A 54,694-nucleotide genomic window follows, 5' to 3' on the forward strand; every position below is an offset into this window, starting at 1 on the left:
CACAAGAGGCTAAAATGGGCTTCTGTAGGGGTCTGGGCTCAGACTTTGAGATAAAGCGGAACGTTGTCATGTGGGAGGGGGGAGGTCTGAGTGGAGCTGCTGCTCCTCTTCATCGAACCCAGAGCTCACTATAAGAATTATAAATCCTCTCTGGTCTAAGAACGCTTTGGGACCCCTAGGGGGCTGGAGAGTGTCGCTGGGGAGATGGACGTCTGGGTTTCCCTCCTGGACCTGCTGCCGCCACGACCCTGACCATGGCAGAAAACGGCTTGATGTCAAATTCTGACCTCAAATGTGATTTTAACTCTTTAACAGCTGAGATTTGTTTTTTTTTTTTTTTTTTTTTAAATGTGTCTTTAATTTTGGGAACTCCTCAACCCTCCACTTCAAAAAAATAAGTCAGTCAGTTTGTCATAGCAACTCAATTTTTAATATTGTAAGATATAAAAATTTTCATCTTTATCATACAATAACATCTTACCATAATACCATTAGTCAAAAAGAGGGAGAGCTTTACCACCAAACAAGAAATAAATCAGAACTTTGATCCCTTTTGAGGTAAGACAGCTGGTAAATAGAATACTGAGCCTTACAGGTCTTTCCATCTACAACAATGTTTACATTTTGTATTTCTTTCCATTTTGCCTTTTGTAGGCATTGAGCTGAAAGCAGGACCTACCCTCAGATGTGACTCAGTCTGAGACATGTTCACTCTTCCTCAGAAGATTTTCAGATTCAGTGTCAGTGTAAAAAACAAACAAAACAAAACAAAAATGTTGTCAACAGGAATGCGAAAAACAAGTTTCCACATTGAGGGCAGGTCTGTGTGATGCCAGAGAAGTTGCGTTTGAGTGCTCAATAAGTTTAGGGCAGCGGTTCAGTTCAGAAGAAGAGACCTGCATGGCTACAAGTCCACAGGCAAAGATCTGCTCAGCGTGTCTTTTACAATTTTAAATCCCCAATTACTCAAGACAAAAAAAAAAAAAAAAGAGAGAGAGATAAACAACAAAAGCAGCCAACACAAGAAACAGCTTTCATTATACATCATCCAGTGGGAAAAAAAACAACAAAACAAAACATGAAAACAAACCATAAAGCAAATTTTAAACATGCCACATTGTTCCTTGGGCAGGTTTTCTTTCACAGAAAGCCACCTACTTTACGAGTTTTTACAGTCATAAAAATAGTAGACATCTCAAAGTGTTTGCAAACAGATTTACGAAGCTGAGAAAAGGGAGCGCAGCGAAAACGAGGAAGCCACATGACATCATTACGTCACCAGACCATGCACATGACTCTGCAGCATCCCGCAAGACAGTACAGACACACACTGGAAGTCATGCAACACACACACATTCACTCACTCTGTAAAAGCAAATACTAGTTTAGATCGACGTTAACCAAAACATCAGCGTTTGACATTTCTCAGAATCTCTGGTTGAACCAAAGCTAAAGAGGCATTCATGGCAAAAAAAAAAAGGTTTCATATTTATTTTAACAAAGCTTTTTGAAAAAAACACACGGAACAGCATATGGACAGTACGGTGGTTTTGTGCTGGCGGCACAACCAGTAATATAAAGCTCAACTCTACAGAAAACTCCCCCAAAAAACAAAACGAAACAGGAAGACGGACAACGAAACAGGCAGACAGACGGGCGTGCAGCAGGAACCAGTTACAGCAATGATCAGGAGAGAAAACTTTCATCACCATCAAAAACACGACTGCATCGACTCTGTTGCAGGTCATGCAAACACACACACACACACACACTCTCACACACCATTCACCCACACGGCACTAAGAAATCAGCAAAAAACCTGCAACGCTCTCCTTTTTGTTTTAAAACTTATCACCGCTCCCATCCATCGCCAAGATCTTTCGCTGCTCCTAGAGTTTGGCTTCCAGCAGTGTACGATGAGCCCAAACACAGAGGATGATGGCGGCAGCAGGTGATGAGGACAGGACAGGACCACAGTCGGTGTTCCTTGGCTGATTTTTGGAGGCTGGACCCAACGACCCCGAGCAAGCTGACTGGGAGGTGCGGAGGCTATAGATGTGGTTCTGGATCAAGACTCCAGCGAGCCGATCGGCCGTCGTCGAGTCTCTACAGGGAGGTGGAGGGCAGCTTCTTGACGCGCCGCTGAGCGAGGAAGGAACTCTCAATGGGCTTGAGCTCCGGAGTGGGCTGAGAGTTCTTCAGGGCGGAGTAGGTGGCTGCCATCGCACCCTGCGCGTCGACAAAAGCAAGATTACTTCAACGTAAGCATCCAAAACCTGAAGGCAACCAGCAGCTTTTTATTAACATTTTAAGTTCCTAAAATCTGAAACAAATGTCTTGAAGCAGAGATTTACTATGGGTTTAATATAGTCTAAATTTGTATCAGACAGCCAAGATTTCTTTTTAATGCCCTAATTATGGAACATTTATGGCATTCGAAAGCAAAATGTGCCCAAAGAAAGATGTATGATGTGAAACCATTTCCAGCTAGCTCTATAGCAGGGATTCCAAAGCTGTTTATCACCATTCCTGCACCAACGGAAAAGCCACCACCTCTCCACCCACGCACACTCATGTACACAACATACACACACGCAAATGTGTTGACTATACATTCCAGGTCATTCTTCTTCTGGACTGGAGTTTTCATCAAATATGCATCAGTCTACGTTGCATATAAAGATTTATTTTTTTCCATTCTTTTACTTCCATGAACGTCACACCACTTTGTAAAACATAGTTCTGTGTGTGGCTTCAAATAAATCTTCACCCATATAGATGTGCCTAACATTTTGATGGTCCGCCTTCCTTAGGGGAGCTGGCCCTCCAGGGCTGGGAGTATTAAAACTTCCTTAACTAATTAGGAATTCAAAATTAACCCATTTTAATTGACTACATTGCCCTAAACCTGTCTTTAGCTGATAATGTTCAGATGTTCTGTTACCTTGACCAGTTTGGGGTCCTGGTGTGGGAGCTGGCTGTTGGGTAGTTTGTCTCTGTGGACAATCCAGGGGTGTTTGAGGACCTGCCTAGCATTCAGTCTCTGATGAGGGTCCACGTGAAGCATCTTGGACACGAGGTCCTAGAAGCAGCAAAATATGAAACGAGCTCACGACTTCCGATCATTTCCAGACACCCTCCCCCCTCCAAGGAATCGGAGTTAATAATCTGAGGCGTACCTTGGCAGCATCAGACACAGTGTCCCAGTTGCCTCCAGTTAAACTGAAGTGACCATTTCCTATCCTGTTCAGGATCTCATTCGGGGTATCCTCAGGTCCGTTAGCGAATGGAGTGAAACTAGGAAGGGAGACAAGAGAATGAACACAAAGAGCAGCGAAACAAAACATGTCTGTTAAACAAAGACCTTCAAGTGTTATTCACCCTGCCAGCATGGTGTAGAGTAAAACTCCCAGACTCCAGATGTCACATCCTTCATCATAACCCTGACGCTTCAACACCTGCAAGCAGATAACCAGGAGTTACATTGTTTTCTAGTCAAATTTAAAGCCAATCTTTAACAATACAACATCAGCATCATTTTGGAGCTGCTCACCTCAGGAGCTACAAAGTTAGCGGTATAACACGGAGTCATCAGGAGGCCGTTATTGGCGCGCAACTGCTTGGCAAAACCAAAGTCACAGATCCTGATGGACTCGGGATTCCCCGATTCATCCACGTACAGGATGTTGCTGGGTTTTAGATCTCTGTGCACGACCTGAAGAACAAAAACACGGTAAAAAGGCAAACAATAGCAAAATGATGCAATTAGTCTTATTGCAAAACATTTCAGAGAAAGCAAACAGGAAGTTCGATTCGGAGGAAAAACTCGTTTGAGACCAAAATATCTCAGTTTCTGAGACAAGCGTGAATTTCAGTTTGTTTTACAATGCTGAACATAAAAATTTAGCACTTTGCTAAAAAGGTTTTGTTATAGCTGTGCCAATAATTACAATTATTGCAGACAAAATTACAATACGTTCAAAGAAAACCTAAAGCCCCAGTATGTCTCGAAGAAAAACAAATTGCCTACTGCCTTTCATGGCAGGGTTTAAAACGAAGTTAAAAACTGTGTTGTAGCAGGTGTGGTTGTCCTCACCCCCTGTGAGTGGAGGTACTCCACGGTCTTGGTGATGGTGTGCAGCACAGAGCTGGCCTCCCGCTCCGAAAAGAACTTCTGCTTGAGGATCCGATCCAGCAGCTCCCCTCCTCGCATCAGCTCCGTCACCATGAACACCTGCTTCCCGTTATCGTACACCTGCGACACAAACATGGTGTGAGACGGGCTCAGAGAGTGTCCTCGCTCCGCCTACAGCAAGCCGCTTCCACTCACATCCTTCAGTGTTATGATGTTGGGGTGCTGTCCGTATCGGAGCAGAATCTCGATCTCCTCCGACGGATCTGTGCTGGTTTTGTCAATCACCTGTCGATCCACAAAAAGCAGCCGTTTGTTGCACTGTGCCCGTCTTTTACGAGACAAACTTTCCTTCGGATTTTCATACCTTGACAGCGTATTCAGTGTTGGTGGCTTTGTGGACACATCGCTTACAGACGGAGAAAGAGCCCATGCCGATGTCCTCCTTGAGCACGTAGCCGTCGTTGAACAGGAGGTTCTTTCCGTGCAACTGCTGCAAAGCGAGACGAGGAAATGTGAAAAAGTTGCAGACATGACAGAGCTGGTTAGGGTGGAGGATGGTGATGCTTTTTTTTCAGAGGGGAAAAAGGAGCTGGATTTATTTGTAGAAATACTTTGTCTTGCTGTTGCTCTAAATCTACAGCGCACAGTTAATTCCTGCTTCTGTAAAGCATGAAACAGGATCTGAGGCTTTTATACCTCCTATAAGCCTTTTCAAATTTGTTCTTCTCGTTTTTCGGTCTTACGGTTCCCAAGGGTTTTTATAGAATCTCATCCCTGGGATTTGTTATAAATTTATCAAACCATGCATAAAATCTGAGTACAAATAATTATTTGACTAACATGCAAATAAATGATTTAAAATCCTTTTAAAAACATGTTTTTCTAAAAAAAACTTAAGCAACGTCTTCATTAAGTTGATTGAATTTAGTTAATTATTTGGAAAAACTAATTTGTGTTGAGTTTGATGGAAGCAACACTTCTCAAAAAAGTTGTGACTAGGGCAACAAAAGGCTGTAACAATAAATGATACAAACTAAACAGCTGGAGGAGAATTCAGCAACTATTTAGGTTAATAAGCAAAACATCAGTAGTAAAGACGGGCAGAGGTTTACCAGTCTGTGACAAACTGCATCTAAAAATGTTGGGAGAGTTTCTTTAATGGAAAATTGGGAAAACCCTGATTATCCCATCATCAACATCCAATTTCTTGAGACTCGTTGCTGCCATCAGATTTACAATTACCTTTTTTATCTGCCAAAAATGGTAAATTTCTTTGTTTTTAACATTTGCTGTGTTTACTATGTTCCACTGTGAATAAAATATGGGTTTAGGAGATTTGCTAATCATTGGATTCTGTTTTTATTCATATTTTTCACAACGTTTTCAAAATTGGGTTGTATTTCCCTGCCTTGCTTTTTAACCTTAACTTACAAAAATAAGAAGAATAATCATTCCATTACCAAATATAAAGGTTATGTTGGTCTAAAAACGTTTGTCTCACTTTACTCAGGTACGATCTTGCTCTCCTGCCTACTTTGAATCGATAAAGAAATGTCCCACATATGGACACCAGCTGACCTGGACCACCGGGTGAGGTGGGGCCTTCACGATCTCCCCCAAGCCTTCCTCCTCCAACAGAGACGAAGCAACAAAGCTGAAGCCCCTGAACAGCTGATGAGCTCCAGCACTGGGCGGCACACCAGGGGAGTCTGAAAAAGAAGAATCCTCAGGTATTAAAGACATCTTTCCTTTAAAGAAATAGTCCCAATTAATTAATAAACACCCTAAAACCACAGCCTGTAGCTACACCACTTCTTGGACTGCTCTACTTGCACAAAAATCAGCTTTGACTTCTCACCTTTTGGTGTGCGGGATGTGAACTCCGAGTCAAAGTAAAAAGTATCATCCGGTCGAGCTACAGCCGGCCTGAACGGAGGTTTTACTTCTTTTCGGAAGAGTTTCTGAAAAGAAATAAAAAGATTTTCAGTCGCTACCTACCAATGTTTTGCACAAAAATGATATATACGCACAATTCAAACTCAAATAACCAAGACGCTCACATTCCAATCTATAGTGGAGAAGAAACCGTGCCGCTTTATCTCCTCCGCACCATCAGAACCCGATCCTACAAGCAAAATAATTAGCATCATTACCCTTTTCTGTGAAACAGCGTCATATATTCTGCTGTCTGATACTCACCCAGTCTGTTTGAAGGGTTCCTTTTGAACAAGGCCCTCAGCAGAGACTGGGCCTCTAAACTCAGGAACTGAGGCATTCCTAAACGCGCCCTGCAGGGAGAAACGCACACAGCACAGGTTTTATTTGCCTCATATGCCCTCATATGCCCTCATACCGGCAATATGTGGTCCAACGCTTCAGCGCAGAAACCAGATGCTCACTTTAGAATCATATTCATTGTTTCTTTGCGGTCCTTCCCTTGAAACGGAAGCGCTCCGGTTAACATCTCAAACTAGGAGAAGAAAATAAAGTCAATACAGCTGGATAGACGTGCAGTAATTAAAATGAAAGACTTGTTTCGGTACAGAAAATTAATTATTTATAGAGTCAGATTTGTATGCTGGCTCAAATTTCCTCTCCTCACCATTAGTACCCCGAATGACCACCAGTCGGCGCTGTGGGTGTGTCCCTGCCTGTTCACGACCTCCGGAGCCATGTACTCCACAGTACCGCAGAAGGAATAGGCTTTCTTTTCATGATCGATGGCCTCTTTACACAAGCCAAAATCTGGAAGACACGCCAGAAAGCATATCATTTAAAAAAAACAAAAAAACAATTAAACTTGTGAAGCCTGCAAAAGGCTCATCAGTGTGGCTCGTGCTGCATCTCTGAATGTCCTCAGGTCACCTTTAATTCAGTGGCAGCAGGGCCCATGAAGGTGATAAGAGTGTAATAATTAACGAGGGAAACATGCACAGGCCTATATAAGATAAACCTGTCACGGCGCGATGAGTAATGAAGGTCAACAGGGCGAAGGAGGTTTAAGTGTGTGTGTGTGTGTGTGTGTGTGTTCTATAAAAAGGTTGGGGTGTAAAAGAAGCAGCAGCAGACTCACCTGTTAGTTTGATATGTCCAACCTCATCCAGGAGAATGCTGGAAAGGAAACATGACGTAGTCACATACCATATACAACAAATGTTCTTTTATTTCTGCATTCTTCGTTTGGAATATATAACAATATCGTTTTCACTTCTTTTTATTCTTACTTTTCCGGTTTGAGGTCCCTGTAAATGATGCCAAGGCTGTGAAGGTGGTCCAGTCCTAAAGCCAGCTCAGCCAGATAAATCTTCACATCCTCCTCTGTGAACATCACCTGGAAGGATCAGGATGAGAAAACCATTACAAGAGCCAGGAGCAAAAAACAAAAAATTAAAGGCTCCAATTCACGCCAGAGTGTTAAACCAAAACAATCTTATGTTGCGAAACGACTGAGTTGTAGCCGTTTTGGTAAAACCTTGAGAATAACATTATGCTTAACTTCACGCAAAGATGTGAAATTTTGGGAGCATCTGCACAATCTGCACAAATGAGTACACAGAAACAAGCTTAATGCAAGTAAAATAAATGACTTATGAAGGGGGGAAAACCCCAATCAGAACCATTTTAAAGAACTGTTCTTACCTCTTTAGAGAGTCTTGTGAAAAGATCTCCACCTCTGAGGAAATCCAGGATCAAGTACAGCTTCCCCTCAGTCTGGAATGCTGCAAACAAACACAAAACGGTTCAGCGTAGTAAGATAACCGGATCGGCTGGTACGATAGGATTAACAGCATCTGGAGACAGACGAGGAGAACGTCAGGATGCGGGGCCGCTCACCGTAGTGCAGTTTGACAACAAACGGGTGGTTGACGTCTGCGAGGATGTCTCTCTCCATCTTGGTCCTCACACGGTCTCTAACTGAAGCGCGCAGGATGAGAAGAAGGGTTCACGCATTAAATGGAAATAAAATCAAAATAAGAAAGACAAATAAGAAGACAAAAATAAAGCAGATTTAAAAAAAAAGTTTTTTATATGCATTATAAGGATCTCAGTGGATATCTATGGTGGGAAATACTTGTAAATACAGTTAAATACTTTGAAAAATATAAAAACTACAAAAAACTAAAGTCACCCATCTCCTGAATGAGCTGAATGGTTTGATGTATGAATAACTAAAATAGCACAAAGTATGCAGAAGTAGATTGAAACAAATAATGTACAGAAAAATACATTTAAAAAAGGGAAAACAGTGACTGCTGAATCAGCGTTCACACAACTAGGTGTACAAAAATGATTATTTACTAGATTTGGTTAAGATAAATAAATGAGAGTTCTCGTATACTTTTGACTGGTTCGCTTAGTTTATCATAACATTTTGAGAGACCGTGGAATCGATGTGCATGCCCCTGTTGTTTACCAAGAAGATCACACCACATAACCTGTTCTCATAGATGTGTAAACCCACCGAAAGCTGGGGGGGGGGGTCTTTGCTTTGATACTAATGTATGTAGGTGCGTTTGACAAACAGGAAATTACATGCAACTGAGGCTAAAAACCACTATGAAAAAATAAAACAAATAGAATCACATGATAAAAAGAAAGATTACAAACTTCTCAAAACAACAGAACTCAAACCTATGGTTTGAGAAACTGCAAATTACTTGTTTCAGCTCATCTGAACTACAAATGCAAATATTACATTTTTATAGATTAAAACAAACAGAAAAAAGCAACAAATCCTAAATTCTGAGGACGCAGGAATTACTGACATATAAACCAACTGAGCAATTGTTACAAAACCAAATCAAAAAGTGTGAATGAACCCGGAAGAAATGTTTAGTTTTAACTTTTGTGACTGACAGGATGTGTATGATGAGCTGCAGGAAGCTTCTTAACCTGATGTTGGTTAAACAAACAGGTTCAGATGTTTGAACACTGGGGGGGGATCCCAAAGCTACAGGCTCGGTAAACACGTCGCAGGTTTCTGTACCTTTGAGAGTGGCCTTCTTCAGGACCTTCATGGCGTACAGCTGGTTGGCATCAGGAGGGGTCACCTTCCGCACAAGGAACACCTGGAAAACAACCCAAAAATAATAATAATCATATCTGCACTTCCAAGGAGAACAACTTCATTGGCGTGCGGATCGTGCGTTACCTTGCCAAACGACCCCTGTCCCAAAACTTTGAGCAGCTCAAATTGAGAGGCGTCGGCCTTCTCGGAGCCCTCTTTGACCACATGGGTGATGTTGATCTCCTTGATGTCTCCATCTTCCTAAAGAGTGAGCAGAGTCAGCCGGTTAGATGACAAATACCAGAGATAACTGATGCATGTCAGGTTAGACAGCTAGCTCTGCAAACACACATTTGTGTGTGTGTAAAAAGCACTATATCAAAATAAAACTCCTAAGAAAGAGGAAGTCAGGTAAAAAGAGAAACATATATGCAAGTATCAGTGGGTTCTCATAAGTGAGCTGTAGGGTACTGCGTTTCTGGAAATGATGGCGGCTGCAGAATTAGATGGAACTGCATAACCATAGCAGTAAACTACCAGCGAACTCTTAAAAAAAGGGGAAGATTGGTGGTTTGCTGTTTGTTTTTAGACACAAGCTGTTAAACCCACAGATTCGGTTTTTCGATAAAAACGGCTTCAAAGACAAGTTTGCAGGTTTGGCTGGAGCACCGCTGGTATCACTGAGAACTGAACAAACAACCAAAGAAAGTCCAAAAAATTCACAGAATTTTAAAACACCAGGCCGCTTCTTTTTTAATAAAAACATCAGTATTTAAAGCCCTAGCGTTCCTTAAAGGACTGCATATGGCCCACCGCCAGTTTCAAACTAAAATCATCTTGTGCTGAGAAAGAAACGAGTCGTAGCCGCTTTGGTGTAATCTCGTAAATTACGTTACGTGCAATCTCATGCAAAATTGTGAGACGTGTTGAGGATGACTCTCAGCTACGAACAAAATCAAACTTTAGCTCAGTAACTGGAAAACCGACGGAGTTAAAGCCATTTCTGTTAAGGTTGGTTAGCCATGACTGTCATCTTGGATCCTGTTGACTCCAACAGTTGTAGATAAAGATCCATAAATTACTTTATGAGAATTCCAATAACATCCACCCAAAGATTCAAGAGATTTTTTGCTAACAGGCTCAGCTGTAGTTCTTGCTTGATTAGTTGTTGATTGGAATATATGTTGTAAATGACTCTCATTCAATTTGATAAAATTGTTAAAGCAGTTTTGTTAGGTTGATTAGCTGTAATGGCCATCTAGAGTGGGGTTAAAATCCGTCCACTGGTTTATGAGATATTGTACTAACCTTACAGACAGTCAAACACACACACACATGCAAAAACATCAGCTCTCACCTTTTGTGGTGTGTGATAACTCTGAGGACAGTATTTTATATTCAACAGAGGGAATGGAATCATTTTAAAAAAGAAAAAACAAAAACACTTTGATCTGTCTGTGGGGTTCAAAGACAGTAATAAGGAAAATTTGGAGCAACAAAGCAGAACTGGTCAATCATTTCTGAAAACGGAAATGTCTACTTCCAAAACCAACTCATAAAACAGAAATTAGAACAGGTAAGGATGTTCACACGGATCACGGTGACCGCTTTTATTTTCGTTGCTCTATAGATAAAATGTAGTTCAGTCAGTTCATCTACAAAAACATCCTTTTTTTTATAAGAGTGATAAATTATTGAACAAAAAAAAAAAAAAGGTTTTCAAGCTTGTTTGATTTTAACGTTTAACAAAAGAATTGCCACAGAGCACTGCAGCCTGAAGTGTATCTGACAACAGGAAACCAGAGTGGGTTCAAGCTTTCAGCTGTTCCTGAACAACCATCGGTAACAGCAAACACAAAGCATCGTCTGCACCGTACTGTGTTAACAAATCTGCTTTCTCTGCATGTCAGCTGGAAGAAATGACAATGTGCCGAGCGGCTCAAGATGTCAACAAGCCGAGGCATGTCGAGGCATGTCGAGGCATGTCGTTACCGTCCACTGGTTCCTGGGTTCAGGTGAGGTGTCTGGCGCAGCCGTGGGTCTGTCGCACTGAGCAGGACTCCCAGTCAGGGCTTTGCTCTTTCTGAACCGATACAAGGACAGCATGTAGCTCAGCTTGAACTTTTTCTTCTCTTTTTCCATCTCAGCATTTTCCAGGCCGTTTCAGGATCCTACCCGCGTCCGTGACAAGGCGAGCGCCTCACAAAAAGTCATCTCGAACATCCCCTCTGAGCGCGAGCACACCTCAAACTCCTCTGTGCACTCATGTCAGGATCTGCTCTGCAGGCTGCAGGTGAATCTGAAACATCAGCTCAGCTTCGGGCTTTTATCTAGGTTCCTTCAGCCGGGTTCTTCTGCCATCATTGTAAAAATGCCTCTTCTTCCATTACAGGTCCTGTCCTTTGTTCGTCAGTGTCTGATTAGACCTGTGTCCTTCACCAACTGACTACAGCTGAAGTGAGCTGCAACTAAAGTGAGCAGGAAGGAAGAGCCTGCCCTCATTCTCACAGTCCTGAAACCCAACCAGTGGAGCACAAACACACGTGTGGCTGAGAGAGTGAAACAGATCTCAAGAGAAAGAAAACAGGTAAGACTCAAGACAAAGAGGGAAGGAACATTAGAAAACACTGAATAATGGAAAAGGCCTGGCGTTCCTCAAAGGAATGCATGTCACCCGCCATCGTTTATGTGCAATCTTGCACAATCAAAAGTATGCTTTATGGATGACTCTCAGAGACTACCACACCAAATTCCATCCAAATATCTGTTAAATTGACTGAGTTACAGCCATTTTTTGTCAGACACATACAGGACAGATTAACATTTGGAGTCAACCCAATTCAAGATGGTCGCCACAGTTAATGGACCTTAGCAAACACGAAGCTACAGTTCGACATGGTAGTAGCTGAGGGTCATCCTCAGTATATTCACATGAGATCAAGCAAAACATCATTTATAATGTTGCACCAAAATGACTCCAACTTCTTCCCTTCCTATCATAAGATTGTAGTTTAAACTCTGGCATGAAGGATGGCAGGGAGATATGCGTTCCTTCCTTTTATTTGCTACTTGATTGACAGATTAAAAATCCAGAGGACAAAGAGATAGAATGACATTGGGCGTGCTTTAGTCTGCAGTAGTTTAAAGACAGCTGAAAGCAGTAGGGAAGTTGCACTGGGCGAGGAGCTGCAAACTTGACACAAAGCTGCGAGTGGTGGTGGTGGGGGTCTTACCTGCTCTTTAAAATGGGTAAAATCTCTCTCTATCCAGGTGATGTGAGACTTGTTCTATAGGAGGCGATTTAATGCAACAAAAGTTAAAGGGAATATCAGCACTTGGGTTTTATTTACTCATTTATAGATGCACCGACCAAAAAATGTGCATATTTCTTGCATGAAAACACACACACACACACACACACACGGGAGGGGGGGAGGTTCAAAGTGTCACGATCACATTGGTAACAGGAAACGTCTCTTCCCTCCCAGTTCTCACTTCCTCTTTTCTTCAGCCGATCTCACTTCCTTCCTGCTCGATAACTCCTACACGCTCAAGCTGAGTTTCCCGGTAAGATGGCAACAGTTTCTCGGCATAGATGGTGAGCTGAAAGTCACCGTGTTGAACATATCGAAACGTTTGGCGCACAAAGGCGAGTCCACGTGCAGCTCCACGGCGGTAGATTTAGTCCTACTGCGTTAGCTTGCAAAACGACGTACAGACAGAAAATACGAAGCACGCCTCTGAATGATTAATGGTTCTTAGATTCTGACTGCACTCCTCCGACTTCTTATGATGCTTTAATTTCACAGCTGAAAGGTTGGTAACCCTCACCACTCCACGTCGAACAGAAACCCCCCTCCTCTTCTTTTAAAAATATCACACACCACACACACAGCTGCCTGAAGCTTTGGGTGACATCCATGTCCTAAACAAAGCAGCCGCCACCCACACACTTTATAGTAAATGGAAGTTACTATCAAGCACACGCGCTAAGGAAAAGAAGGAGAAAAGGAAACGGCATCGACTTGCCTCTGGTGCGTGAGTTTTGTTGCGGAATATGAACCTCCACATGTCTCGGTCCAGATATTTCCATGTCACTGATGCTGCCACTGGTGACACTCAACTGTCTTACAAATACACAACTTCTGTGTCAGTTAGCTAACCCTGTCTGTATGCAATACCACAAGAGATAAAAAAATGCTTACACACATTCACACCCGCACACACACACACACACACACACTAAAATGGGAAGTTATAAAAATGGGTAAAGAGCAGCAGACTGATTTGTTAGGGACTGTGTGAGATGAAGAGGTCCGACAGCAGAGAGATAAGCCTTATGCGAAAGATTTTTTTATTTAAGGGAAAAAAAAAAAAACACAAAACAACAGTGAAGATGTGTTTCAAACACACGACGAGAATTACTTTCCCTACTAAAGATTTCTGCACTATACAGAGAGAAAAAGAGGAAACCAGCTGTATTCAGCTTGTTCAATTATCGCCTGCTGCAGAAAGGCGAAGGTCCCAGCCAACTGACCTCACACAGAAAACTGGCAACAACCCAGCCACTTTTACAGACACTGAGCTAACATTTGGCATGGTTGCAGGCGAGAGTCATTCACAACATATACTGCAAAAGCTACTCATTGCACTAGATCTGTGCTTAAAATGTTAGTATTAACTGTTGGGAGTCAACCCTGTTTGTCTGTTAGCAACAGTGTTCATGAACCACTGGACAGATTTTAATGAAATTTTCAGAAAATAATAAATGGATGTACCTCTACAACTGATTAACGTTTGGAATAAGTCAAATTCAAGATGGCCACCACATCTAAATGGCATTAGCCAACGCAGAAATGGCTATTACTCAGTTGATTTTACAGCTATAGAGCTGAAATTTGATGTGGTAGTAGCTGAGAGTTGTCCTCAACATATAATCCAGGCATGACCTCTCTCTCTCTCGCTCACTCACTCTCATACACGTATATAAATAAATAAAATAACAGGGTGTAATGCTCTTTAATAAACACAAGGGGCCAGTGCTGGGCTGCAGCCAAATCTGCGGTCTGCGCTCCAAAAAATCCTTGTCAGAAGACATGCAGTTCAGCCAAGAAAGGACATGTTCACATTGCTAGCCCGTGGCTCATCCAAATCCCAGAATTGGCTTTGACATCAGTTACAGAAAGGAAGATATGGAGTAGAACAGAAAGGCAGTATGTGGGCGGTGACCGGGCCGGAGTGTCCAATCACAGTGGAAAAAGGTCAAGTGGGTCCAAACCCTTTAACAGCCATTTCTTGTTGAATAATAACCTGAACCTGCTCGGTTTGATGGCATAAGGTTAAGTGGAGTGAGTCATGCTGAGAAGCCTGAAGAGGGGAATGAAAGTAATGTTCAAACAATTGTGTTTGAGAATCAGAAGAGTTCCAAGTCTCTCTCGCTCTGCAGCTCGTCGCCTCTTTCCTGGAAGAAGAAGAAAAAAAAAGGAGCAGGAACACCTGCATATTTTCAAAGGCATGACAGCTCGGACTGCTCGGACGGAGAGAGGGACTGCTGGGAACAAGATGGCGTGGATGAAAAGTCTACATGAAGCGGTCTGAGAAGTCTAAACATTCATCCAACCAGCCTCTGCTTCAGCCTCATTACTGTGAAAACAAATTTCCCACACAGACTAACACACACACATAAAATACACAGAAAGATCTTCTATGCACTGTAGTTACAACAGAGACAAGTAAAAATACTATAGACAGTATGATTCATGCTTTGAAAGCCATATTTTTAAAAGTACAAACTTAAGCTTTAAAGAGATGGAAATTCAAGCCCTATTATGCTTGAGATTTCAATTGAGTTGGCAATCTAAGCATTAGATTGATTAGTCTTTTAATGTTTAACACCTCAAACAGTTGTAAAACTACCCCCCGGTGCCTAAATTGTTCACTTTATTATGGTGTCAAACAGAGAGAAGGCCCAAACTAAGACAACGTAAGAAAAAAAACAAGCAGCAAAAGAGTTTAATTAGATTTATTGAATTAACTAATCAGTTTCAGTTCTACAACTCTATGAATCATGAGGAAAAATCAGCTTTTTTTGCACACATGCTTTCAGATATGTTTTAAAGAAAACATATAATCAAGTAAGTTAAATAAAAGGAATGTTTACTGGAAGTATATCTTATTAAACTGCACTAACATTAAACCTGTGCCCTTATTTAAAGTCTGCAGCTGGATGAAACCAGGCAGAAACTATTACAAAACTCCGTAAGATCAGACTGAAGCAGATTTGAATGATGAGATTAATTTCCATCTACACAGTGTTTGTTGTTTATGAGCTTATAAATAACTTTTAATAGACAGTTGTAGAAGTTAGCCCCTCTTTATTGTGTTAAAGTGCAGAAACTGAAATATCGTAGTTAAAAAAAAAACTCCACTTGTGTGTTTTTTCAGCTCCTATCTTGGAGTAGGTACTCAACCGCAGCACAGGAGGAAGTTTAGTTATGAAACTGCATGGTGCTCGGTCCAAATTTACAGATATACACACCAACAACAGCCTTCAACTAACAGAAAAACAGACTTGACTGTTTTTGTCTCGGTTTTTGAGCTATATTTGTCTGCCAGGCAGTTACTGACCTGCTATTATGTCACTTTAGCCTTTTCTTTTTTTTTGGTGCTATAAATCCCAGCTGAAATCAGGAAAGGTATGCAGTCCAGCGAAAAGATACTTAGGAAATACTTGGGTCAAAAAAAAAAAAACCTATAAAAAGTACGACCACTTATTATGCTCATAATTGTCTGTTTTTCTATTTCTATTCTTGCAGAGGGTTCACTTTAAATCATTCATGTTTGTTTGTTGACTAGAAGACTCAAAATGCATTTTACATCCCAAACTTGGTAAAACAAAATGAGTTCATATAGTTTTTACAAAACATAGATACTGCAAATCTTACAAATGCTGAATGAAATGACAAACATGAGAACAGCTGTTTAAAAGCCGAGCTAAAGCACAGTTTCACCACTACGCTGGAATTTCATGAGCTCCATAACAGGTTGGTGTTTTTGTTTGTGAGGCTGAGCAGGAGTGTTCAGACTTGCCTACAGAGAGGCATCCACCTCAGTCGGGGGAAGGACAGGAATGTGTTTCCTTCTGTTTTACTCTGCCTGAAACTCGAAAACGAGGGATCAAAAGAGTGGCACAGCTAAGGACAAGGTACTTTTTGTTCTTTTAACCTTTTTCTCTCACACCATTTTTTTTTTTTTTGGCACCCCGTTTCTACAGCACACCTTTGTTTTGCTCTGCACGAACCGTTCCATCTGCCCCCTTTCATTTTGTCCTCTCCATTGTCCCATTACTTCTCAACCATTCTCCTTTCTGCCCTTTAGCAACACCTGCAGTTAAGGGTCTGAGAAAAAAAATCAAAGAGGTGGAAGGAGAGGAGTGGGTGTTGGCAGATGGACCTTCACCTGGTCTCAATGTAATCCTCAGGCAAGTCATTGAGGAACTTTAAATCCAGCATAGAGAGGAGACAGCAGAGCAGATTTCAAGAACTAATAAAAGATATAAAGAAAAAGGTTCAATTTTAGAATAACTGACTTGCACAAAGGCTCATAAAATGCACAGAAACAGCAGCATAGCTAATCTTTATAATCTTAATCCCCACCTGATTAATCTGATTATTATAGTCTTTGTCAGTGTGGTTGTTGTTATCTAACAGAAAGATGGTGTAGGATTCATTAACAGTACATTTCTTGGATGTTTTGCATCTTCTCATCTCGTGGAGGTCATGGGGTTAATACACATTCTTTAGCTGACTGTGCCATCTGTCTCATCTCCTCACACACATACAAACACACGTGCTTTAAAGGATATCCAGGTAAACGGACTTCCCCCTCCCCCCCGATTTGCAGAAAAGCAAAATATGCAACGCTGACTGACGATGGCATCTCGATGGGCACAGCTAATCACAGGAGCAAGGCGCAGGTGGACGCTGCAGGAAGCGTCCCAGAGGTAGCACAGGATTAGCGCCGAAGCTACAGGAAATCCCGTGTTGGCATGTGTAATATTAATAGCAGCAGCGAGGATGGCAGGAAGATGATAGGCAGTTCAGCGCTGAGCCAGTTGACAACAGGCCTAATGGCCTTGTGATATACCCACAGTGGCAGACACAGTGAAGCAATAAGTAAAAAAAAAAAAATGAAAGAAAAAGAAAAGACAGACAGAATCTGGCAGGAAGAAGGAGAGGAGAGAACAGAGGGGGAGGAAAAATGGGTAAGCAGGAGGAGATTTATGGAGAGGAAAGTAGATGCTTGGACTCAAAACAATGAGGTCATCAGAGTTAAAGCAACACAGGCTGACTGCAGAGGAGCTATAGTTTATAGTTACATCTAAAAGCAAAACAACACCTGCAACCACGATCTGGAATGATTTAATCCCATATCTCTAATATCGGAAACGTCCTTGTGACTCTTTTCAACAGGAAGAGAAGTTTGAAATGATCTCTTTAATATTTTCAGATTTTTCTTACTTTTTCTTCTACATTTATCAGCTCACATTGTTGAAAAGGCTATAAGAACTTTCAAATCTTTGAAATCTTGTTGTTTTTTTTTGTCCAAGAAAGAAGTCCAGCTGAGAAAAATGGCGTCATATTCAATCATATCTAACAGCAGAAGTAAATGGATAGACACCAAATGCATCTCAATCGCTGCGTAAACAGTTTCAGGCACTTTTTGTCTGTGCACAAACGAAACAACAATCCGATTAGGGGAAATCAATATAAAAACCTCTGATGAGAAATGTGCAGAAAATGAGCAAAAGCACTTCCCAGTTCGGATGTGCAGCAGCGTGCAGCATGATTGGAGCTGAAATTGATCAGAGAAAAAGATGCTGGTTTTCTTTAGACATACTGTACACCTGACCCACTCCCTGAATGAGACATTTTCTCACCTGTAGTTCCCAGCAAGAAAGGTGCCAAGATTTTATTCTCACACAGAACATCTATATAGCCTTTAACAAACAATGCTATCCAATATACTTTAAATGTCCAGCTTTCATTCCTAATTAATGAAAACATCTTTGGCAAATGCTTCCACAGGTCCAGGAAGCAAAACCCCCATTATTTAAAAAAGCAAAGCCCTTTATTTGTTTAACACTTACTGTTAAACGGAGACAGAAAATAAAAAGATGACTAAGTAGTTTATTTAGTGTGTGGTTCAATTTATCGGTGTTTTGAATCAATTGGTTTAGAAACACAAAATGAAGAGTGCGACATTAAAGATGAACCTCTGCACTTCCTGCAGTGACTATGGCACCGTTGTCATGGCAACATGGGGCCAAAGGTTAAGTGCCCTTGGGTGTGACACTTGAAACTGCCGAGGAACAGAAACACATCGAAAGTGGAGGAGAAAACCGAAGCAACACGCAAAGAACAACACACACCCAAGACAAACTTCTAACCTTAAATGGGGGAGGAAAAAAAAATTGCAACTGAGATTTTGTGGATTCATGAAATGAAGACAAAAGAGGCAGAGCTGAAAGAATGAACGCCATCAGCATCTGTAATGATGAGAAATAAGGATGAGATGGGACTAGTAAGAACATTTCCCTTTATCAAACTTGAACAGAGAGACTTGTGAAGCTATGGCAACTGTGCTTTCTCTTTCTCCTCCTCCCAGCTTCCTCTTTGTATGACAAGAGGTGAGACAAGAGGCAAGGCCATGCACACACATGCACCGATGATGCTTCCAGGTAACAAGCCTCCATCTTCACAAATAGAGCACTTATGTGTTTTCACACTCAACTTCAGTGCATAATGTGATGCCAGAATCCTCTTCTCCACAGCATCTGTGCTCCATATGAACATGGATCCTGCTGTGTTTGTTCTGGAGGTAATATATTACAATGGCCTTTAAAGGTTGGTGGTGTAACGTGTGGCTCTAATATCAGAGACCTTTCTGAGTACACAGGCTTATCTATAATACAATGCACACACACCAACTAGATGATTAATGGGGCTGACTTTCTGTCACAAGCTTCCTTGTGTACTATAATCATGCCTGTGTAAGAAACAAACTCTGAATCCGTGTGCATTTGCATTTTAAGTCAGACGGATACATGAAGGAGAATCCCTATGCACCGAACCATAAGGACTTCTGAGAGTTCCATGTTTGCGTGCATCTGGTCCGGTGTGTATGCGAGTGATCGTAAATCTCTTTCTTTGCAGGCAGCACAAGTTACAACCAGGGCTTAGAGATGCTGAGGGTACAGTAGCCATGACAACGAGGCCAGTAGCTGTGAATGGCCGGAGGAGGGGATTAAGAGAACGGATGGATGGATGGATGGATCTGAGGAGCATGTGGGTCAAATCTAGTGCGTTTTAATCTCTTCTGTCATTCATACAAATCTCAAGAGAAGGCATATGAGCCAATAGAAGATGTTAAGCTTATTTAAAAGGGAAAAAGCAGATCAGTGATAAAATTAGGATCTGAACTGCATCATTCTGAGATTACAGATCTGATTTCGTGTTGAGCGACTCCACCTATTGTAACTTTTGGCACAACACCCATAGTACTATCACTGATACAGGGTCAAAGGTTAAAGTTTCTGATTTAGGTAATTGATTTAACTGGATAGTAAGAGATGAAGTAAATAATTAATCTGGATGACTAATCAATGGGGTTTAATTGAAATTAATTTATCCTTTATGGTGAACAAAGGAACGAGCGAAAGTATCCCATCAGGTGTCAAGTATTTTCACTTCACCTCTAACCTAATAAACTCCAGGCTTGCAGCTTTTAGATCAGTGAAAGTTCTCAGTTTGTCCAGGTCATGATGATCCTAAGTGCTTGAACAGAAGACAAGTGGACTTTCAAGAACTAAAAAGAGGAATCCAATTGTCTTCTGTTTAAGCATTAGGATTAAAATGAGATCAACTGCAAGGACAGTAGGTTCAACGTCCAACTAGCTTAAACTATACTATGTTGTTGTTCTTTCGGCTGCTCCCTTATTCAGGGGTTGTCACAGAGAGTAAACTTGCATGAAAGATTTGGCAATTGTTTTACGCCGGATGCCCTTCCTGTTGCGTTGACCACCAAGCTACTATGGCCCCCCATCTTAAACTGCACCATAAACATGACTAATTAAATTATTTTTCACCACCTAATCTGCATGATACTTATACTGAATGTTCACGTGTTGAAAACCCCCTGAAGCACACTTAGCCCCTTTTTATTTTTTCCAGGTTTCATTTGCACCACTGATTGGCTTCAGTGTCACTCCATTTATGGTGCCTTTTAGCATTTTCAGGACCTAACATTTAAAACTGTTGCTTGTGACAAACCCTTCACCAGTGTGGACAACTTTTATCAGTTCTTTAAACCTATTTTTATCCAACCAAGTGCCGTACAGTCCTTCTATTTTGACCAATTACCAACCAGCTGCTTCACAGTTGGTTCCTTTTGTACCTAGAAAGCTCTAACTTTGAAGGAAGCCCTCTTTAAAGCCTTTTCTATAAAAAATAATACAATCTGTCACAGTTCTTTCAGTGTGGACACAAAAGAAAACTAAAAAGGGAACTGCCTCCATTGGTTACAAGAACCATTAAAATGTTTCAGTGGTTAGGAAAGTACCAAATGTGTATTTAAATGAAAATTAACTCTGTTATAGAGTATGGCTGTTTTATTATCAAACCACAGTTAAAGCAGCCTTTAGAGTTTATGACTGGTCAACTTTTTGTAGCTCCTCCTGGGTGCATCCACCAGCTATCAGAGGCAATAAAAATAACAACCACATTTAAAAAAAACTCAATAAACACAACTTTAATAAGCACTTTTATGCATAGATCTCTCTTTCAGAGCTGCTTTTAATCAAATTAATCTTTTGCAATAATCTAAACAACTTCTGATTGAGAGATAATAGATTAGTTTTACCGTCTTTCATGGAAACAGTGGAGTGAGATCAGTTATATAGCTGACGGGCAAGTACAGAGAGTGGTTAGATTGTGTATAAAGGATCTGAAGATTTAGAGCTCCCTTCTATCAAAGGGGCAGGCTGGGTAATTGGACTATAAACCATATCTCCCAGGTCTGTGTGTGTGTATTTGTGTGTGTTTTGTGTGTGGCGATCGGCACCCTAAACGGACTAAACTGCGACTGCCGTTAGCATGAGCTGTGCAGATGAAACAGATAACAGGACACCCGCTAGACAGCCACTATACTCCAAAAACACACACACTCTAAGCTGTGCACAAACATCACCGCTGATTTACGTCCACCAGGCTCGGCCAAACGGGTGTGCAGAGGCAATCATAACGAGGTCTGGTAGGCACTGCGGAGACTAAGGAGCCATTTTAATTTGTGTTAAACCCTTCTGGAGAGCCTCAGTTAACCCTGCCGCATAAACACAACTCTGACTCACACTCAATAAGATGTGAATGATGCCATGCGTGTTTTTCCTCTACTTGTGCCTGCATGTGGACGAGCCTCGGTGATAGATTGTTTTCCGTATTGTACTTGAGTGATCTTTATGTTACACGTGTGCCGGCTCAAAGTCCGAGTTGGGCAATGAGGCGCTCAACTTTTCTGTTAACTGACTAACTTGCTGTGTGGGAGAAGGAACACCAAGAGCGCAGTTTATACATAACAAATGAACTATTGATTCAATCAGGCATCACTATGTCAATCATCCTTTTTGCAAGACTTTTAATAACCTTGCCGAAATGAAAATCTGTCAAAACATTTATTTTTTGTATAAAGGTTTGGCTCAAACTCTGACATATGCAAGCAGACTTGAATATTCAAGGACAAAATGACTGAGGCTTATCTGGACGACAAGACACAATGATAAATTGGGCTTTGAGGACGAGCACGAAGGATGAGGAAGAGAAGATGGGGATGAATTACCAGAATCTACAGAGTAAAATGATGATGAGGAGAAAAGAGGGCATCTTCAAGCCTCAGTGCTTTTCTTCATTAGTAAGTGTGTGCTAGTCTGTGTGTGTGTCTGTGTGTATCGTTAGGGTTTCCTTCCCGTCTTCGTCCAAGGAGCTGTGACAAGTCCACTCACAGAGCACTAACTGGGAGGTCTGGTTTTCAGCCCGCTCGCCCAACTAATCAAATGAGCCAGACCTCGCTGTGTTTCAAACTGACGCATTCAGTCCCATTAACCTGTGTCGTGTAAGACGATTGATTGGCGAAGAGGGAGAGATTGACGCTCAAACGGACCGGGAGCAGAGACAGAGCACAGACGTACGAATCTGAGTAAAATGTGTGGCTGCATGAAGAGGAGAGAAGAAGATAAACTGATCAGGAACTTCTTTTTTACTTGGATATATTAAGTTAATTCTTAGCAAACTGCAAAAAGAAAACATCAAACCTGTAAAAACAATGAAGACATTAAGAGAATAGTATCTATAGATATAGTAAAACTGAAAGATTTGCTGTATAGCTGTTTGTTTTGGTTTTTTTAACACTGAAAAATATACTACAGAATTTTAAAGCTGCTGCATTGAAGACTTTAGTTTCCTAAATTCCCTTTCAGAGCTGCTGAAACAAAAGATTTATTCCTCAGTACAATGCATCTTCTGTTCGCCACCACAATGCACTCAGTCTATAATTCTTCACCTGTATGTGCATCAGATATACCTTCTAAGACAGAAAAACATCTAATTATGCTAAATACAACTGCTGGCGTATTTAAAAAACAACAAATAGAAGCAAAGGAATAAAAACAAACAGCACTATCATGTCTCAAACACTTTTTATTCCCCTGATTATGTTTTTTTTTCCACTTCTCTTTAGCCATCAAGGTCACTTGTTTTGAATAAGCCGTCATTACCTTTCCTCCAGAACTTGCTTTCATTGCTACAGAATCAAACAGGCACATTTCTTAGCGTTTTTAAAAACTGTGAGATCAGACTTCAGGATGTGGCTTAGCTGATTCAGAGAAACAGACGGTTTCATATCAACCATCTCTACAGATGGTGTTTCGAGCTGAGACACCTCTTTAAACACAAGGCTGACCTGATTTTGTCATTGTGAGTTTAGGACGACATCATTTAGTAATGCTGGGACAATATTTATCAGTCTTTAAGCAGATCTTTGGTTCAAACAAGTAATATTTCATAATTTATGTAAATAACCTTAATCTTGTGTGGGTTCACAGATCATTAGATACTTTAAGTTTCTTTTTAGTATGCTAACAGCTTGGTGACCTCCTTGAACTGAAACAGTTTTTAAAAAATGTAAAAGACATTAATTTGCCATTGTCCTTAAAATTGCTCCATCAGACCCACTTATAAATGTTCCACTCAGCTTTAAAAGTAAAAGCTGACGGGTATTATAGACAGTAATGACTTTAAATCAGCGCACATTACCCAGCCATTCAGAAACAACCATCATTAGTTCAAGTTTTTTAGGTTTTAAAAGCACTGAAGCATTGCCTTCTTCTCCCTAGAAGAGAATATCATAAAACGTTTTTTTCATTACGCTTAACAGAAGCAACGGGAGCTGCATTTTCATTTCGGACTTATTTCATAAGAAGCTACAACACCCATAATTATAACTCATTCACATCAAGCTCCAAAAGAACAATCGGTCTTGTTTAAAGGAAACAGTTCAGTGCAGCTGCAGATGGAAATACGAGCATTCAGGGACGATAACTAAGAGCATTTGTTTAAAATTCTGTGGGATCCCTCACATCCTGTACAAAACAACTTTAACCCATGGGGATGTTCATTTTAGAGGCATCCCTTTGGGTTCTGTGGGGTGTGCAAATGGGTCTTTAGCGGAACCCTCGTTGTGGTGCTGCGGGATCAGAAAGGTTTGGCTGTCCGGTCAAAGCCTTGAGCATTTTGTTACGTTCTTCATGTGGTTCTTGAAATGTTTTCTGGTTTGGCAAGGAGCACTGCCCAGATTAAGGCGGCCTGCCCTCAGGGAGTGCTGTTTTCATGTGGCGTGACTTGGTTGGCAGTAACGTTCAGGTGCACATGCTGAAGGGAAATCCACATGAAAGCCAGGATCCTCACTTTCGAAGCGGAACATTGGATTTCAAGCAGAAAATTTAAATTCATTCATCTCATGTGTTTTAATGTTACGGCTAATTTACCCATAAATTAAACTTTTTTTCCCCCTAAATTGTGCTGTGCTGTGCTCTGTTCTAACTGGAGTATTGGTGCAGCATTTATTAAGTGATCACAGATTTGGGTACTCAGGTTTGAAAGATAACAATATGAGGAGAAAGTATAATACGAAGGGAAAAAGAAATAAAAGACAGAAGGCACTAGCAGAAAAGATCAATAAGCTTGGTCAACTAGGAGACAAACTCATAATCATGCTCAAGAGATTTAACTGGCTGAGTCATGTACCATATGAACTGGAAGACAGCCGACTGCAACACATCAAGGAGGACAGAGGATGAGCAGTCCAATAAACAAGCAAAAACAATGAAATATTCATTCTTCCAAGGCAGACAGGCATGCACTGAGTCTGTGCTATATCTGGGCCATTTGTGTGTGTATGTGTAGCTGGAGGCATCTGCCTCCTATAGGTGTCCTAACGCAAACCGATCCAAAAATGCTCTCAAACCACCGAGTGTTGTAATGGCAGAGCTGTCACAGAGACAAAGTTATTTTTATCTGCTAAAACACACAAAGGCTCATACGTCACCGAGAGGGTGTCTGGGTGTGTGTTTGTCTTTGTGCATATGCATGTGTGCTGGTGTCACACATCTCTGATGAGTACAAGCAGTGTCACTCCTGAGCTACAGTGCTGCCATCAGAAATCCTTCCTCTGAAAATGAATAGTGGAGATTTTTTTCCCCCCCTCCCTTCGTTTCCCCTATTTTTTCTCACTGTTTAATCAAATCCAGTTAAATCTGTAAAATCTGCACGTTCACAACGGACGCACACAGCTGCGGAAACCGCCACAAAGTAGATTCACAGCGCTGAAGAATTAGAATTGTACAAATCACTACAGCTGCAGCATTTCAGGGCTTATTTAGCACCAGGAATAGCGAGCTGAGTGGAGTTATATTTAAATGCATGCAAATTTTTACAAGCCCCATTGAGTTTGAGCCAAATGTAGCTGGAGAAACAATATATTTGCAAGTGTGCACCAACTAGACAATATTACACCAAGTTCTACATCCTGAAGTGATAAACAGCTCTACCCATTCCTTTGGTGTCCTGTTGCTAACCCCTCCCTCCAGCTCAGTGGAATGTGATTTGTTAAAACTCATCGAAGCGCCAAGGCAAGTGTAGACCTTGTTAATACAGGCCCCAGCTCTGCGGGGATCACAGCCAAGCAGATACCGGCATCATGAAATATTCCTCTGGCAACACTTCACGATCCTTTTTTTCCCTCTATTTGCTCTTTGCAAGATGGTGGGTGAGTTTTCTAGGAAATGTTTGACTCTTTTCCACAAGGTTCGACATTTCTGTGCAGAACAGGAAGTCATCACCACTGCATGTAAATGCATGGAGTTGTCTAACCTTTATGGAGCTCAGTAGGGTCAGCCGAGCACATGTGCCCTTTTCCAGTAACATCCTGCTTCCCAGTCATTACTACTTACTCACTCTGACACATAAGAGGTGACTTGTGAAAACATCTTACTCTTGATTGCAAACTGGGCAGTGGGAGTGACTAGTTGTAGAGCCTCTTGCTACATGATTTACATGGAAAGTTTTGAAGGAAAGCAGAAATGAACAGGACTGTGGGTAGGTGATTGAAGAGACTTGGGGAATGATTGTGAACGTGGTGAAAGTTTCATTATTTTTAGTATTTTAAGTGCATCTCAAACTCTGGTATTCTAAAGTAAACAAATCTAAGTCACAGCCCGTTAATAACATTTGAGTAAAAAAAAAAAACATCTTGGTATTTAGTGGAACTTGGCAAACAGGAACAGACAAACAGATGGTTGTGGAATGTAATAAAAAATATATCACTTTTGGTGCCTGGGAGCTTGGGTTTGAGTCTCTACTGATTTTAAATCTTTGTCGCTTTGTGAGGACTCACTTAGGTTTTAAAGAATGGCTTAATGAGTGGTTCAGATGTGCAGCATCTCCATCTTCATCCAACTTCCAATCAAAATCATGCTGGATTCTCGACTAAAATCAGCAAACTTTCTTCAGCAGTTAGATAGCTCATTTTTCAATGTTCTACAAGTACTGTCTAATGTTTTATAACCCAACTAACCAGGAACCAGCACCCACTGCAATAAAGTCTTCTTATTTATTGTGAGCAAGATAATAATCCTACCCACAGTAAATACAAATTTATTGCAGTGAGGGCTGGTTCCTGATGTCTTTCCCTCCTTTTTGTAACATTGTACATGACCTAAGCCAGCATTTTACTGAGATGATTGTTGGAGACTAGTTGGTAAACGGTATTTTTGGGGACGTCTCCAAAATGTATTGAAATGTTTGCGTGAGTCACAGATGAATGCACTCTTGAATTTTGAAAATGTTCAAGAAAATTGAGAGGTAAATTTTCTCTCAAAACAGTTGCAGAGTTGTTGCAGGCGTCTTATGACAGGAAAACATCAGAGGCTACAGCCTCAATTGTCCAGGTCTAAAATACACACTGATGAGAAATATCAATATGTTTAAAAACTCGTCTAAAGTGTACTCCAGCAGATTAAACCATAAACATGTGGGTGGCTGCCACCGATGTGGGCAAAGTGGATAACAAATGTGCATGACCTACAATACAGATTTGAAATCCATTGACATAAAACAAGACCTCATTTTCAAAAAATTACACTGCACAATACAATATGGCCACGAAGCTCGCTGGTAATAAACTCGGAATGCAGTGAAACTGCAAATGAAAATTCATTCATTTCCTCACAATTTTAAGTCACCAACTAGTCTCCAACAGTCGCAGCTGAGTGAGATGTGACCCTTAATGTGTAAAGTTAATGGAGTTGTGTGCCGATCGTCTTTATTAGAACCCAATAAGGTAATATGAATGAGGAGAGGACTAAAAAAGACAATCTAAATAATTGGAATTCAAAATTGCTGTTTGTCATTAAATACATAAATCACAGACAAATGGACTGACAGTAAAGATAATGGTTTATAAAACTAATATGAACTAAAAGATTTCTGAATGTTTCTGTCTGTTTTACAGACCAACACATGACTTTTAAACAGTGCCTGTTGAAGGATCAGTACAGGCAATGGTGGTCAAACTGCAGTCAAGAGAAATCATTTTAGGGGAGGATGGAAGCCAGGCAAGTATTTCTCTTATCAGTTTTGTGTGCTAATCTGAATCTAGTTCGCTGTGTGGACTTGTGTGAGCTCTTACTGTGCGCTCCCTCAAACAGCAATAATGTCCTTTAAAAAGGTATAAAAAAAAAAAATCCAGCAAATCCCTTTTGAGAGGGGAGAGAAGTGGAGTAAATGGGGTCACTGTATGGTCAAAAACCCACTGCCTCAAATACGGCAGGATTAATGGCTGAAAATGGACCAGCTCACAGTGCAAAACTGTGGTCCATGTTGCAGTGTTAAACAACGTAGCATTTAACACAGGATTCTAATGTGAATATAAACGAAGCTAAAGTACATGCTTGGGGCAAAACCATACACCCACTGCAAAACTGCTGGATGCCCGTTTTTTCCCATAAATGTGAGTTTCAAAAGCCCAACGGTGCGAGGAAGTGGGGCAGTTTAACCCATTCAGAGCTACAACAATGTAAAGAGAAAGCCGTTAGCACGTATAGAAGGGACCGTGGATCCGAAAGGGTTAAGGTGGCAAAATGCATCTCATCAAAACAAAACAATATTGCAAACAATCCCTAAGGCTGTAAGGCAAGAGCACAGAACATAAAGGAACCGACAACTAACTGAGACTGTAAATAAATAATAAGTTTTGCCCTTTTTTCCCTCCGTCCTTCTGCCTTCTGGCATGGTGAGGAGCTTTTAGTTTATTCATCAGACCACGAACCCCTTAAAAAGGAGGCATACATGCAGTATAATGCTTCCCACGACAGACAGTGACAAAGAGAAGCAGGAGCAGACAAACCCTTCTGTATCTGAGATTTCCCCAAGGAAAAAAAAAGTTTTACATGTTCAAACACACACTGGATGTTCTTGTGGGAACTGCTACAGCAGAAACAAACTGGTTTAAGTCTTCGACAGCTCGCGCTACAAGCAGTATAATTAAAATAATTCTAAAATAGGCAAATTAATTATGAAATAGCAGAACAGAATTCGCTCACTGCAGCAAGCGGCAAACAGATGGCAAAACTGTTACGTCATGCCGACCAGCTTCGGCATTTTATGATGACAGAGGGAGAGTTGGCGTCTTCCTCTGAGGTACACACGTGTGTGTTGTGTAGTGCACATGTGAGGGTCACGCGTAGCTTCACAGATCAAGCGTAAGGCGAGATCTGTGGGAAAATAAATAAATAAAAAAAGAGAGCAGTTGCCATGCCTACAACATGCATGTCGAAACAAGACACTTATGGTTACACCAACCCAAGATACAAATCTGCACGGCTTTCACTTTCCCAGTTTCCTGCAAGCATTTTACCGTAACCCAGAGGTTAAAAAAAAAAAAACAGCCTATAAATTCTCTCCACTGCTAAACATTTAATCAATCTTTGAAACACTTTAAATCTTGAGTCGATTTGCTAAAAAAAAGAAAAAGAAAAAGTGCCTTTGTGTCTCTTTACACTGGAGGCAGAGCTGCAAGAGCCATTTTTCCCCTCCTCTCTCTTTACATCCCCTCCTCTCCCGCTCTACTTACACCCTTGACGACCGCATCACTCCTGGCTTTGTCCTGCAATGCCCTTTAGTCACTCGACTACTGAAGCACCAAGCTGCAGCGAAAAGCCATTATCTACATTAGGGAGCACAAAAATGTCACCAACACCAATGGAAAAGGCAATACCTTGTGCTGCTTTCTGCCCTCGGGCTTGGTAGGTGGGAGTTCGTACCGAAGTGCAAATCGCACAGAAACTAAACATAAAGGGTGCAAACTCACAAAAAACAAAAGTGCACACTTTGAATTGATGACCAGATACCAAAACTAAGTGGAAACTGTCATTTTTTGAAGCGCAAAACCATCAATTCAGACTGCAAAACACTTTTATTCAACATAGAATTAACAGCACATCTCCGCTCCCGGTGTTATCTTGAAATACAAAAGCCAGGGCTCGACATTCATACAAACAGAAAATTATTTATCATTCAATTATAACCAAGCCCACTTTTGTGAGGATAGTGGTCGCATGCCTTAACAGAACCATGGCAACCAACATTCAATGCACAGAGACAATATTGCAACACCTCGAGGTGACAGTAAGCCAATGTCACAGTCGGAAGGGTAAAGTATGAAAGGCTTCTTAATTACAGGTCCCTGTTAATACTGTGAGCTTTTTATTGAGCAAATTCAAAGTCATTTCATCACCTTTAAAGCTCACAAAAGAGATTATTATTATTATTAGAAGAATAGACTGTAACCCCATTTTTTCTACAAAAACATAGAAACTGTCTTTCATTTTCATCTTTTGACGTAATAATAGAACTTTTTTTTAAAATTTTTTAAAGCTTTCACACTTTTTTAAAATATAGAAATGCTGGTAGTAGGGAGATTTTTTCAACTGTGTAGAGGAAATTATCTGGAATCAACAATAGAGCCAGATGGTAAGATTTAAGCAATTAAAAAAATAAATGCTATTATTTTATCTGGTAATTATGCATGTCTTGTAGTCCGCTTTTAAGAGAAATGAAGCAAATTGCCTTCTCGCCTGTGGGCTTTTAAGTTTTCCCCACAAACTATTTGAAAACATCTTTTGACAACTTTTGAATTTATACAAAGAAAAGCAAATGTTATATTTTTATTCACAAAAGTACTTTGTCAAGTGATTCAGCAAAACTCTGATGCAAAAAGAAACAAGTTCTGCATTTAGAATATTTAAGCTGCATTGTGCAGGAATATCTTTTGCAGAAGTTTGATCGCTCTTCACAGTTTGATCAGATTAGATGTACAAATCACTTGTCTGGATATAATAATTAAAAAAAAAGACATCTATGGTGTGATCCCATAGGAAAAATGACTTTATTCCAATATTGTGACAGAACAAATACTGAAATATGCGTATTAGCAATATAATTTCTTAAGCTTTCTGCTTTATTTGGCATATTGTTTGATATAAGATGGATTGCAAACACTAAACATCCCAAACCCACTGCCAGAAAAAACAAAACCAACAAAAGACAGAAGTCAAATATGAGCAAACAGCCTGTGGTTGCAATATAAATCCATCCAGTGTTTCAGATTGACTTCATCATTTGATTTGTGTTTGTTTTCTTATGACAAAAAAAATAAATAAAATAAAATTGTTTTCTCACCGATGAATGGGCAGAATAAAATGCGTTAACGTTTGAAAAGCACAACTGGCTTTCAGATTTTCTTTTTCAGACAGTGTGCGTCACAAATTCCCCGAGGTGAAGGCATTTCAAAAGTACTCTTTTGTGAGATGTTAAATTAAAAAAAAGTGAAAAAGAAAAGTAAAACTTTAAAACCAATAAAAAGGCATCGAAAATGCAGAATAACAAGCTTAAATTTATATATTTATTGTTGTAAAATGACTCATCAGTGTTGAATTGTTTTTTGGGGAAATTGTCCTTCATTTTGACACATCTGCTCTAATCGGCCAACCTTTCGTCACATACAGAACTATTACTCCCCCAAACACACTCAGTCTGATGGGACTTTTCAAAGCATCCACTTTGCTGACTTTGAAGTTTACATCACATATTCATTGTTCCAACTTTGTGAGTAAATGTTCTCCCGAAGCATCATCAAGGGCAACAAGGCTGATGTGATGTGATGCCAGAAATAGTCCAAATGTCACTCTTGATGTGGGAGAACAAATCACTGAACTCCTGGCCTCCTGCCATGGAGTAAATTGCTGGGTAATATCATCCCCTTTCCATAGCTAGACAGATGAGTTGAGTGCCCTCTCAGGTGACTGGTGTCTAGTCATCCTGTCAGAACGTCAACAGAGACAGTTTGTTGGGTCTTTTTACCATCATTGTATGTAGAGTTTAGTTTTTCAACCGAGGAAATGAGCTAAAAACAACCATTTGTTCTATAGAAGGTCTTAAAAAGAAGAACATCTGGCAGTTTGCTGGTCTGGAGCTGAATCTTAAAATGATACCAAGGAGGAAAGACGTTAGTGCTGATCTTAGAGAAGCAATTGTTGCTGCCCATCAACCTGGGAAGGGTTATAAGGTCATTTATAATCAATGCAGAGTTCAGCCTCCGGTGAGAAAGATGCTAGATATTTTAATTGGAAAAACTTTCAAGATAGTGAATATTCCCAGGAGTTAATATACCATCAGGTTCACCCCGAGGTCAGACTGCATAAGGTAAAAATACAACAAAAAACATCTCAGGCCTCAGTTAGCATGTTAATTGTAAAGACAATACAAATAGAAAGACAGAAAGTATGGCACGTTTGAAAAGATTATCAAAAGTAAAACCTCCCCAAAACAAACATGGAGCCATGACTCGGATTTCCAAGATTTATTTTGAAGAAAACCATGATACTTCTGGAAAAATTTCGTTTGTCAAAATAAAACCAAAATGGAGATGTTTGACAATGATGCATAACATCTGTAAAAACTACAGAATGTCAACACAAACAACTCAAACCAGCTGTCAAGCACGGTGGTGGAGTGGTGATGATTTGGGCTTTTTTCTCCAGCCACAACACTCCAAGTTTAACATGGAGTTAAACTCATATTTAACTCAGTGCTCAGTTCTCATTTTGACCAAAGTTTTCTAGAGGCGAATTAAAGCCATCTGTCTGAATGCTAAACTATGGCTGAAACTGAGTCATGCTACAGGACAATAATACCCAGCATGCAGTGCTTTGTTCTAACCAGCAGTGCCGCTGATTCTGTGATGTGTGTAAACACACGCTTTCCGGCACTGAGTCGCCTCTATTTGGCATGTGTAAAAAAACCAAAAAGGCAACATGATCAGCTTCAACACGATGTTTGTTCTGTCAAGACCAAACCAGAGAGTGAAACCCTCAACTCGATTCTAAAGCTTTGAAAAGACATTAGGAGAATTGTGTACAAGCGAAAGCTAGCAAACCTCAAGAAACTGGAATTGCAACTTTGTAGACATTCCTTCACGTGAAACGAGACACTAATGAGGTCATCAGAAGACAGATACTTCAAGTTTAAATCTGGGTCAGCGGATTTACCGCACCGCCTCCCAAATTCATGTGCACAAACAAACCTTTACGTGGACAACCTGTCCTAAACCTTCATTCGGCTTTAATGTTCCCAGTCTCAGCTGTTGCCTCTGAACTCCCCCCATTAGCTCTGCTGGAGCCAGGTATCTCCCATGGCTGAAGTAGATAACAGCGGCCATTATCAGATTCTCGGCATTTAAGCAGCAGCTTGCTATCGATCGCTGCAGCGTCCAGTTACAACTGCCCTGCCAGCGTGGTGTCTGGGGACGAGGTCTACTACACCCCACCTCCCCCATTATCACCAGTGCGATATACATTTTCCCAGAGGTTATTTAGAGACCGGTGACATAATCTCATCACATGAACAAAATCATAGATTCTGACTTGCACAGCCTTTTCCAAGACACCACTACTGCAAAGTCACAGGCCTGATCAAACAAAGACATGCAAATTTAAACGATCAGATTGTTGAAATCTTGCACATCTTTTTGAGTAGAAAATTAGCACAAAATGTTGCTAATCACAGGTTTCTCAGCACCTGGTTTCTGTCATAATATGAGAAGTCTAGTATTATATCCAGACTATAAATCACTCAAAAAAAAAAAAAAAGTTGCAAGAAAATACTAATTTTCTTTCTGAATTTGACAAGTTTGACCAACTATGAATGGAACCCATAAAAGCTTATAGTTCTTAAATTTAAGCATTAGCAATTAACATCTCATTACCACTCATTTTGACTGAAATGTTGGGGATTTTTCCCAGTGTGCTCAGCTCTCCTTTAGTCACAGCACATTGTTCTGAATGGAAAGAAGAGATGACATGCTCTTCAAAGACGTCTCCCTCGAGAACAAGGCCCAAAAAAGAAGAAGAAAAAAAAAAGGAAGCAGTAGGCTGCAAGAGAAGGAGCGTTTCTCTTTTCCTTTGGTGCATGACTGGACAGTAACAGAGTTCAGGAGGAAACAGGATCATGTTTCAAGCTTGGACAAAGACGCACAGAGGCCATGCTGGGGAGAAAACAGGGATTTTCAGTGTGATTTTTGTAAGGGCCAGGCGGTAGAGATTTTTCTCTGCACGGTTTGTTTGCATTTAAGCAGGTCAGATGATGGCACACACTATTTGCATTATGATTGCCTTCTTGCTTTGATGTAAACACATTATGATGCAGAGAGCCGCCCGATCAGCCTCACTCACTGAGTGTTCAACACATTAAACAGTAGCCGGCTGATTCCCTAAGAGGACATTCACTGCAATTCCTGCATGAATCAATCAATGTGTGACACATCTCCTCGCAGACATGAAAAAGGCTAAAAAAAAAAAAGGAGGATTAACATTAAAAAATTCCTCTTGAAATTTCACTTTCAGGTGCTTCAGTTAAATGCAACCGTGTCCAGGTTTTCAGTCTAATTTGGAGGATGTCGAGCGGCACAAACCCTGAGTCGCAATTGTGTGCGTGTGTGTCTGGATGCCTTTTTGTCTGCGTGTCGCCGTTCAGGATATTTCACGTACCTTGACAGCAGTTGAGTCTCCATCCTCAGCAGTGCTCTGCCCATTCTGTCAAGAAAGCAGATGTGAGAACAATGAGTGTTTATGACAGCACTTGTACCACATGTGTCTGTGTAGGAAAGAGGGGAGGAGAAAAACAAAACAAAAAAAAGAGACACACAAAGAGAAAGATACTAGAGAATATTTGCAAGACTGTGTGGGTGGCAGCAGTCCACTTTGCTCCTCTACAGGCAAACCTAATAATCTGAGGCTCCTGCAGAAGAGCACATCTATTGTCCGTTCCCCGGTAGGTGAACCTCTTTGAAAAGGGTAATAACAGTTATTTGTAAAACAGTGTCTTACTGATGACTGTTGTTGAGTTTGAACACACTATTTCAACTTAAAACTTATTGATTTCAACAAATATTATACCTTTATTAGGAGTTAAGCACATCAAACCGAGAAGCTGGATTTATATCTCTAACAAAACAGATTATGAAAGATGCATGAAACACAAAGAAATCACGTTGAAACTGATTGCCACAAAAACTGTTTTATTTTAGCCATTTTGTTTTAGAATAAACGGAAACTAAAGTTACAAAAAAGACCAAACTAGGATTAAAAACAGGCGTGGCACCGACCATTTAAAAAAAGACAAAAAAATCATTCACCCCAATTTATATCTACTTCTAATAAGTATTAAAGTCAAGTCAGCGCCCGTACTGATTGTAGATTTCTCATATCCCCCTGTCAGCAGTGATCAGAACTGCAGGCAGCACCAACAGAGTCTCGTGGGGGCAGGAGTAAGTCTGCCCCACAGACACGTTCTGCTGGTTTTAGCTCACTGACACAGCCACTTCTGATGCCAGACCTCGTGCGATCTTATTGAATGCGGGGATGGCGTGCAGCGTGGAACCTGCTGTGTCCAACAGCGGAGATGTTCTGTTTCTGAAATCCACTTGTATGACTAAAATTAGACGATAAATCATCAAGCAGTTTGGAGCAGGCAGACCGGGCATGAATGGAAAACTAAAGCCGGGGGAGATATGCAACAAGACATTTTCTCCAACACGGTCGACCTGCTTGTTGCGTCTATAGGCACGGTTAGATTGCCCACAGGTGGATCTTATTTAACCAATTATGGGGCTTATGGAAGTAATGGTTATGGGTTTAAAGCAAATGAAGTGAACACACATGCACACACCATTACACTTTGTTAATCGGGAGTATTTTTGGAGAAATATTACGTAAAATCAAACTTCAAGTCTAATAAAACTCCAGGTTGTAAAGTCATGAAACAAAGAATACTATAGGGTGGGGGTTGAATACTTTTGCACTGTATGTGTGCGTGTTCAGTGGGAGAAAAGGGTGTTTTGTTCATCAGTTTTATTTTTACACAGTTAAAATTGAAAATAATCCAATTTCAGGAGGGGAAAAACCTTTGTCTCTGACTTAATTATACAACCAGAGTGTTTTTGTGAGGCACGCAAAACACAACCTCGCTTGAATTGGCAATGAAATGTGCAGAGCCTACGTTATCGTTTTGCAAGCAGTGCGAACAAAAACACGATTTTCCAAAATGCAGCTGCACAGCATGCTCGTTGCTTGATTACAAACACAGAATTCAGTGAGACTGCAACTGAAAATTTGAGTATTTTCTTGTACTATTAGGTCAAGACTGAGTAACCAGCTAGTCTCCAAAGGTCGCAGCCCAACGAGATGCTATAGAGGAACGTGGGTCCATCTAATTGCCAAATCTGTTTTTTTTGTTCTTTCTTCCATGACGTTTGTGTCTCCAACAGGGCAACACAACACCGTCATGCATGTGGGACGACTGGCCACAGTTTGATGACCTGACCTCTGAAACAATGGCCTTAGTTTCAGGACTTCCTGATCTTTATTGTAGATATAAATTATTTTTTGTAGTTCCAGTTGTTTTTTTTGTTTTTTTTAAGGACCACATGTTTGGCATGATCTGATTAATTTTATTTAAAATATGGGCAAAAAAATAAATGCATGTTCTGAAAACAGAAAAGCTAATTATAAAAAGAAACAACAACAGTATGGAACATACACTTTCTAAAACGCAACTTTGGAGTTTGGAAACCAACAAGAATCAAACAGTTTTCACGAGCTGATAATTCACTCCATGCCAGTGTAAAGAGACTAGATCTGCCTTTTTGTTGATGAAAAATGTCAACACACAAAGCCTTTTTTTTGTTTTGTTTTTAGAGAAACCACTCCTGAGTCCAGAGCCCTGCGGCCAAGTGGAAGGACGAGTTAAACAACCTCCCTGCCCCCTGTTTTCCGTGTTTTGCTTTGTTTGTCCATTACAGAGGGGCGATGCCGACGTTGTTCACATCCTCCGTGCCTGCTTCCCCTTCCTTTAGATTCCACGGATTGAGACAGACAGTCAGCACAATGACAAGCAGAGCCCTTCAACATCAAACGTGGAACAAAAAGGGCACCGAGCGTGCCGAGATACAGACAGCAGAGCAGATTCGCTGTTGTATATGTCATAGGAAATTAAATTTAAATAAATAAATAAATAAATAAATAAATAAACCCAGCTCTCTTCACAGAAAGTGAACACAATCCAGGGATCTAGTTCACTCTTACCGTAAGATCTCAAAATATCTTGACTGTTAGCACAAACCGCTGTATTCTTTACACCGTCCTCCCCTTTGTGTTCCACTCTAGTTACAAGAAATATATTTATCCTGAATGTGCGCTTCACTTCTGGGTATCTTCACAAATAAACCTTTTCATGTGGGACGTTAAACAGAATCTCAAGCGAGGGAACTTGATTGATCTACCCAGAAATGGGCTCATCATGTAAGGTGAGATGGGAGAAAAAGAAAATGAACAAATTAGAAACCTGAGAGATTTAAAGCGGAGGTTCAGTTAAAAGTCAGCGTTGAAGATTTCTTTGTGAGCGTGGGTGTTTTAATGATTGACCAGACTGGCAAATTCAATCAAACACTTTCCACCTTAATTAACTTTCATTCATCTACTTTTCACTATTCCACGTGTGCACGGGTAGCTTTGTTTAAAAAGAAGAATAACAGAGGTGGAAATGTGAAGTCTGAACGCCGTTTGATTTATATTTAGCAGCACTGACTTCTTCACGTCACTGCTCAACACATCTCAACCTCATTAGCTGTGCATGGGTGACCCAAATGGCCCAGTTAGTGGTGCTTTCCTCTAGAATGGACTTTCTCAATGAGCGCAAACGAATGCACACACACACGCTCAATAAAAAGCCACCAAAATACACTTATTCATTAGGAAATTAAAGGCCTTGTTTAAGATATTGCCCATCATGGCAGGGTTTTAAACTCCGATCATCTTATGTTGATGATAAAGTCGTAGCAGTTTTGGTCAAACCTTGAAAGTAACATTGTGCACAATCTGATCTGATATTGTAAGATGATGTGAATAACTCACATCAAATTTTAGCTCAATATGTGCAAAACTGACTGAGCTTTAGTTATTTTCTGTTGGCTGATGTCAAATAGCTGTGGCGGCCGTCTTAAATTTGACGAACTCCAAAGAGTTAATGAGCCGTGGATGAGGATCCAGTGACTACTTTCTGAAAGTTTCATTAAAAATCGGTCCAGTGGTTCATGAGATATTTTGCTAACAGACAGACATGAACAGAAATTGTATGAATGGTCCTGTCAAATAAGATGTAAAGATTGTTCTGTAAAGTACACCCGACTTTTGAAGGTTTTTTTTGAGGATTCCTACACGATCAGAGCATTTTAGAGAAGTGACACTTGCACGTATTAAGCAAATAAATCAGTGTTTTAACACAGAGATTAGAGCAGCGCTGCACTGTAACTAGGCAACTAAGAAATACAATACCCATTATTTATCTCACTCTAATGTGATCTGATCTAATCTGTCAGTTACTACTGTCAGATTCTGGTAATCTCCTGAAAAGCGATGGGGGGGGGAGCTGTTCGGTTTGCCTTTTTTTTTTTTTTTTTTATATATATATATATAAACGATTTCACATGAACACAGGTAACCATGAAATAAGGTGTAGCGACAGAAACCGGGGAGCAGCAACACCATCGACTGGACAACATCCATTAATAACCGCACTGACAGATTACCCTTTACCTCTAAAAGTCAAAAGGAAGGAGAACTCATAGGGCGTCTATCAAGGAGTGAGTTGTGTTAACGAGCCCTCCTCTATTCCCACAGCGCTGCTGAGGTGGTTCACACCCAGATTAGCAGCAGCTCAGAGACGCTCGCACGTGAACTTGGAACACACACTCGAGTACCTGACTATGCACTGCTGACCACACCTGCCTAGCAAACATGGCACACATTCCACACGTTTAACCCTGCTTTCTCCTCTGCTCGTCTCCTTCCAGGCCTGTGCAGTCCTGCTCTGTACTTGTGCACCCCTGACGCACGCACAAACACACACTTTTACTTTTCAGCGCGCTCCACCCTGCCCCGTTCTGCCCTAAGATGATCCGAACGAGGCTGCCGAACCCGCTGACGACTGGAAACTTACATAGTGTGCTGCTATCAGACGACAACAAAATGAAGCCTCTCTCTCCCACGTCTGAATAAAGCCTCGGCTGAGTGAACCAAAGATCAAGGGAACCATTGATCTGCACAAGGCTGGCCTGATATGAGGAAACAGAACCAGGTGAATTAATGTCAATCACTGCTGGATTTTTGCGACTAAAGCCAGAAAAGACACCCATATTCGGCTGCTGCTTGTTAAGGTGAACAATTTGTCTTTTCCACCTGCAAAGCCTTTTTAAAGTGGCTGGGATCATGAGATGGCATACAGAGACCTGGTTCTGGTGGGTAAGTGTGAAACTTCTTGGAAGTCAAATATGAATATAGTTTTCTAATAATAGCAGGATATTTTTTGCCTTTTGTTATTCTTTAAATAAATTAAACACCATCCTAAATTAAAAGCCCAACATTCCTTGAAGGAATGCATATCGCCCACAAGCTTTTTAGCTTTAAACTGAGATCACTTAAAAAGGGATCAAGTTATAGCCGTTTATCTCAAACCTTTAAATAATATTATGCACAATCTCATGCGATATTGTGAGATCTTGCAAGATGTGTTAGCACTCGGAGTATGTGTTGGGGATGACTCTCAGCTACTACCAAATCAAAGTTTATCTCAATATCTGTAAGACTGACTGAGTTGTAGCCATGTTTGTGTTTGCTAAGGTCGACTAGATGTGTTGGTCATATTAAAATATGTTAACGCCAAAAGTTAATCAGTTGTTGGTGTACAATCAATGATTAGTTTCTGAGAGTTTCCTTAAAATTCCCCGGTTCAGGAGATATTTTTGCTAACAGACAGACAAGAAATGTACACAGGATATTATATTCTCTACATAGGGCTTCAGTTAAAGTGTCAAAGTCCAACATTTTAACAGGTTCAGATCAAATCTGAACTGAATTACAACTAAATAAGCAACAAAAGCTACATTTAATGCAGTCTTTTTTTATGCTGTGGCCACAAAATTAACAGCATTTTCTGTGCTAAGCTCCCCAATAATATTTAATACTACTTTAATATTTGCAAATATATTTGGCGTAGGGCAGATTTGAATAGGTTTGGATTTATGGACAGCTCCATCAGCTACTCCAACATGGTTCAGAACTTCTAACGGACCTAACTTGTTAGCAGCGGAGGATGAGTTGGGGGAAACCGGACCAAGTGGCTCCGTTTGACAGGAGGAGCGTAACTGTTGTTGTGCATTTATCAGAGGTGGTTTGCTGAAAGCACGTCCATTCCCAGAAAATGGGACCGCATGTTGAATAAAAGGGCTCCAAGCGGACAAATGTCTGTTTGAACAGCTCATTTGTATTGCTTCCTTTGGCACTAAATAAAGCACAAAAAGCAATTTAACCAAGTTCCATTTGTAAACCTGTCAGGCTTTTAAACACAAGCAATCACACACTGAGTCATGAGGGAAAGTAGCTTCTCATCTGCTAGCCGATCACACAATTAGCTTATGTAGATTGGAATATTTTTGTGTATCCTCCACCTTCTGCTCTCCAAAAATTCCAAAAGTGTGCCTCCGTCTGTCCCATCTGTCCGTATAACTGGACTGTCTTTGCCCAGCCCTCCTTTTCCACTCAACCCCACCCCCTCCACCGCAAACATGCTCGCTGGCATGGCCTCAGTCTTTCTGCACAGTCAATCTGAACCCTGAGCTGTCTCTCGCTGCCATCAGGAACCAAAATGTGCAGCTGGCTGGTGGGCTTGTGACAGAGATGAATGGCAAAGATCCCATTCCGACTGGCAGTAGTTTGTGGGATCAAATTAAATACAGAATCTGGATGACAGAAGCAGGTGGCTTTTATATCAGGTAAAAAACAAGAATATATTGTCTCTGCTGTCTTTCAACCTTCTTGTCACGTATCAAACATGGAGTTGTACCCATTCCATGCACCAAAGGCTTGTTATTTGCAGTCTTAAACTTAGCACTGTTCACAGGCTCTCTACCACCATCTGTTCTGCTGTGACACGCTACTCGCCCAACTCGCATGCTGCACCATTCTGTAAATAGTCTGGGAATAAATCTCCTTCACTGGTGACACACTTTTTTTTTTTTTTTTTTAACCAGCCAAAGTTTTGCAGTTTCGGCGTGACGCGCAGGTTTTCATTCATCACTCAGGCATTTCCATGCCCAAGAAAACGTGCACTCTTTAGATTAGTAGCAAGGTTTCAAGACTCATGGACCAGGGGCGCCACCAAAGGGGGGTCCAGGGGGGCAATGGCTGCTTCTTTTAATTTGCTGAGACCCCCCTCACCAGAAATATCTCTTGAACCACTGGATAAATTTCAATGAAACTGTCCAAAAGTGATCCTTGGACGATCCTTTACAACTGTTTACCTTTTAGAGTCAAGATGGCTGTCGCAACACTTACCTTAGCAAGAATAAAAATGCTCATAACTAAATTTTACAGATATTGAGCTAATATTTGGTGTCGTAGTAGCTGAGAGTCATTCTCAACACATACTTTGAGCACTAACAGATTGCAGGACATCTTTGTTTAAAACTTTAAAATCCAAGGTGATGGGCGATATGCTATTTTTTAAGAGGGGAGAGCTTCAATGAGTTGAGTAGTGACTGTTCTGTTCTTAGTTAAGGTGGTATCTCACTGGGCTGCGACTGCTGGTGACTCACAAGGAGTCTTCAGAGGTTTCTAAATGCTCATGGGGTTCTCAGTTTTCTCAGTGCAGTAGCTCACAGTCTTGTCATTTGAATTTTGAATATGTTCCAAATAATCACAAAGTGGTCGTCGCAGGTGTCTCAAACACTTCCCAGTTATGTCACGGGGCTCCCTAACCCATCTCAAGACGCTCAAGCGCTCTTTTGACAAAAAACACATCCAGGTCTAAAAAAACGATACATATAATCATTAAAAACGTTGTCCAAATCTGCCCACTGCTCCTGTAAATGAAACTCTAAACGACGGAGTGGGTAACAAAATAATATGCACAGTCGAGAATACAGTTGTGCAAGCAGCGCACACAAAAATACGCCATGATTAACAAAAACTGGCTGCACAGACCGTGACTGCACGGCTCGCTGGTCGATAACACTCAGAGTTCACCGAGACTGCAACTCTAAATACGGAGTTGCAGCCCTGTGAGATACTATCACTAGTTATTGCCTAACTCCCACACTGCAGTAGTTTTTAAATGGTCTACGTACAACAACAGCAATATAAAAACTCCTGAAATTCTGGTATGGCTTTTGGTGTGCCACCCCAAGAATATCATGCATCAATCCAGCTTCCTTTTAAAATTTTACAAAAAGGTGCCACTGTCTCAAACTGATTTTAGATAATTCATTAGTTTGTGCTCAAGTTTATTGAGAGAGAAAAAAGGATTCTGTAAATCCCCACTCTCTTAAGTCCTCGAACTAATTAAATCAATGATTATCCAGGCTGAGAAAAAACCAGAAGAAATGAGCTCCATTCATGAATCTGGGCAGATGGTGGACACATCAGACCCTCAAAAAAAAAAAAACACAGGTATCACGAGGTCGCTTTACCTGCCTAATTAGCAAACTGATTCAATGGAGTGGGTTCGCCTCATAACTAAACCACAGGCCACTGGCTGCTTCTATCTGCTCCTCAAAAATCCTCAACGCAACAGCTGAATATGTATGAAGAAGCAATCAGCTTGTTCAGGGAGAAACTCAAGTGTTCATGAATAATGATGCTGCATCATAACAACAAATCTGTCATTCTTTACCGACTGCTACAAGTCCTGGAGTTCATTATAGGAAAATTGCTCAGACAATTTCAGCTTCATGATGATCAGTCATCTTCTATTTGCTGTGTGGTTATCGGATTTGTTTGAGTAAAACAGGCAAGATGATGATAAATATTGACAATGTCGAGCAGATGACTAAATCTTTAATTGTTTAGGATTTTAAAAAGGGAACTAAAAGTGACAGCTATGACGGGTTAAATTGGAAAGATTCCACTCTTTTCCAAGTTCATATCTGAGCTGGAAGTTTGTTTTGTCAGAAACTCCTTCACAGGTGACAGACAGTAATCATGGCTGTGTTGGAGATGTCAGACTGGTCCTGTGAGGTTTGGGGCTTGAAAATTGAGCTTTTCTCGCTTCCCAGTTAGGGTGTGGGGTTTATATGTCTGCGCTGAATCTTTTAGGCTCAAAAGAAAACCTGTCAAATCAATAAAACTTCACCCAGGAGTGCGTTAAAAAAACCTTTAACATGGTCAGCAAAGCCGAACTGCAGCAGCAATTTCTAAATCCGCTTGTAAAAGTGCAATATGGTCACATTTCTACCTTCCTCATTTACCTCCGTTTCCAGCTGCACCAGTTCCATTGTGGGCCATGGCTCCGCGATCTGTGCAAGAGGCATCTTGGCTGGATCTTTTTCACTTGCGAGTTTCTCACCCCTTCCAGCTGCTCGAGTCAAGTCCAAGTCCTGGGAGCTCCTTGCCCAGGTCCCAGGTCCAAGTGGTGCGGATCTGTCAGCCCTTCGCTCTCAGAGCAGGGGGAAAGGCGCATAAAGACGAGGCTGCAGCCAACCAGCTTCACAAACAATCCTCTGATCTGATTTTTGGACTCGGTTGGCCAATTGATTTTTTTTATCCTGTTGGAAGTAAAATAATCCGGCTGCGAGGAGGAGCGTAAACAGCAAAGCAGCAGTGTCCTTCCAGGTGAGAGCGCCCTGGCAGCTCAGGTTTGTGGCTTTGAAGGGGGGGGCAGAGGAGAGCGCAAACTGTAATCCTTTAATTACCAGCAGCGCTGTGCGGGAGCCTAAAGCCACAGTGAGGAGTTATCAGTGCCTCTCTGCAATCGACAACCTGTAAGGATTTCTGCGTCTTCCTGCCTCGTGATTTCTCTCCCTGTCGGAACGAGAGAGAAAAAGAAAAGGGGGGTAAAAGACTTCCCTGTGCGTGCGCCTGCAGCTCCCCAGCAGTCCGCGGTGCGCGCACAGACCTCGCCGTGACTCTGTAGTACGAGCAGACTCCCAGCTCAAGCTGTCATTGGCAGACTCCGACAGGATTTTTATCCAGCCCTCCCTTTCTTTTTTTTCTCTCTCTCCTGCTAGATCCGCCCAGGTCCGATCGTGCCATCATCCGGCGGAGAGCTGAACTGTGAATACGTCACGCGGAGCGCGGAGCCGCGCTGCTAATGAGCTCTGCAGCACAAACTCCATCAGATGTCCACAGCAAGAAGAAGAAGCTTGCAGTCGTAAAATGATCACAAACAAAGCAGAGCCGCGCGCAAATGATGTCTACCTCATTTGGAGTGCATATCGCCCGCCGCCTTTCATGCCTTTTGAATTGGGATCATCATATGTTGACAAATGACAGCTGTTGGAATGTTGGTCAAACACTGAAAACAACATTATGCGTAATCTCATGGTGTATCGCGAGATGTCACGCTCATTATGCTTTGCAAATAACTCTCAGCTACTACCACATCAAATTCTAGCTAAATATCTATTAAATTAACTGAGTTGTGGCCATTTTTGAGTTTTCTAAGGTTGATCAGCTGTTTTGAATTGGGTTGACCTCAAAGCTGTACATTCAATGATTTCTTTCTGAGAGTTTCATGAAAGTGGCTCATGAGATGTTTCGCTAACAGACAATCAGGGTTGACTCCAACAGTTAACGCAAAAGTTTTAAGCAAAGATCTTGAGCAATCAATAGCACTTTGAGTATGTGCTGTGAATGGTCCAATGATTATTTCCTAAAAGTTTAATTAAAATCCATCCAGTGGTTCATGAGATATTTTGGTAACGGACAGGCACATGAACTCACACACAAAGACAAGGGCAAAAACATTATTGCCCGCCTTCACCTTTCAGCGGCCGGGCAGTAACTATGAGTTTGGTTTTCTGAATATATAACAATATAACAAAATATTTATTGTCTTCAGAACCACATCATCACTTCCTCTAAGTCTAAAAATGGCAGACAATGTTGCAAAAATTGCATAACCTTTTAGATTACACAAGAACTATGATGTAAAGGAGGCAAGTTCTGAGAATCCACCGGTGCAGAGTAAGTCGTGACCAGAGCGGTTCTGATCCGGAGCCCTCTCTTCATTGACAATAGGTCCTCCTGATCTTCAGCAACATAACGCATCCCATCATCACTTCTCTGCTCCATTCACTGCAGAGTGGATTTCGCTCTTGGCCGTCTTTGGTAACCATTGGCAACTGGAGGCCATTCAAACGCCTTTCTTTGTGGCTCTGATGATTTTTTTTTATTATTCAGATTCAGATGAAGACAGCGTCTCGTAGACTCAAAGATGGGAAAAAAATGAACAGAAACAGTTTTATTTATTTATTTATTTTTTGTTTGGCGCCTGTGTTTTGATGGACGCGTTGTGTAAAAGCGTAAATGCAAACTGTTACTGCTGCTGTGATCGAGCCTGTCTGACCTCATAGTGGCAGGTTTCTCACACTTATCTGGGAACATTTCCTTCATTGTGTAGTTGCATCACATTCTGTGATTTCTGGACTTTGTATCCAAGCTGCTCCGCTTGTCTTTTCACAATCGGAGAACCACTGCGGCATTCATTCATGTCTGAATGCCCACACACACACAAAGCCTCTGACTGAAAAAGGCAACTTGTAGGTTTTATTCTCCATCTTTATTCAGTTTCTTTGGTAACTAAAGGCTTAGCGTTACTTACAGGAACGTATATTGCCTGCTGCCTTTAATGCCAGAGTTTTAAACTTCACTTTTCGATTCTTCCTGTGAACAGACACGATGCTGATGTTGCTGAAGTCACATTAGTCCCAAAGATTATTTTCACTCATCACCCTGTCTCCATGATGAATGGAGAACTCTAATGCCGCCTCATAAAGCAGTGATGGTGTTTTTGGTTCTATTTTTTTCTTATTTACCGTCCGTCTCATCTCTCTTTGATCGTCTCCTCCTTCCTCTTCCTCTTTGTCTCTGTCCGTTACGTGCAGGCTGATTGCTGTCCTCTCCTCTGTCTCGTCCCCCACCAAGGATGCAGACAGAATGATGGGATTGTTTATGACTCCGGCTGCACGATGGGGTGAATTTCGAGCTTTAGCTGTGGGCCACTCATGAAAACACGGAGTGTGATGAAGAGCTGAGGAGCTCAGCCAGAACAAGAAGACTTAAATTTAAGGGCAGACTGATTTGTTTGTGAAAATGGAGTGAAGGCTGAATGACGTTAGAAGCAAAAACTGAGCTGGTAAAGCTAGTCCAAATGCAAGCTAAAACCTAAAAGAAGCTAAAAGCCAGCTTAAAGCTAAAAGTAGCAAAGCTTAGCTAAAAACCAAAAGTAGCAAAACATGATCTAAAAGTAAAAAAAACCTTAGATAAAGTCTAAAGGGTAGCTAAAACATAAAAATAGTCAAACACAAGCTTAAGGCTAGCTAAAAGTAGGAAAATGCTAGCTAATAGCTAAAAAAATAGTCAAAAACAAGCTGAAAGCTAAAGGCTAGCTAAAAGTAGCAAAATGCTAGCTAAAAACTAAATGTAATCAAACACTAACTAAAAGCTAAATGCTGGATAAAAGCTCAAAATTGTCAAACACTAACTAAAGGCTAAAGGCTACCTAAAAGCTAAAAGTGGCAAAATACTAGCCTAAAGCAAACGCTAGCTAAAAGTAGGAAAATGCTAGCTAAAAGTTAAAAATAGCCAAATGCTAACTAAAGACTAAAGGCCACCTTAAAGCTAAAAGTAGAAAATGCTAGCCAAAAGCTAAACGCTCGCTAAAAGTAGCAAAATGCTAGCTAAAAGCTAAAAATAGTCAAACACTAGCCAGAAGCTAAAGGGTAGCTAAAAGTGGCAGGAGAAGACAAAAACAGAGCAAGTATGCCTGCCACAGATCTGAAAGAAAGGAAGGAAGTGGAGTATTTCTACAGAGAAAACAGTTACATTTTGTTTTTCAAAGTATAAAAGTTACAAAACCCAAAAGTTATAGGTTGAATGTCCTGAATGAGGTGAACATTTAGCCATTTGAATGGCTGAAATAGAACAAAGGATGCAGAAGTATTCACATGTCAACAAACATATGGAAGAAAAGCCAAAGAATAAAGAGAAGCAGGACCACTGCAGTGTGAACGCTGATAACATTCTCTACTTGAAGGAGTTTCTTCCTCTGTTCTGGATGCTTCAGTGACATCACAGGAGGGGTTCCCCCCTTTGGCAGAGACTCCAGGGATACCCTACCCTCACCTGCAGCTATATGAAGCGTCACAACTCAGCTTTTTTATGCATGTGAAACAACAACAACAACAAAAACAGAGCTCCGCCCACACAAGTTTGTTAATGAGCTGGAACATGGACACAAGCAGAGCTGTGGTTCATAGAAACAAACTGGGAGAAAAAAAATGGACGGATGATTTTCATTTCCAGAACAGACAGCTTACAAATCAGATAAAATGTCAGGAAGATGACAGTGTTGTCGAATCTCACTTTTAGTTGGAATCAAACCCGCAGATCCTGAGGAGAGACTGAGTGATGCCGAGCGCCCTGACGGCGAAACAATGAATCACAACAAGATGAGCTCGGTGCAGCTGGAAACCGCACAATCAGGATGCAAATACATGCATGCTCCAAATGTGAAGAGGCAGCTGGACTGGAAACACCATCTGAACATTTCTGCTTTTGATCATTACGCTCCGATTTAATCTTTCTGTTGGTCCGTTTCTTTTCCCTAATTATCAATTTATCATAAATCAGCTCTGTTTAAAGAGGTTTTTGCATTTTTAATGTTAAAAATAAACATGCCCTGGATGAAACTGGCATTTACACAATACCACTCGGCAAAAACAGCTCCTTTAGGAGTTTCTGGTGGTCTAATTTTAACTTTAATTTGGAAATCTTTGCACTTTTACAGCTAATCTTTGACTCTGTGCATCTCTCACTGCATCCTCTTATCATGGTCTGAACATTAAAAAAAACTACTATTCCATAGTGATTTCAGTAAAATTTGTCAGGCAGGAGTTTCTCAGTCCACACAGAAGAACAGTTTTTAGCTGCATAACAATTTCAGAGCAATGCAGTCCCTCAGGGCTACATTCTGGACCCGGACCTGTTCTCACTATATACTCTATGTTCCCTTTGGGATTTTTGTAATGAGAATAATTTTCCCTTATATTGCTTTGCAAGTTATATTTTGGCCTCTATGCCAATAAAGTAAAGTCATTTGTTTGACGGTCTTAACATCAACACATGAATGAGTTTAGTCTCAATGAAAACATGACAGATGTTATCTTATTTTAATGATCCTCCTGCAGATCATCTCGATTGTCTCCTGTGCTCTTGGCTTCTTAGATTCCGCCTCCTGTGAAGAATCTTGGCATAGATTTCTTCACACGTTTTATGTTTATATGTGCATGAGAAATATACTTCTTGTTATCACTCTCCACGCAGCATTACAACAGTCAAATGTGCAATCAAGGTGCTCTAACTCTGCAGCTGTATAACAGGAATGTTAAACTCCACAGCTGGACACCTCATGGGTCAAGGGTGATCACTGTTGATTTCAAGGTGACTGGGTCAAAGGTCAAGCTCACAGAGGTCCCTGTGCTTTAACTGTGCGACTATGTAGAGGAGGAAAATTAAACTGCACAGTTGGACCACTCTTAGTTCAGGGGTGATCACGATTGATTTCAAGGTCATGGGGTCAAAGGTCAACATCACAGCTGACCTAGTGCTCTAGCTCTGTGGCAGTGTAATGGAGGAATGTCAAACTGCACGGCTGGACACCTCGCAGGTCAAAGATGATGCCTGTAGATTTCAAGGTTCGTGGGGTCAAAGGAGGTCAAAGGTCACAGGTAACCCCTTTGTTAAAAACTTCTCTCTGATTCTACATGTGACCCTTCTGTTTCCTCCACCAAGGAAGTTCTGTTTCCGGATCAGGTAAAAACTAATGAACATATTTGGAGGAAATGTTCAGGAAATGCTGGAGTTGAAACAAAAACAAAACAAAACAATGGATGACATTTTGGTGCTGATCCAAGTTATTAGATATCAGATTGCACTATTTTTTAATCCCTCTCTGGCCTTGCCGGAGGCTCTCTGAGTGCTTCTAGTTAAAATTTTGTCAATGTGTGTGGAGAAATGTTTAGGTAATACAAAATAACAACTTGTAGAAGATGCGAGGCAGAACATTCCCACATACAACACACTTCCTGGAACAACTGGCTTCAACCGGCCTGCAAAACCCCCTGGGGTCTCACAGATGGATAAACGCATGGACGATTTTAGCCTGTAGCGCCTAAATTGTGACGGGTTTCTGCAGCAGCGCTTTTAGACCTTTGGTAATAAAATCCTCTTAACTGAGCTGAGAAATCACATGTCTGCAGTGCAAGCAGAGTGGCACAGAACAAATTAATTAGCTGCTCAATGGAGGAGGAAGGGTAATTATCCAATCTGTGCTGACTGAAGGGGGCAGGAGAAAGTGGCCAACGACGAGGCACGCTTTAAACACAGCGATCCAAAGCTGTCTGTCCCTGCCACCCGCGTTGTACCGCGCGCCTCAACAGCAGCGTGAGTCTGAGAGCGCCGTCGAACAAAAGCAGCACGTCGGGGCTTGAATTTGTCCTCTCAGGTATTTGGGTTGGGCAAGAAGGCAGAGTCTAGGAACACTGTGTTTAAAAAAAGCACACCCCTGATACTGAGTTCAGCACAAACAAATAGCTCACCCTCTCGTCACAGATTTTCACTGAGAGATTCACCAATCCCTACAAAAAAAAAAAGGTATTGGGACATCCCAGGTAATGAAGCTACATGTTTGGGTTTTAACTGGAAAACTTTACAGTACTTCTCTGTGTTTTTCCCCTAACTATATCTGGGATCTCCCCTGATCTGTCAGGCCATATACCGTGACAGGACACCTTACACACCAGTCCGCTTATTTTTCTCCCACACTTCCAGCAGGGAACACCCTAATTCCAAGGATCAATAGTAATTCAGTCCTCACTGACGATGACATTTGTGCAGCTTAAATATACAGCTGCACCTTTAAAACGGGCAGATTTTGTTTGACCTTTTATGCTTTTGTTTGACCTTAAACATTTCCTATGATTCTCTTTTCTTAAAGTGATGATCCCACGTCATCATATAAAGGAGTTCTGGCCTGAAGCACATATAAGGGACACCTATAAAAACTGGACTTCCACTCCCCCCTGGAACTGTCTCTTTCTCTTGGTTCAAAGGGAAAAACAGTAGGGGGTGCCAGACATCAGGGGGGCAGTTCTTTGGCTTAATGCGGCCTTTTCATCAGGGGCTGCCCTTTACTGCTATATGGGGAGAAATTCAGGTGTCACATTTGTAGGAAACTGATAAAAAACTCAGGCTAGGAGGCGCTAACAATGAGCCCCTGCAGCAGCTCGCAGTGGACGTTCATTCATAAAATCCCCTTCAAGGTGCCAGAATGTGTTTAAAAACTAACATTTATTAAAAGGTTGAAACTACCTTTATAAAATGATACATAAAAATTCAAAATAAATGCTATTTTTAACCCCAAAACAGGCACTGATTCCTTGTCTTACTGTAAATACTGACAGATAATAAAAACCTAGCTTTTTTTTTCAGATCACCTGCTGCCTTTCATCTCAGAATTTTAAACTAAGCTCACCTTATGTTGAGAAATGACTAAATTAGTTAAGCCTTAATCTCATGCGATCTGTTAGCGCTTGGAATATATGTTGTAAATGGCTATCAGCTACGACAGCATCAAATTTCAGCTCAGCATCTCTCAGCTTTTATGATGTTTATTTTTGTGTATTTTGGTAACAGGCAAAGACATTATCACCCACCTTTGGTCTTTCTGAGGCAGGAAATATATAGAAAAGCTTTTAATATCTCATCTGGTGGATTTGTGCAAGGCATTAAAGCTGTTTGTTTATGTTAGTCACGCTTCAAAAAGCTTTTCAAGCAACACGTTGCCTTGATGATGTCACAGCCGGTGTAAATACTTCAGAGGAAATATCGCCATGCTGCGAAAACATTCAGGCATTAATCAAACATTGATGAAGTTCAGGCGATATTTGTTTATTTTGATTTAAAGTATTTTTTTTAAAAAGAAAGAAAATTTCTGAACATTCCTCAAGTGGTGTAGGCCGGGTTTGGAAAGGATGATTAGACCAGCCGGACTTTCTCAAACTTTGTCTTGACTTTATTAATGATGAGAGATTTTACTCTTGGCTCGTGGGTCGGAATAACGGGAATCTGCACTGATCATAAATAGAAAAAGCACCCAGAATTCCATCTATCATCTAGTTGTTTACTTCCTATTTGAGAAACAGCCGTGGCGTAATTATGGACTCCAAAAAGAAGCTGCTTGATTTCCAGGAGATTGCAGTAAGACTCAGTGACTTAACAAGCTGTTAGTTTATGTTTTCAACTACCTAGAATCCCAAAATCAACCTGTTTATTCATCAGCTCACTTATTTTCACCAGCAAAATGTTAAAATGATATGACAATATAATTTTCTGCTGTGATAAACTCAATATTTATGGCAAACAAAGGTTTATTGCTAGTTATTAATTAAAAGGTAAATGAATAATATTCTATCCACTGATAAAAGCTGCTACTCATCAAAGAACATTTACTGAAAGTTTCATGACAATCTCTACAAATCTGTAGAAATAAAGCCAGTTGTTCAATGAAATCTCAGGACTTTAATGGTTGCTTTGATTTATTGTATTTTTTTTTTGCTTTTTTACTTTACAAATATTTCACTTTATTTACAAATATTGTCCCCACAGGAATATATTTAAATTTCCTTAATTCCTTCAAAAACATAATATTGTTCTCTTTGAATTCTGCTTCAGCAAACTTTAAATATTGCTGTTCTCTTATGCTACTTTTAGCCATCATTCTGCTACTTTCAGCTAAGTAACCCTGCGCTATAATTACCTACTTTTACCTTTCAGCTACTGTTTTGGTACTTTTAGCTAGCATTTAGCTATTTTAGATAGCATTTTGCTACTTTTAATTTTAGTAACTTTGTGCTGCTTGTAGCTGACATTTTGCTACTTTTAGTTTGACCTTTTTGCTACTTCAGCTTTTGGCTAGCCTTTTGCTTTTTAGCTAGCATTCAGCTAATTTTAGCTTCAATCAGTTTTACTACTTTTAGCTAGCATTTTGCCATTTTTACACTTTACCTAGCCCTGTGCTGCTTTTGCTACATATAGCTTTTAGCTAGCATTTCACTACTTTTAGCTTGACCAATTGTTCTACCTTTAGCGAGCATTTTGCTTCAGTTAGCTTTTAGCTAGCATTTTGCTACTTTTTGCCCGTGTTTTTGCTACTTTCAGCTAGCCTTCCTCTCCTTTTAGCTTTTAGCCAGTATTCTGCTTCAGCTGAGGTGTCTTCAGCAGCTGTCCGCAGAGATCGCAGCCTCTCGGATTTGTTTAAAATCACCTTTGCTGGCGCCCTAATGAAACCCAGACAGGTGTAGCCGAACCTGCCCACGCCTCCTCCGCCTTCATATCCTGTGTGTGTAGGTGTGTGTGTGTGTGTGTGCGCTCCGTCTTTCTCACGCTGATGGTGCAGTTTGGAGACTCTGAGAGAAAATATGAAGGAAGCGCTGAAGCCTTAAAGCCGCAGCGGCTCTTTGACGCGCTCCGCTCCTCCAGGTAAGGACGGGGTCGGAAGTAACAAACACTTCAAGGGAGGGTCCTGTGGAGCCTGACAGACGGTTTCCGCACTTATTGGCTGAACCCTGGTGGGGGAAGGAGGAGGAGGAGGAGGAGGGGGGAGTCTACCTCTACCTCTACCTCTACCTGTACCTGTGAGAAGGAGTGCCACTCGTCCTCGTCCGACTCCGAGTCGGGATCGGTTTTCCCTTCGTCCGGCAGCCACGGCAGGTAGAAGTCGGCCAGCAGCGCCGGGAACTGAACCAGTGACTGGAGCAGGACTCCAAGCATGGAGCCTATAGCGTCGTGGAGCGAGGAGCGGGTCACCAAGTGGCTCCAGGGTGAGCAACGCGACTACTCGACTTTTAAGTCTCCTCGCAGCTACTTTTCGAGGCGAAAATAGACGCAAATCCCATTGGAAGCGAAAGGTGGAGGAGGAATGAGGAAGTGGTCCCCGAGAGGAGCCGCGGCGCGTTGAGTTCTGATCAGTGTCAACAAATTAGATTTGAATCCTCTCAATCTGTGTGTTTCACTTTCAGGACAGGACTGATTTATCCTTTGTTGCCCCAGAATAATGAGAGTAAAGAGAGTTTACTTAGAGCCTAACAGGGATTAATGCGTCCCTGCACTCTTACACTCTCGCGCTGCCTGAGAAGAATGGCAACAAACATCTAATCAGATTAGAGGTGTGTTAATCTTCAATGCTTACAAAAATAGGTAAATTTTTTCTGTTACAATTTGCTTACAAAACATGCGATTAGTTAAGAAACAGTTGCATATCAAAGTATTTACACCATAATAATTAAAGTTAGATCCACTTTAAGTCATTACCAATTAGTACCAAAATAAAAAAAATCAGTAATAATACTATATGAAGTTGTAGTCATTTAGTTAAAAGCTTGAAGTTGTCACCCTCTGAGTATGTGTTGGGAATGACTCTCAACTACTACCACAATAAATTTCACTTCGATATCTAGTAAATGGACTCTGTTATAGCCGTTTTTGTGTTGGCTAATGTTGATTAGCTGTGGTGGCCACCTTGAATTGGATTGACTCCAAAAGTTAATCGGTTGTAAATGTCCATCCAATGACTCCTTTCTGAAAGTTTCGTTTAAATCTGTGGTGTGGTTTGTAAGATATTTTCCTAACAGACAAACAGGGTTGATAACATTTATTGCCAAAGTTTTAAGCAAAAAGCTTGTGTGATGAGTAGCATTTAGAGTAGTGTTGTGAATGACTCTCAGCTACTACCACACCAAGTTTTAGCTCAGCATCTGTAAAACTGATTGATTTATAGCCTTCGACTTTGGACTTTTGGCGATAATAAGTTAATCCTGATGCAAAACAACTTTATTCCCTGTTCATAACTCAAACTTCTCAGCTTTTAAGGTTGACAACTTTCCTTTTTTCCCCCTACAATTGCAATACATGAAGCAGAGTAAAAGTAATTTTTCATGCCTGTGCACGCTTTCTCACCGTAGTGTGTTTCCATTCCTGCTCGTGCTTGAAGCCCTTGTGTGTGTGTGTGTGTTTGTCCTGCTCGTGACCAGGTCTGGATGCCCCCGTGAGTCAGTACCAGGTCTCGGAGTGGGCTTTGTCGGGCGTGAACCTGCTCAGCTTGACCTCCCTGGACCTGGAGAAGCTGGGGGTCCATAAGATTGGACACCAGGAGCTCATACTGGAAGCTGTAGAGAAGCTCTGCTCTCTGGTGAGTGAGGATCGGCAGTCGTGTGCGTTTGTTTACATGTCTGCGGCGGCGCTCTGTGTCTCCAAGGCTTTCTGTTGTGTGTGTATTACGGAAGTAATGGATATGAGCTGCGCGGTAATCCACATGCTTTATGGTACTCTGTGGCACTGCGGCGTAGAGATCTACAACCACAATTCAGAAAAACTAGGGACGTTGTGTAAAAATGTAAATAAAAAAACAGAATGCAAGGATTTGCAAATCCCCCTATTTAATTCACATAGAACATAGCAAACATATGAAATGTTTCCATGAAGAAATTGTACCATTTTTTGAAAAAATGGTAATATAGAATTTAATAGCAGCCACACATCTCAAATAAGTTGGGAAGGGGGCAAGTCATCGGCCCTAATGCACCCCCATACCATCAGAGAGGCAGGCTTTTCAACTGTGCGCTGATAACAAGCCCAATGGTTCCTCTCCTCTCCAGTACAGAGGACGTGGACGAGGACAGATTTTGATTTGTCTGGTTTTCCTCGTTGTCACACTCCATTTTAAACAAGCTTGCACGATAGAGCTTTAGTCTCCGTTTGGAAACGGCACGGCGAACCGTGTTTCGTGGAAGTGTTCCTGAGGCCATGCACTGATGTTCATAACAGAATCAGAACTGGTTTTAAGAAATGATTCATATTCACTACACATATCTCATTCATATTGATCTAATTTTGGAACGCTGTGAGTGAACGCTGGCGCAACTTGCTGCCGCTGCTCGCCGCAAATCAACGATTATTGGCAAAACTGTGTGTGTACATGGTCTAGCTTCCACTTTCCTGCTCTCATCGACTACCTGAGTCTTACCTGTCGCTGTTCATCTGTCCAAGCTGCCGACTCCTCTCCTACAATGCCAATTAGCAGGATATACATCTGGGCTGTGCTTCTCTGGACTCTCCTGGCACTCCTCCAACAACCTGTTACGGGTCTGATCCAGTACTCTGCTGCTGAGCTCCTCCGGCTGCGGTTTCATCCATCTGCACTTCCCCCTGCTTCGCTATTCAT

General features: G+C 41.2%; 2 protein-coding genes and 1 long non-coding RNA gene across 7 annotated transcripts in view; 2 read left to right on the top strand and 1 right to left on the bottom strand.

The window, feature by feature from the left end:
- Nucleotides 1–407: 407 nt before the first annotated feature.
- Nucleotides 408–43,350, bottom strand: rps6ka1 (ribosomal protein S6 kinase a, polypeptide 1). 3 transcript variants are annotated; one of them, XM_017417636.3, is made up of 22 exons: nt 42,663–43,350; nt 33,853–33,897; nt 9,288–9,404; nt 9,123–9,204; nt 7,970–8,050; nt 7,775–7,854; nt 7,360–7,466; nt 7,209–7,246; nt 6,738–6,880; nt 6,535–6,605; nt 6,335–6,423; nt 6,196–6,260; nt 5,994–6,096; nt 5,714–5,844; nt 4,500–4,625; nt 4,331–4,420; nt 4,097–4,255; nt 3,554–3,715; nt 3,382–3,458; nt 3,180–3,297; nt 2,945–3,082; nt 408–2,229 (listed from the first exon to the last, which is right to left on the bottom strand). In XM_017417636.3, exons 1-22 carry the CDS (start codon nt 42,723–42,725, stop codon nt 2,107–2,109), a joined length of 2,208 nt encoding a protein of 735 aa, XP_017273125.1. In that variant the 5' UTR covers nt 42,726–43,350; the 3' UTR covers nt 408–2,106. The 3 variants fall into 3 exon arrangements, with proteins under 3 accessions (XP_017273125.1, XP_017273133.1, XP_017273119.1); XM_017417644.3 differs by lacking the exons at nt 33,853–33,897; nt 42,663–43,350 and adding exons at nt 12,377–12,430; nt 13,173–13,270; XM_017417630.3 differs by lacking the exons at nt 33,853–33,897; nt 42,663–43,350 and adding an exon at nt 11,136–11,544.
- On the top strand, nt 11,544–17,564 carry LOC119617400. The gene is made up of 3 exons (XR_005233638.1): nt 11,544–11,730; nt 14,590–16,347; nt 16,521–17,564. It is a non-coding gene; the product is annotated as an uncharacterized LOC119617400 (long non-coding RNA).
- An 8,748-nt stretch (nt 43,351–52,098) lies between the features above and the next one.
- The window catches only part of cnksr1 (connector enhancer of kinase suppressor of Ras 1), a 30,212-nt gene continuing 27,616 nt past the window's right edge, over nt 52,099–54,694 (top strand). For 2 of the 3 annotated variants that reach the window (XM_017416361.3, XM_017416368.3), the window contains exons 1-2: nt 52,100–52,295; nt 53,505–53,662. In XM_017416361.3, the coding sequence (XP_017271850.1) occupies nt 52,244–52,295; nt 53,505–53,662 (210 nt within the window). In that variant the 5' untranslated portion in view covers nt 52,100–52,243. Of the gene's footprint in view, nt 52,296–53,504; nt 53,663–54,694 lie in introns of all 3 variants that reach the window. The other variant, XM_025005349.2, reaches the window with a different exon arrangement.

This window comes from Kryptolebias marmoratus, linkage group LG10 (assembly GCF_001649575.2).
Source record: "Kryptolebias marmoratus isolate JLee-2015 linkage group LG10, ASM164957v2, whole genome shotgun sequence".
Taxonomy (NCBI): Eukaryota; Metazoa; Chordata; class Actinopteri; order Cyprinodontiformes; family Rivulidae; genus Kryptolebias; species Kryptolebias marmoratus.

Excerpts from the sequence above, each read along its gene's own strand:
- rps6ka1 (XM_017417630.3), bottom strand. The coding sequence starts at position 11,285 with ATGGAAAAAGAGAAGAAAAAGTTCAAGCTGAGCTACATGCTGTCCTTG. Across the intron at positions 9,205-9,287 it reads GACAGGGGTCGTTTGGCAAG|GTGTTCCTTGTGCGGAAGGT; the intron begins GTAACGCACGAT and ends GTTGTTTTCCAG. Across the intron at positions 4,421-4,499 it reads ACACTGAATACGCTGTCAAG|GTGATTGACAAAACCAGCAC; the intron begins GTATGAAAATCC and ends GTGGATCGACAG.